This window comes from Sciurus carolinensis, chromosome 6, assembly GCF_902686445.1.
Source record: "Sciurus carolinensis chromosome 6, mSciCar1.2, whole genome shotgun sequence".
Lineage (NCBI taxonomy): Eukaryota > Metazoa > Chordata > Mammalia > Rodentia > Sciuridae > Sciurus > Sciurus carolinensis.
This window is the reverse complement of record NC_062218.1, coordinates 128,265,311-128,336,986: the sequence shown is the minus strand read 5'-3', so window position 1 is coordinate 128,336,986 and position 71,676 is coordinate 128,265,311. Positions and strand designations below refer to the sequence as shown.

Here is a 71,676-nt window from a genome sequence, read left to right as displayed (position 1 = left end):
AATCAATAATGTGAAGAGAGAGCCAAGAGATTGGGAGAAAGTCTTTACCACATACACCTCAGATAAAGCACTACTATCTAGGATATATAAAGAACTCAAAAAATTTAACACCAAAAAAAAAAAAAAAAAAAACCCAATCAATAAATGAACTAAGGAACTGAATAGACACTTCACAGAAGACATACAATCATTCAACAAATATATGGAAAAATGTTCAATACCTCTAGCAATTAGAGAAATGCAAATCAAAACTACTCTAAGATTTCATCTCAGAATGGCAATTATCAAGAATTATGTGGCTTTTTAACTTAAAATGCATAAAGATACAAAGAACAATATGAAATAACAATTTTTACATACTAGTTTTGCTCAATGATCTAGCAAATGTTATATTTAACGTTAAATAAATCAATTTATTTATACTATATCTACAATTTACCTGCTCGTTTCTTTATTTCATTCTAAACTTTCTGAGGACAAGATCTGCTTTAACTAAAATTACAGTGGTCCCAAAGTACCTAATAAAGTATGTTCCATTCTGTAGCCAAGCATCATTGTAAAACTGAAGTCCTAAGAAACCTTCTAATTAAGGAACTGTGAGAATCACAGAATAAAGCTCTGTAAGCAATCTGTGGAGATTGGAGCGTCACTGGGGAGCTACAACACTCACGAAACTAGCAGCATTAGACAGTGTGTTCTCATGCTGCCCGGGAATGAGGTGGGCTGGGGATTAGAAACTTCGACTTTCTTTCCTGACTCCAGTAGGGACTTGTCGTGTGACCTGGGACAAGGCAGGGCTCCCTTCTGGAGGTTTCTTGCTTTGTTTACAAATGAAGAGATTGGTCTAGATAGTTTCCAATATGTCTCCGGCTCCAACATTCATCATCTATTTTGAATGCTGTGATTCAGAGGGAATGCTGCAGAAAAGAGGGATCGGCTGACCTTGGCTGACTGATAGCTCTAGCAGCCAAAGGAACAGAAAGAACACATGTCTCCTAGTGTCCAGCCTCAGTGCCAGGGCTGCTGTCTCTTGTGCCCAATTCCGGCCTCTCTAGTTCATTTCTGCATCTGTTAGAGTTCCTTAGAGAGAGTTGACTTGTAGGTTGCATGAATTTTCAGTTTACAAAAGCCTCATCTGTTCAGATCATCTCACCTGTGTGCATGTGTGCATCTAATATAACAGAAAATGGGTTTCGGGCTTCCTGTGGAAAAATAAGAATACATTCTCCCTGTTATGGCTGATTCATGATTTAGCCATAAGGAGTTGGACATTGTCTCATTCTGGCAATGAGACATGATCCTTCAGCTAGACCAAGTTTAGAAAAGGACTCCAAGGCAGAGTGAGTAACCTCTGATGCATCTGGGTGTGCAGATTCCTTCTGCTGCAAAGACCTGGGGACCTGGCCTTTGTTTCCCTTGTCTTCAGAATTTCATGTTCTCTGCTGTCAGACAGGCAGACTTGAGTCAGCCTCGCTGCTGAAGAACAGGGTGCCACCCTGCTGTCTGATGGGGCTGAGCTAAGGTGTGAACCCCTTGGTGCAATGGGATGAAGACTTGGACCTCAGAGTGCTCCTGAGCAGTGTCCTTCACAGGGACACAACTGACTGGTTGTCCTCCTGCGCATTCGACAGGCAGGAGGCCCCACTACCCTCTATTCTGTCTCATGACATATCCTTGCCCCCAATCAGGATAGGAGGGGCAGTTAGCTAATTTAGAGATTAAAGACAACACCAAAACCAGATATTCTAGTTAAAGCAAAATCCACTTGATGGGCATAAATAATCTAATTAGTTGTTGACACATAAACAGAACAAATCATCCAAACACATCCAAGTATTTGGGGTTCTTGTTTCTCCTTCTTTCAAGACGAGCTGCTCATGCTTGTCACTCTTCACCCACACTTTAGGGAGAGACGAGAGGGGAGACAAGTGTTTTAAAATACACTCTATTGTCATGTATAACTAAAAAGAATAAATTTTTAAAAATTCATAATGGTGAGATGTTGCAAGAGAGGAAAATGAATGTACCCCAAAGATCTCTCCCTGTGATTTCCCCTGACTGCACCACTTGAACCTCTTGTGTCCATCAAAAGGTCATGCTCTCCTGTTTCCTGCAAGAGTACACAGCACCATCATGGCATGTTCCATATTTTCTTGTATTTGCCTCAGTCTGAACTCTTGGAAGAGGTTAAGAAGCATGTCTGGTTATCACTTCTGACAGAAACTCTTCAGAGTAGGTGCTCAGTGATCATCTGGTAAGCCAGAAAAATAAGTCAGCTAAACCTTGCCAAAGAGATGAAAAGATGATATGCCTGAGGAGATAAGCCGTATCTGTCAACAGAAACAGCCTGCATGCATTCAGTTTATGTAACTGATAAGTGTTTGTTGAGCATCTACCTATGTGCCAGGTATTCTTCTAGATACTGGGGATACAGTAGTAAATAAGACATGAGATTCCTACAAATAAGGAGTTTGCTTATAGTGGGGAGAAAGATGATAAATGACCAATAAACCAAACCAAATAGTAGCAGTTGCGGTTAAGGAGATTAAAATAGGTTGACAGAGAGTGCTTGAGGTCAGGGAAGATCTCTTGGTTGTCTTTAAAATGAGATTTGAATGATAAAAAGAAGTTGACATAAGAGAGAGTATTCTAGATGAGATGACTATCCAAAAGCCCTGAGGTAGAATTGATTTGGGCATGGTAAAGAAACAGGAAGAAATCTAGAGTGGGTACAAATATGTAACAACAAATCTCACTAGTACATGTAATTATTGAGAGCACAGAGGAGTGGGGAGTAGATGACATGAGACCAAAGAGCAGTCTCGGTCAGATCACACAGTAAGACACTGAGCTGGGTGAAGAGGTGGAATAAATCTGTTTCAGAGACTTTGAGAAGATTTCTTGGGAAAAACCAGGGTCCCATCCATCATGTAAGGGGATGGCCCTCCACGTCCACTTGCATGTTCTTTTCCAGGGAGAGAGATGATTTTTTAATTGGTGCATTATAATTACTAGTGGGATTTGTCGTTACATATTTGTACATGCACATAACATAATTGGCTTAATTTCATTTCCCACTGCCTTCCCTTTCCTCGCTCTTCCCTCCTCTTGGTCCCCTTCCTCCGCTATGCCGTCTCCTTTCTGTTTTAATGAATCCCATGAGGGAAGTGATTTTTGATGCACCTGCCTTTGCAGCAATCCAGCTTGCCCAGCCCCTCTGGTGCCTGTTTGGACCTGTAGGAGAGAGGACCGTCCTTTGCTGTGGGGCTGGGAAGAGCAGAATAGCTCTCTTAAGGAAGGAAACCACAAATTTGGTCTTGAAGGCATTGAACAATTCAGCATTGGCCGGATCTATTTTAATTGTGTGTGACAGAGAAACAATGCAAACTAACTAGTCAGAAAGTGAATTTTTGGCTGCCAAAACTGATCATTACAGGGGAAAATTGGCCTCAAGTTCTTGTTGTCAGCAAGACTCTCTGTCGCTTGGTCTTCCCCACTCTCCTTTTCTCTTGGTATTATTGATTTATTCTCCCTTATTCTGGGAGAGTTTCCTCCCAAATTTCCCTAGTGGAGTTTTTGACTGAGCCCCATACCTCTGAGGGTTCCACACTTTGGGGTAAATGCCTTGACATTTTCTAAGTCTCCTCCAATAACTGGAAATAGCTAGAGCTCTCAGTGCCATCTGGGCAGGATACCCCAAGACAAGCAAGCATATGGGCCCTGGTTCTCATTTCTTCCCTTTGCAGTATCTCTGACCCTCTTTCCCCTATATGGGGTCAACCAGATGTTCTGAGCAACTTTAGGACTCATTTCAGTGGAATATCTGGAGGCCCTGAGACTAGCCTGGTAATAGATCACTTTTGCAGGGTAGTGTGGTATTTCTTTCACAGGCTTTCATGAGATTAGGTCAGTAGAAAGGCGCTGATGTGCCATTTTGGGATGTTCAACACTTGCACAATATAGGATGAGTCCAAAGTGCTTGGCTACATGACACTAATGCTTGGACCTCAGCTGCACATGCACCTGCATGCGGTTCTCTCCTGTTCATGTCCTGGTTGTGGTGCCCCTGAGAGTTAAGGGGTGGTGTACTCCTGTGTGCTCTCTGCTTCTGCTCCTGGGAAAGCACCCTACATTATTCTCTGTGTTAGGATCTGTGCCCCAGGCTGTGCCCATACTTTCCAAGGGTTTCCAGATCATTGTGGCCTAAGGTCAACAGATTATTCCAGTTGATATCCTCTCTTGCCTACGATTGATGTCCTGATTTCATTCCCTCCTGGGTTGGCTGTAATTCATTCCAGCTGCTTGACAGACATTCTTTGTGTGCAGATGCAGATAAGAATAGGGCACTGGCCTCTGCCCATCTCTTTCACACGGGCAAGGCCCACAGCCATCAGCATCTTCCAACTTGACACTTTCATTTTTCTCTCCCTCATCCATGATCGAACAGATAACTCTCATAACTGTCAGGACCAAGCAGTTCAGTTTCCAGGAGTGCATTTGAAGTAACACAGTCCATCCACCCAAATTAACTTCAAAATAACTCACATATTTTCACTCCTTGAAAATTGTGAACCGGGTCTAAGTACATGCCACCCAGCAACTCTGCACATTGACCTGACAGCTCACGGGCTCTATCACTGCTCTCTTCAAAGTTCTTGCAGTTGCCAAACTCTCCTTAAACTTATAGCCCATGTAGCTTTTCTTCTCCATTTCCACTCCTCCCTTCTAGCAATTTACTATCTATCTTTGTGCTGCTCAATGTGGTAGGTACTAGAAAAGTGTGGCTATCAAGCACTTACCATGTGGCTTGTCTATAGTGAGATGATTTAGAAGACTTAGTGTGAAAAAAAAGGAAATACATAATATCTGACTAATTTTTTTTTGATTACATGTTGGGTGATAAGGTTTCAAAAGTATTGGGTTTAGTTAAATTATGCATTTAGTTAAACATGTATTTAGTTAAATATGTATTAACCCATTTCTTTTATTATTATTATTTATTCTTTTTAGATGCACATGACAATAGAGTATACTTGCACATATTATACATACATGGAGTATAACTTATTCTAATCAGGATTCTATTCTTGTGGTTGTACATTATGTGGAGTTACCCTGGTCGTGTATTCATATACAAGGATAGGAATATTATGTCTGATTCATTCTACTTTCTTTCCTTGTTCTCTTCCTTTCTCCCTTCCCTTCATTCCCCTTTGTCTACCCTCCTACTCCCTTTATTGTGTGTTAGCATCCATATATCAGAGTCAACATTCGGCCTTTGGTTTTTTGGAACTGGCTTAGCATGATATCCTCAAATTCCATCTTCTTTTGGCAGAGTAATATTCCATTGTGTATATGCACCACATTTTCTTTATCCATTCATCTGTTGAAGGGCACCTATGTTGGATACCATAGCTTAGCTATTGTGAGTTGAGCTGCTGTAAACATTGATGTGGCTGTGTCACTGTAGCATGCTGATTTTAAGTCCTTTGGGTATAAACCAAGGAGTGGGACAGCTGGGTCAAGTGATGGTTCCATTCCAAGTTTTCTGAGGAATCTCCATGCTGCTTTTCATAATAATGGTCACCTGGGACTAGGGATATAGCTCATTTGGTAAAGTGCTTGCCTAGCTTGCATAAGGCCCAGGGTTTAATTCCCCAGCACCACAAAAAAAAAAAAAAAAAAAATAGTGGTCACCTGTTTCTTTTTCAAGTTTATTATATGGCTATTAGAAAGTTAAATTTACTGGGCTGGAGGTAGAACTCAATGGTAGAGCATTTGCCTAACACATGTCAGGCCCTTGATTTGAAGCCCAGCACTGAAAAAAAGAAAAAATTAAAATTACATATGTGACGCTCACTACCTGACAGTGCTGGGTCAGATCAGTGAAGACTCCCTAGAAGTTTTCTTCTGTATCCCATTATCTTTTTTTTTTTTTGGTTCCAGGGATTGAACCCAGGGGTGCTTAACTACTGATATACCTCCCCATCCCTTTTTAAATTTTGAGACAGTGTCTCACTAAGTTGCTTAGGTCCTCACTAAGTGGCTAAGAATGATTTCAAACTTACAATCCTCCTGTCTTAGCCTCCTGAGTAGCTGGAATTACAGGTGTGCGCCACTGAGCTCTGATATCTTGATTCAAAAACAGCAGCTCCAATCAGCACACTGATGGAAATGAAACCCCTTACATGGGGATGTCAAGGGTAAGGGCTCTAGGCACAAATACATGGGTCATTATCACACACGTTAAATAGCAGTTGGTTCAAATAGATATTTCAGGAATAACTGACTTCATTGTCTGTTGAAATCACCATCACAAATTTCTCCACACAGAAAAAAACAATGAATGGAGGAAAAAAGAGTAAATCTATTTTTCCTCTGAAACTTTTACAAGTCCGCATTTTACTCTAGAGTTTAATTCATTAATGAGGCAGCTTTGCTCTTTTCTGTTCTTGCCAGACTCTGCCAACAATCCCATACTTCTTAGTTGACACAACTCATGTAAGACAATTCGTTCCTTTTATTTAAAGTTGGCAAGTGAAAGTTTCATATTCTGTTTTTGTTTTTTTTTTTTTTTTGCTTGAATAAATGTCTAGTTCCCAATCCATCATCACCAACAATTTAAGATCCTACCGTTGTTTTCTCCACTCCAGGGAGACTGTTCGGAACCATGAATTCAATGCCGCCATGACTCACACTTCCCAGAAACACGTCTGGGTGTTTGAGAACACAGCCAAAGGTACTTAATATAACTCGTGATAAGAGATACAAGGTAGGTGGAAGTATAACAAGAGGATTTGTTCTAAGCTTTGAACTATTTCTTGTCTGATAATCTTTTGAATCTTTTTTTGGGTGGTGGGTGGGGAGATTGAAAAGAAAGCCATATTGACAGCCAGCAGGAAACTCATGCCAATGTCTAAGTGTTCACATATGTGAAAAAATTGTGGACTGAATGTATGGATTTGAGACAAATCACTGTTAATGAATGAAAGATGATCTTGTACTTGGTAGTTATGCTTCCTGGTTTAATAAGGGAGCAATTTGCTCTGGGTGGTTGTAGTCAAAGATGCAAAAGCTAACTACTTATTGTCAGCGGCCTGGGGTTTTGAAAATCAGAAATGAACTCAAAATATGACTTCCTAGAATCTCTAAGGAAAAGACCACCTCATCTGTATTATCTTCTCTACCTATAATGCCAGTTGCTTTTCTCTGGGATGAAGAGTACACATATGCAATTTTCAGATTTAGGTGTTAGCATTTGTTGTAGGTTTACATAGCTAATATTTCAGACAATTGCTTGTTCATGTTGTTGTGGAAGAGGAAGTCGAGTATTGTGTAATTAAACAGAAGCTCAGGAATTAACGCTGATATTTGACAAGCTATTTCCTCTTCTTACTATAAGTGTCTAATTTGTGCTTTCTCTAATAAATGGCAAAACTGCAGTTCTCATCAGAAATTGCAAACTCAAAGTATCAATCTCCAAGTTCTTAGTTAACTTTGACGTGTTGTTTTCTGAGTTTTTGAAACAAGGGACAGTTCAGAATTTAGATTTGAAAAAACACTACTGTTTTTTCTCCAAAGAGATGAACGTATAGGCATGTGCAAACATGAGTTTCTTGGTGTTTGACTCAGAAGGCTAAATTTTTTCCTTCCCCAGGTTGAAGTTCCTGTGTAAGAGTGATACCTCAGAGCAGAGTAGAAGTCAATGGCATGGAAGTGTTCTCTGAGTTACAGGCACTTAAGTAAAAGTTAGGGAAGGACCGGGAGGTTGCCTGGCTCTAGCCTGAGGCCCGCTATTCATGGCACAAACTTCTAGGGGAGAAGCAGCCTTCAGCAGACTTCCTCCCCACCCTGAAGTGCTTTTCCTTCCTTGACCAAATGTAATAGGGGGCTGCATAGTCTTCAAGATCTCCTCAGGATGTCACCCAGCAGCTTCTGCATCCCATTCCAGCCCTGCAACTCAAGAGGACTTTTTGAACATGTCATAGAAACTTGTCCTGCTCTAACCTGCAGCCGTGGGGTGCTGGGCTAGTACCACACACCTAGGTGAAGCATAGAGACTGACTGGCTTCTGTCTCTGCTAAATATCTGTTCTTAGGTTATGCATATTAGGGAGGCAACACTTTCTAACATTTCTCTTGAGACCTGTGGTTTGAGGCTAAGAAGATAATACTGAAAAAATCATCTGGCTCTTTAATCATTCCTGCCATATACCTGCAACCCTGTCTGTACATCTGATCTTAGAGAAGAACTGAACTTTGAATGTGACCCACATTGATACCTGTCAGAACTCTGTCTACAACATGGACTGGCAGAGCCATGTTAGGAATAGGTGCCAGGCACAGACGGAAGACAGAAGTGAAGAAGTCATCAGTGACTAGCAGGAGCTGCAGCATGGGCTCCAGAACCCTGGAGAGGAGGGCACATTGTGAGTCCTGCTGAAAGGCACATGCATGGCATCGATGGAGAAGTCAAGTCCCCCTCTCTCTCTCTGCTGTGTCTCGACATTAAATATCAGCACCACTGCTTGGATTTTGTACAGGCAAATTACTAAATGATTTCCATAGTGTAAAAGGAAAGCAGAGGCAGAATCTGAGCCCAAAAGCAAGTCTCTGCATAAAAAGAACATTTATCATGGACTTGAGCAGAGGCCAAGCTCAGATTGCCAGAGTGGGCTGGAAGCAATGATTGGAGAATATTTCTTTTGAAGTTTGGTGGTCAGTTTCTGCTGACTGTGGTAATGGACCCATCTTGTCCCACCAAAGGGTAAGGCTGTTATTTAGAAGGGAGGGGTCCCATATTTGAAGTTCTGTTTTAACATGACTACAAATGACAGAAAACTTCATTTCTAGGCAATGTTTATGTTGCAAAGACCAAAGCAACTTGCCTAATGTTGGTTTTGCCCAACTACCTAATTTTAAAAGCGCTCTTAATGAAACAAATTGGCATGTCCAGAACTCCCCTGTGGGGGTGGCACAGTCTGCAGAATTGCAAAGGCTGTCAGGCCCTGCCTGCCTCTCATAGGCTTCCCAGCAGAGTTGGTTCTGCCCTTTCCTGGGGAAGGAGCAGGTTGGAGACTGGTTGTTTATGGGCCACCTGTGTGCCCAGCCCAGTGTGGGTCCTGCAGGATAAAGAAGGAGAAGTGGGGCCTTTCTGCCTCACAGCCCTCAGTCTAATGGGATGGGAGAAAAGTGGGGAAAGAAGGCACCAGATGTGAATCCAAAGTAACAAGTGTGAAGGGCCATGAGAAAAGTCAACTAATATGCTACGGGGAGATGGCAATCAGGCAGGAGGAGGCTTCCTAACAGCCTTAAAAGATGAGCAGAAGCTGGGTGTAGTGGCGCACACCTGTAATTGCAGCAGACTTGGGAGGCTGAGGCAGGAGGATAGGGAGTTTAAAACCAGCCTCAGCAACTTAGGGAGGCCCTAAGAAACTTAAAGACACCCTGCCTCAAAATAAAAAATAAAAAGGGCCAGGGATGTGGCTCAGTGGTTGAGTGCCCCTGGGTTCAATCCCTGGTACCAAAACAAACAAACAAACAAATAAACAAACAAAAAATGATGTGCAAAATCTGGGCAAGAAATGGGGAAGACAGAGAATCAAGGGCGGGCCTGTGGGAAACTTTGAGGCATGTTTGCGGAAGAGTGAGTCATCAAGTTGGGTTGGAAAGTAGGGGAGTATTTGACTTCTCTAAAAGAGAAGTCAGGGCCATGTTGCTTTGGATGGGAAAAGGCTGGAGGCTGCCATGGTGGTTCAGAGGAGAGGAGCCGCATGCACAGCAGTGGATGGGAAGGGTGGGGATGCACAGGGGCTACAGCAGAGGTGTCTGCATCCATGGTCTTCAGTCTTGGCTGCATACTGGAGTCACCTGGGGAACTTAAAAATCATCAATGTCTGCAGGAAGACAAGTACTGCATGTTCTCACTTATTTATATATGGAAGCTAAAAAGTGGATCTCAGAAGTAGAGAGAATAGTGGTTACCACAGGCTGGAAAGAATTGGGCGGGGGGCAGAGGAATGGAGAAAGGATGGTTTGTGGGTACAGGGAACAATTGGATAGGAGAAATAACTTCTAATGTTCTGTAGTTCATCAGTAGGGTGACTACAGTTAATTGTATGTCTCAAAATAGTAGAGAGGATTTTGAGTGTTCCCAATATGAAGAAATGATAAATTTGTTTGAGGTTATGAGTAAACCAGTTAACCTGATCTCATCATTACACATTGTATACTTGTATTGAAATATATTTTACCCCATAAATATGTACAATTGTGTGTGGGGGTGGGGGTGTGTGCATCTGTGTACAACGTACATGTATATTCCCTATGATTCGGGATTCTATGATGTAACTCAGGTGAGAATTAGTGATTTGTAGCAGTTTCTGACTCAGCGGGTGTGGGACCCATTCTGAAAGTTAGAGGAAATGCTTGTGTTGCTGGCCCATAGACCATTCTTCGGGTAGCTGGAGGCCATAGGACTGGAGCAGCTGTCTGCAATTTAACTTCTCTGGGGAGGAAAGAATGAGAAAAACCTTTGACCTCTTTTTGCCTGCTATGTCCTGGCCCCTGCTGAAAGAGGACTCCCTCCTCTGTTCCTGGTGGTTGCTGACTTTCAAGGACAACTGGGGACATTTCCACATGTGCCCTCTCCTAAAGCAGACTTGCCTGGGGTGGCCCTCCCCTCAGTTGATGCTCCTTTCCCACCTCTGTTGTCACCTTGACAAAAGCAAGACTTCCCCGTCACTTACCATGGGCATTGTGCCTGGATACCTGACAAAGGACAATTAGAAAACCTAGTCTCCCAAGATCAAAGCAGGAAGTAGTGAAGGTGTGCATTTGGTTCTGTCCAGGCAAAAGGTCTCTGGCAATTCAAACAGACTTATTTTTTTCTCCTATAGCTACAATATGTAAGAGAGATGGTTGTCAGGAGGGCAGGTAGTAATATGTTTATTTGAATTAAATATGAAATCATGCTACTCCTACCCAAAGTAAGTCTGCTTTGGCAATGTTGACAGTGAGACTGGCTTTGCAATTAGATCATGTAGTAATGGCAAATAATACCTAGCTGTGTGGACCTGTCCTAATTCTAACAACTTTACATGAATTAGCTCATCTAATCCTCCCAGAAGCCGTTTAAGTAGGTATTATTATTATTCCCAATTTACAGAGAACACTGACATCTAAGAGATTAAGTAACATGTTCAAGGCTGGTAAGAGAGACAGTTGAGATATGGCAGGGACTTTCTATAAATTGCATGAACTTATTCTATAATATTTTGACAAAAAAATGTATGTACAGATTCAAAATATAATATTCTAGCATCTACTGCAGTTATTTAAATATCTGATACAAATCATTATAGATAAGCTTTAAAATGTGTAAGAGGGTTAATTTTTTGAGGAGGTTTGTGGGCAAAATATTTGGAGATCACTGATTTTGAGCCAAACAGCCCTAGCTAAGACTCTTGGCTCAATCCTTACTCCATATTGGCCAAATCTCACCCTTTCTGAGGATCAGTCCCTTATCTGTAAAAATGGGGACAAGCATTACTTCTCAGCAGGGATGTTGAAAAGATCAACTGAGACAGTCCAAGAAGTGGGCAGACAGCCCGCTTCTGCTGAATGGTAAGGATTGTTAACATGGTTGTCATCTGGGAAACCATTCTGACGTATAGCAGGAGCCCTGTGAAAGTGTGCACCCCTCCCCATAATTAATGGTTCCCAGATTGATTCTCACAGAGACCCAGACACTGCATGGGGAGTGGGAACCCAATGTAGTCAGGTTCCATGCCTCCCACTGTGCTCTTTTCAATCTTCGTCAAAGAAAATCTCAAAATGCACCTCTTCCAAGAAGTTTCCCCTGACCAGCGTAGCTTCAAATCACCATTCACTCTTATTTCACTAGCTCATGCTACTCCATAACAAAATTAGGGAAACGATGAATGACTTCTGGAAATAGGGTAGTGAGTGAGACAGGATTTTCTCCTGCCTGCATCAAACTTGCAATCTAGTAGAGAAGACAGACATGTCATCATCAGGGCTATGACAATACACATAAAACAGGGGCCGGTAAAAGCCCAGAGAAAGGACACCTAGCAGACTAAGGGCATCAATGAAAACTTCCTGCAAAAAGACTTGTTCAAACTAAAATCTAATGGGCCAGTAGAAGCCAGACAGCAGGAAGAGTATGTCCAAAGGTCTAGAGGTGAGAGAAGGCATGCTGGGTTTGGAGAACTGAAAGGCTTTCTGTAAACTTGGCCATGGGGATGTATGTTTCCCAGTCTTGAATTTGATTTCTTCCCTTATCTTGGCCCTCCTAGACAATGGTGTGTTTCTGGCAAACAATGATCATCTTTGGTGCTTACAGGCAAATTTGCTTGACTATGCAATAGCCGCAGTTCACACTTTGGTAAGTGCGCATTAGTCATTGAACTTACTACAGAGGCCCCTTAGGAGCTTCCTCATATACCCCCCAGGCCTGGAAGGCACTGCATAGAACCCAGTTTAACCAGACAGGGACTACCAGATACCATCTGCTGCCCTCCCAGACCTGAATCACCAGGAAGCGATGCTCTGAAATATCTTTTCATTCATCATTCCAAAATCAGGATTGTATGGGAGCATTTCCCCTGCAAGGGGGTTACACACATCAGAACCCCCTGGGGCTGGAGCTCTGAGCCTGTAGATGGATGGATGGCAGTGGCATGGCTTGTCTCAGCTTGCATCTCCCATCCCAGACCAGGGAAGAGCAGAGTCAGCAGCAGGGATGAGAGAGCAGGATTGTCCATTCAGACTCTGGCTTGATCAGGGACAGGTCAGATCCAGTCTCCAACAGACAGACTCACCTTTCTTGCTGCTCTAAAGTGCCCCTTACCCACCCCATATGCTCTCCTCTCTAGCCCACACCCTTGAGGGTGTGCTGTTCAAATCCACAAAATTAATTCCTACAAGTGACTCGGGGAAATAAGCTCTGTTCATCAATCAGTCAAAAACCAACTAGAATTGGAGATTCCTTCAAAGGCATGAAGCAAAGATTCTCATGATCTTTCAGAGTATTCCTAATTGTAAGCTTTTCCTGGAAATCCACAAGTCAGAGGTCCTTGGGTTCTAGAGAACAGATGGTATTCTTACACCATTCACACTACTTAAATAACATGGTTGGCTCTCAGGTGGTCAGTGATACTCCCTAACTGTCTGTAGGAGAAGTCCATCCACATTTATGTCAAACCAACTGATATGTTTCCAGTTTCAAAAATTCAGAGTTGATTTTCCTTGTGGTTAAGGCAAGTAAGTTGGTCAGCAAATGAAAATCAGCAGAAGAAAGAGACTTTCCCAAAACCAGGATGGATTGAGGCCGAGTGTAAGAAGCCTGAGCTCTGCTGGCCTGGCTTCAACACCTAGGGCCAAAAGCAGCTCGGCTGTACGTTGGCTACAGTCTGAATTCAAGGGTGAGGTACCCCACACCTGGAAGGAGGTCACCCCAACCATTCCAGAACCTGCCATTTTCTAGCAGCACTTCTGTTCTCTACAGAAAGCAGGTCTGACTCCTTAATGAGTCCTTTACTATAACCCCTTTGCCCGGAAACCTTACCTCATAAATCTTATCTGGTCCCGGTCACTCCTCTGGTTTTGTTTCACGGGTGTGTGACCCACCTCAGTTTATAAGCACCCTGAAGTCAGGAACAACTGTCTCTTCATCTCTCCCCTCTGGCACTATGTGAGAAGCAAACATTTCAACAATGTTAAGGGTAGGGCTCTATGACTGCATATGTGCCATTTCCTCAGTGGTGGGATGTTTTCACCCCAAATCCAGCCTACCTTGCCCCATTGTTTAGGACTACTGTTACAAGTACACAATCTTTACAACCTTCCTTTTTGGGGGGATCTTGCACTAAGGTTCTTGTGTCTTGCTGTCATCAACTCCACGCTATGCCAGGTAAACACTTAACAAGGGCAAAGCTTCCAGCCAAGTGAGTTCTCTGAAATGAAAACACAAACAGGCTGTTCTGCTGGGACCAGTAGCCACCTGCTGTTAGCTCGGGGAAAAGGACTTTGATTAGTTATTGTCCCGAGCTGATACTATGCCAAACTCCACATCTGGAAACAGTTATGGAGAAAGAAGAGGCATGAAAGCCTGGGTCTCATGACCCTGAAGTCTTCCTTTTTGCTGCTCTATTTATTAATTTACTGGGTTCGAAGTGATCAACTGGGGTCCCCAGAGTAAGTCCAGGAACCAAAGTAAAAAATAGGCCACAACTGTCACAACACTATGGAAACAGGCCAAGGTCTTATTTTGGGGGACTTGGGTGGACTTTATATCCAAATAAACACATTTTTGAAGTTGCATATCTTGTTGTAATTTATTCATCAAGCCAAGCCTTTGTAAGCTGTGCCTTAAGCTCTGGGTCCCTCCCCAACTTGGCAGACTCTGCCACATCTGTCTCAAGGGCTCGATAGAATTTGCACTTATTGGATTTGGGCGCACAGACTGAGTCTGTTATTTGCACAGCACACAGATGCACACACTTGCTGTCCTTTCCTTCCTCCTTTAAACTGTAAGCAACCAGAACATTAAGGAAGAGCCTGAATCGTGTTTTGTGCAGCACCAGCACAAGGTGATGTTAGTGGTTGGTGTCCTGAAGATATAAGTGCTCCGGACCTGCTTCAGAGCCTGTTGGTTTTAGAATTACAAAAGTGGCCACAGAGCAGACTTGGATGTATTTTTGAGAAAGACCAAATCCTGAGGATATTTAGTCAATTTCTGTACAGTCTTGGAAGGGATAAAGGGATGATCTTAAATTTTAAAAATCAGGAGGACATGTTCCTTGGCCAATCAGAATGAATGCACAGAAAAGCAACTCTTTCAGGCTCTCCTATGTCTTGGGAATTATAAAGTGCTAACAAGAACCAGAAACCCAGACCAGCAATCCTGCCTCGAGTGCTAACTCTGTCTCCGGTTCTGGCTTGATGAGTTGCAGTCTACCTTGCTGACTTGGCGTCACTCTCAACCCGATGATGAATCACCTCTTCTGGGAAGACTCGGGTCCCCTCTGGCTCCCTGCTCTCCCCACTGCCCCTGCTTCCCTGCCCCGCCTCCACGGTGGGGTGTGCGGTTGGTACTCCTCTTTGGATTTCCTATTGCATATAGCCCTGTACTAGGCGCTCATTTCTTTGTGTGTGCGCCTGGCTCCCCTCCCACTGCGAGTGCCTCCCAGCCAGAGCGTGACTCACACATGTCTGGAAGCCACCCGCTGCCGGCTCAGCTCAAGTGTTGGTAGAACCAGTCAAGATCACTTTCAGGCGTTCTGGTTATCTGAACACTGTCAGCAATATTTTTTTTCAATGATGAATAATATGACTAACTCAACCTCTAGTTTGACTATTACTTCAGAAATGTGCAAACTAATGTGGGCCAATTTTTCTATAGACCCAGGGGGTCGTTTTAATTCTTTCCTCTTTTTGGTGTTTTAAATATTAATTGAAATGACCATGCTATCAATGTGAATAATTCTCAGGCAGATTATTGATATTCCATCAGTAATTAAATGAGGTAATAAGAAAAGCTTTCTTCTTGGAATGTGCCTTGCCAAAGTGTCGTCACATGTGGGACTGTGCCAAGCACCACCCACATGCCTTTCACTTATTTTTCAGACTTTTATGGTGCTTTAAGAAACAGTGACTGCTAAGTATATATGAGTCTATCCCCAATGTGAAATGCATTAGGAAAGAAAACGCGCCGTCTTGCCAACCAAGGAGTCAGACAGAGGTCATTGCTTGAAGTGCAGAAGGCTAAAGAGGGGTCTAGACAGTCCAAGATGAATGGTGGAAGCTGCTGGCTCCTGCTTCAGTATGCTTAAGAACCCCATAGGAGCAGAGGCCATAAATCCACACCTAGGACTGGAGGATACCCTATGGTAAATGAGATGGGGCTGGGGAATGTTCCCTCTGGGAGGTCCCAAGCCATAGGGAGCCAGATGTCAGTGTTGTAGACTCCCTCAGGTATCTACCCAGACTCTGGAGGAAAGATAGGGAGGCGCTTGCCACAAATTCAAGGAAGCAATCCAATCCCCTTTTGCCCATGTTAGGTGGGTAGCATTTTTTTTTTAGTTAAAATTCTAGAAATTCCATGAGCGGCAGACCCTAAAATAGGATGATTCAGAGGAAAGAGAAAGTCACCACTACCTGAGCAGAAGTAGATTTTGGTTGATAAATAATCCCCTCTCTCAGGCCTGGGAAACACTACTTCACTTAGATTCACAGAGCTGTATATACAGAGTATTCTTGTAGGTTGAGAGTAGTGACAGTAAGATAGTTGGGGATTGCTAAACAATGTGAGTTGATCCATTCATAGGAGCTCTGATTTTGTGGTGAATCTAAATAGCAGCTTCAGCAGTTCTGTTCCCCCAGCTGTCTGGACAAACAAACAAGTGACAGTGGCTTTCCTCACCAAAGCTGCCTCATTCATCAGAGTGGCTGCTGTGAACCTGAGAAGGTTTGCTTAATAAACATCTATGCACAGGAGGAGGTTTGAAGGTTTCCAAACAAAATGCAAATACCTGATCACAGTGGTGCATGCCTATAATCCCCACGATTTAGGAGACTGAGGCAGGAGGCTCTCAAGTTGGAGGCCAGCCTGGGCAACTTAGAGAGAGCCCATTTCAAAATTAAAAATAAAAAGAACTGTGCATTTGGTAGAGTACCCCCGGGTTCAATACCCAGTACTGGGGGGGGAAATATGCAATTCTACTCCTTGAGAAGAGGACACAGTACACACTGTGGTTTGGGGCTGGGTTGCCTGCCTTCTTCTGGTTATTAGCTTTGACACTACTCTAGCAAGTTCCTTTCCCTCCCCTATCCCTGCTTTTCTCATCTGTTAAATAGAAAAGATAATAAAACCTAACCCATAGGATTATTTCAAGGATGAATGAGTTAATACATGAAAGTATTTAGACTAGCACTTGATGTTGGTAAACTAATTATTTGTTAATGGGCTAGTATTCTGTGTGTGTACATGCATGCACTTATCTCCTCTTCCTCTTCTGATTACTTCCCTGCATCATACTCAAACATATGGTCTTTCCTTAATAGCCTGGTTCAAAGGAACCTTGGAGTCTAATCTCTGCTTGTTAGAAGCAGCAATTCAAGTCCTTTAACTGTCTCCTCTGATCACTCTAAACATTTATGTTCTCCATTATAGGACACTGTGTAGTTTGTGTAGAACTTCAGCAGTCACCCCATTCATATCCCAGTGAAATACCAGGAGCCCCCTGAATGGACTATTGAAGAGGAAAACACTGGGGAAGACCAGGATGTGGGATGTTATAGCTAGCCCATGCTACTAGACCTGCCCTTGGACCCTGTCTTCCTGGCTGGGCCTAGTGCCCAAGAGCTGGGTGAGAGAAAGTGGAGGGTCCAAAACAGTCTGAGGTAGGTATCATGGGGTGCTCTATGGATTTAATTTTATCTTTCATGCCAGAGACAAATGGCTGATCTGGACAGTGAGCATGTTCCAGAATGTTAAAACATGCAGCTCTCATCTCACAGATCTCCAGTCTGCACAAAATGCCTTCTACAGCCTAAACTTGAATGTCTGAGAGTTTTTAAGATGGAGTGGGTTGATGCCAGGATAAGAGCAAATTCTTAGGAATTTTGGACTCAGCTATCCGAATGGCTGCTATAAAGCCAGTAGTCACAGCTGCTTCAGTCTGCCTTCCTGTCTGCTCTCTGATTTTGGTACAACAGTGCAGCTGATGAAGGGGAAACTTTCTTTTATTTTACCTGGCTTGGAGGAATATCCAGAAAGTCAGAATGTGATGTTTGGAGAACCACTCTGAAGAATCTCTCTCCTTACCGGGGCTGAATATCCCATACTAGGGACCCTAGAGAGAAATCCAGGACCAATATTCTTAAGACCCTTCTACCTGACCCAGAAGGCCACACACATCAGTCTAGCCCAAGGAATGTGGCTGGAGTAGCCCCCAAAGCGGTGCCACCAAAGTTTTTAATGCAGACCTCTCCAATGGAAAAGGTGTGAATCACACCAGAAAGAATGTAGGCTAGACCTTTTAAAACACAGACAGTCAGTCCATCTATGGATCCATAAATGTTAACTGAACTCTACGATGACTTATTATGAGACCGTAAAAGAATCACAGGAGCAAACGCATGGGTTGACTGTGAGAACAGGCATTTGACTTCAAAAAGGAGAGGCTCCAATAAGTGGGAAAACCACAGAAGGGAGGCCAGCTGAGAAAACAGCAGCCCAGAAAGGTTAAGGAATCTGCCTGAGAAAAGCTGCCTAATAGCAAAGCTGGTCTTGGAGGGAGAGTATTATATATGCATATGGAGATGCATATGGAGGCAAAGAGGAGCCCAGAGCACTGACTACATGGGGAAGAAGTCAGTGTTTGGGGACAGCTGGAGGAGGTACATGTCCTTCAGAAAACTGGTCAAGACTGGCACACACAGGCAAGCAGGTGAGATGTATCAGAAGGAGGAATTTTGGAAAGACTTAGAAGTCAGGTGCAATGGAAGTAGAGTAATACATCAGAAGTTTTTTAGTATAGGGATTATGGATGGATGATGTTTTCCTGTTATCTAACCTTTTCAGTATTTTCCAAGACTTTTGCTATTCACAATATTCCTTTTTTTCAACAGGGTCAGGAAGACAAGATGTTTATTAAAAAACAAAAACAGGCACAAAAGTCTAGATTTTGTCTCATAGACAATAGAAACCATCAAGAGTTTCCTAGGAGAGCAGTGTTTTGGTAGAAGTGCTTGAAGAAGATAAGCAACCTTTGGGAAGGATGGAGGCCTGGATGTGGGAGCTGATGTTTAGGAGACTGGTTGGGGGCTGGGGTGATGGAGATGGGGCAATGGGGATCTGAATGTTCAAGAGCTGCGGGGGCAGATGGAAATTTCTAGGAGAGATTTGGAAAGAACACTCATAGCATACATGGAGGTCAGAAGCAGAGGGAAGCAAAATTGCTTGCAAGGTTTCCAGCAAGAATGAAGAAATGAAGAAGAGGACTGCTGGAGTCATGGAATTTCTGTACTTTGGAATTCATTGCTGCTGGGAGGGATCTAGTTCTCTAAGGTCTTTGCCTGTCTTGCAGGAAATCTCAAGGGATACAGAGGAAGAGGTGTGAGTAAACTCTGCTCCACAGGCCAACAGTCACCTGTGGGTATCATGCTCATAAGTATTTGAGGTCAAGCAATTAAAGCAATGCCAAAATCTTCTAAGATATTTTAGCTGAGCCAAATCAAGGAAACTCTCTTGTGAAAAATCAATTTCCCTGGAAAATAAATTTGGGTTCTAACCAGCAAGTAGCATTTGGCAAGCCCTCATTTAAAAAGCCAGTGTTTGAAGAAGTTGGGAAAGCAGTAAGTCATTTAACAGAGTAAACACTGGGGACCTAATGCCATTTTAGGTCCTGACAGCTGTTCGGTGTCCATCAACTGGGGAGCCTGAGGCCACAGGTTTGTTTTAAGTTCTTGCTGTTACAAACCCATTGTCCATCCCTGCACCATCTGAGGTCTTTGAAAGGAGAGAATGATAGAAGATTACTCAGACAGAACCCAATTTCCTGTTCCTGTTAAGTGTGTGGAAGACAACTAGATGTAGAGAAAAAGTTACTTGTACTTACTAGTCACATTTTGACAGTCATTCCTACAAGGAGTTGGGCCTCAGCACAAACTGAAGTTTCCTCTCTGGTTGTTTTGTTGGTGCAATTATTGGGATGTATTTCTTTTTGACCAAAAGCTACATACATTGAATCCAATTGTACTCTCATCTGAACCCTGAGTTATTTAGCATGATTTTGTAGGCCTGTGCTTCTCAACCTGTGGATGTGCATACAAGCCACCTAGGGATCTTGTAAAAATGCAGAGTTAGATTCAATGGGTCCTCAGAGGCCCTGAGGTTCTGCATTTCTAGCAAGTTCTGGGTAGTGTTGCTGCTGCTGTTTGCAGACCACATTTTGAATGGTGAGGTTGTGAAAGAGTCTTGCAAAATCTAATTAAAAAATCCCCTAAATAATCATACAATCACCCCCTTAATTTTCATAAACTGGGATGTTTCTAGCTGTATTTGTTACCTGAATGGAATAACTGCTGTGTGTGAAGTACTGTCCTATGTGCTGTGCATTATACAAGGAATAAAAAACAAAATTTGACTCATGCCCTCTTTTAGTTTAGAGATCTCATGCCAAAACTCATCCTTCTTTCTTCTGAGTAAGTCCTGGATTCTAAGAGTTCTCTAAATAGCTGTGTAGTGGCAGGTGGGAAAGGTCAAGTGTCCTCTGGAAGTTATTTTGACTGTGTCATCTATCTTCACTGATGGCCAAACATCACCAGGAACTTTGGGGAGGATGACAACAAGGAGATCGAGGTCTACCCCTTGCAAATGCCAGCTCTTCCACTAATATCCCCAAACCCAGTTTCTTAGTTTCCTTTGCAGGAAACTCATTGGAACTACTAATTCATCTTAATGCCTAAGGCCTGTTGTCATGCACTAAAGGGTTATTTTAAAAAACTAAACTGTTTTTGGTAATCTTGTATGTGCCACAGAATGTGAAAGTAGTTATTTTTTTAAGTACCTGAAAAAGTCTAGTAATTATTGTTCCAAACAAGCCTCATTTTCTCCTGTTTAGATTTTCCAACATGGAAAGAAAAAAAATATATCCTTCCCAAATGAAAGGTCTTTTAGTGTGCTGTGCTGTGTTTGTCCTGGGTGGCTCCAGGTCATCTGGGGATGGAGGACCCTGCTCCTCCCTCCAACAGCATGGCCCCATCTCCAAAGAAGCAGCAGCCTCCAGTGGAAGAACATGTTTACATTTGCAGGGTTCTGCTTTTTATGGTTTTGGAGAGGGGGTGGGTGGTGGAGTGTGGGGTGGAACTTTTTTTTAATATCTAAACAGTAACTGAAGTATTACTGTGATCTCTTTACTGAGCTCATGGAAAAATTCAAGTCATCCAGTGTGCATTTTACAGATGAGGGGAGTGAGGTCCAGTGAGATTACTTGACTTGCCTGGAGCACCCCCATCTTGCTAGAGGGGAGCTGGGATTAGACAGTGTGCTTCCCAGCCTCTTGCCTATGAGAGGTATCTTTCCTAGAAACGGTGATGCTGCCAGTTTTCCTGGTCCCAGGAAATGTTTTCCAGTATGCAGCAAGAGCTTGTGTCTCTTCGAGTGCCTTCCAGAACCCTAGACCAGGCATTCAGTTTCAAACAGAGAAGCTTTTTGCTTTCAATCTAATGAGTATTTTCAGATCATTATTGTGATAGTTGATAGACTATCATATCTTTTCATTGACCTCTGTAATACAGAACAATTACTGGGAAGAGGGAATAACAACAGCAATTCAGAATGATTGGCCATTGTACTTGACCTATCTCATACAACCTATCCTAGAGTATTGTGAAGTAGGTTTTATCATGATCTCTGGGAGGCTGAATAATCAACTTAAGGTTGTTTAACTAGAAAGTAGAAAGACTGGTGTTAGAACTCAGGTTACCTGCCTCCAGAGTTGGCACTCAACAACTTTGCTACACCAATGCCATTCTTCGTCTACCTGGTTGGGAGATCCAAGCTATAAACCTAAACTATAGTTATGGTTTGTATAAGAGGTGTCCCCAGAAGTTCCTGTGTTACTGCAGGAGTGTTTGGAAGTGAAATGATGGGGTTTTGAGATCTTTAACCCAGTCAATCTACTGTGAATGGAATAACTGGGTGATCACTGTAGGTAGGTGGGGTGTGGCTGGAGGAGCTGTGTAATTGAGGCTGAGCCCTGGAAGGGTGCATATTTTCTGCAGTTCCTTCCTGTCCTCTCTCTGCTTCCAAGCTACCAGGAGCAGAACAGCTTTCCTCTGCTGCCCCGTTGCTATGATGTTCTGTCTCACCTTGGGGAGTAATGAAGTTGCCTGACATGGACCAAATCTCTGAAATAATGAGTCAAAATAAAATTTGCCTCCTCTAAGTTGGTCTTGTCATGTATTTTGGTCACAACAATGCAACACTGACTAACACAACCATGGAGAAATGTTGCCAAGGACTGCTTTCTCCCCTCTGAACACACACCCTTTCCAGAAACTTCCATTTCTTGCCCTACCGTTCTGGTCAGGACCACCCTGATTTTACAAAGGTGTTACTTTAACATCAACTGTATTTGAATGCCAACACACAGAGGCTACACTGTGTTTCAGACCCTCACCCTGGACAAGCCCACCTTCCCAGCTTAGAATCTTAGCTGCCATCCAACTTACATGCCTAGTGGGGTCATTGCCAGTGGCACCTCTCTCTTTGTAGGATCCACTGGCTGAGCAGAAAGTCAGTAAATAGGATTTTTTGATGTGGAAATCACCAGTGTCCCTTGAGACTTCAGAAAAACAAAGAAAAATGATGATAAATACCACAATAAGGAAAATGATTCATAGATAAAGTAAGCCTAACTCCCAGGAGCCCAAACCCAGAACTAGTCCAGCAAGAGAAGTATTCTCCTCTCTCAGAAAAGTTGTTTCAGGGAAAATCCACTTATTCTAGACTAAATCTTGTGCTCAACAGTCCTCACCAGCAAGCAGTGATGCCCCACCTGGGCAGAGACAAGACAAAGGGAACATTTATCCCCATGGGACAGAGGAGCCTATCACTGGAACTGGACCCCATGTGTAACAGAGGAGTAAATGTCTCTCTCTGGGGGAAATGGAGTAAGGTAGGAGACCAGGAGGGCATCAGGGAAAGACCTGGCTATTCCCAAAGTTAAAGCCACTCCAGAACATGCTTCAGTCTTTAGTGCAAAAGATATAGGCTAGGGTTAAAATGTTCCAGGGAACTTTTTATAGCTTTGTAATCTTTTGTTTCCTGAGTGACAACCAAGTGCTAGACACCACTTACTGATTTGGTCCAGTCTGAATTCTGTGTACCATCCGGTAATGATGGTGGTTCTCTGAAATTCTCTCCTATGTCCTCTCTGGATTTCCCTGGACCTTTCTGTTCCTTCAGTGTTCCTCTTCTGCCTGCCCCTCAACCCTCTCAATGTCTCCAACTTCTCTACATCAGAAAATCCTCCCCAGGGCTCTGCCAGTCATCCTTTCCTCTTCTCACTCTTTCTCCTCCTCTATTCCAACACATGTTCCCCAGGGAGCTCATCCAGTTTGTGGCTTTTGAGACCACCTCTAGTGGTGGAGACTCAAATAGGCTTCTTCAATTCTCACAGCTCTCCTGAGCTGCACATCTGTAAACACAGCTGTCTCCCATCCAGTTCATCCACCTGGAAATGTGGAGGCTTGTTAAGCACCATGTGGACACAAGTGGCTCACTGCCCTCGTGCACCCAAATGTGCTCCTTCCCCAGGGTTCCCTGTTGATGCATCCAGTCCTCCCAGCTATGAACCCCCTAGTTTTCTCTATCCCTGTTCCCTATTCTCCATGTCCAAAGAGCTTCCACATCTAGACGGTGCTATTCCTAAAATCTTCCCTAAACCTGTTCATGCCTCTCCACTTGCTCTATATTCTAATCAGGCCCTCAATACCTTTCTGTCCTCAGAGGAAAGGGACCCCACTCTTCCTCCAGCACCTAAACTACTCTGCTCCAGGCTCTTCTTGCTCCATGTCACACTCATTACCTCTCTCCCTCCCATAGCTTTGACCTTCTTTTTCCCACCTTGTTTCTATCAGTGTTCTTGACTGTGTCTCCTTCTGGCTTCCATCCTAACTCTCCCCTTCCCTAACACTCACCATCTCCGCTGCTTCCTCTCTGCCTCCAACCACCATATCTGGTTTTGGCCATACTGCTCTCCACAGCCAAGTCCCCAGGGACCTCTTTGTTTCCGACCAGTGGATGCTGTTGGGATCTGCCTTGTGTGCAGCATTCCTCTCTGTTAACAGCTTCCCCTTCTAGGACTCCCTCCTCCCATGACAGCTCCACACTAGCCATTTCCACCTACTCTTCCGTCAGCACTCTTTTATCTCTTTATGGACTGCTCTCTGCCCCTGTCTCCTCTCCATCATCTGTCATCACTCACCTCTGCCTTCACATGCCCTCACTGCAGAATGACTCCCAGGTGTGAATCTCCAACCTGCATCCCTCACTAAAGGCCCAGATCCTTACAACCAGCTGCCCAAGGGATGCTCCATCTGGATGAGTCACAAGCACCTCAAACTCAGTGTGCCTTAAACCATTTATCTTCTCCTGGCAAACCTGCATTCTCCTCCAGGTCCCTCATACTAAAACCAGCACCACTCTCCACCAAGATTCTCGGGCCAAAACACCATAGTCATCCTTGACTCTTCTTTCTCCCCAACTCCATATATGCAGCTCCTAGGTCTCCTGAGCATGTTACCTCCTAGACACCTCTCTTCCTCTCCATCTCTGCTACCACTGTTCAAGCTCTCACATAGTCCCCTCTTAGTCACCCGATTTTCCTGCCTCCCACCTTGCCTTATTTCATCTGGTCTTCTCAAAGCCTGCTCCTGACACCCACCGACCATGGCACTGGCTTGCTTCCCCATTACCTGTAGGACTCAGCTTGGGGTGGGCCCCGCTATACTCCTGCCTTCCACCCCTATCCTGGACTCCAATCCTCATGCTTCAGACAACTGGGTAACTTGTTTCCTAAATATATGCTTCATTTTGCCTGGTTAACTCCATTTCATCCTTCAGGCCTAAAAGTAGACGTCAGCTCCTGTCCAGGCCAGGTGCCTTCTCTGGACTCCCAAAGCCTAAGTTACTCCTCTCTGTGCCACACTGTTGGCTTGACTGTAAGCTTCTACGGAAGAACTGGGTCTCATCCACACAATCATCTTTGTCTCCCAGGGATAGCAATGCCAGGTAACTGATGGGTGATTAATAAGGGCTGGAGTGAGTACTTACTTCATTTGCATAATTGCTCGGACCATTTGCTTAATTGCTCTGGGCTCCTTCAGGGCAAGAATCTTGCCTTTTCCATCTCTTTGAATCTTTATCTGGCACATAATGCTGCAGAGATGTTCGTTGACGGGTAGATGAATGAGGTGAGGACTCCACCCTTCCCCAGGTTTCCAAGAGCAGCTTAGTGCCCAAGGTAACCTGCCTCACATTTTAAGGCTTCTGTCAACCAGAAGATTTACTCCCATCCGTGTTTCTATTATCATGACTGGAGTGTCTGGAACACAGAGGCCAATCTGATGGGCGTAGCGTTGTGGGAATCAGCACAGCCCCCTCCCCTTTCCAGCAGTGTTTGTAACCTGATCATTGAGGCATCTTAGGACTCAGGACATGCAGCACCCAAGGGAGGAACAAAGTTTGAGGCAGGCCTCAGAGACAGTGGCCCCTCACTCCCAATGTCCCCACTTGGAAGAAGCCAAGGAGCCTCCCGCAGGACCTGCACACTTTGTGCCCAAGGGTCAATTGACTAGCGAGGAGACGGAGGGGGGCCTGAGAGGAGGGCTGGGCAGCGCAGGAGAGAGCAGAGAGGAAAGTGATCTGTGTGCGGAGGGGGAGTAGTGGGTGCGGATCGCAGCCCCGGGCGCGCGGGTTGGGAGGCGCCAGCAGCCCGCCCTCCCCACGCCGGCCGACCGGCTTCCCCGCCCCTCGTGGCCGCTCCCTCGGCTCGCAGCTTACTTAACCTGGCGCGGGCAGCGGGGCGCTCTCACTTCCCCGGAGCAGCCCTCTGGCGCGTCGTTTCGTCGGTCAGTCGGTGCGCGTCCTCCCTCTCCATGGAGTTCCTTGTGCGGCTGTTGGCCCTTGCCCTGGCGCTGGCCCTGGGTCCCGCCGTGACCCTGGCGGGTCCAGCCAAGTCACCTTATCAGCTGGTGCTGCAGCACAGCCGGCTCCGGGGCCGCCAGCACGGGTAAGCCAACCGGAGGGACAGGTCGCCAGGCTCGGAACGCACGCCGCTGGGGGTATCAAAGAGGGCAGAGAGCAGGGGACAAAGCCCGAAAGAAAAGCAGGCAACGTGCAGCGCAGAGACCAGTCCTGCATTCGGTGGAGGGAGGGAGGTGCGGGATGATGGAGGGAAGCCCGTGCAGGACGTTTTGTAGTGGAAGAGTGTGGGGGAGCTGACCAGTGACCCTCGACTCAGGGCAAGAGCACGGGACAGCCGGCGCTTTCAGTTTCTCCTCCCAGGCATAGATAGAAGGGGGCGTGGGCACCTTTCTGACCAGAATCATCGTGGGAAGGTGCCCAAGGCAGAGTGGAAGCCCAACAGCCATGCACATAGCCGGCCCAGCTAGGTCATTGTCCAGTGACTCCAGACATGAGACTGGGGCTACGCCAGGTAGCATAGGTGCCTCAGGCTCTGTGCACCTGGTCATGCCCTGTACTCGCCATCTGACACCAGGCAGTACTTTCTGGGCACGGAAGAGACAGCGTGGCATCTCCCCCTGCTCCAAACACAAATGAAGAGCTGTATTCACCTAGCTTTCATGCAGGGGTGGGAAAACTGAGTCCCCAGAGGACACAAGACCTTCCCACAATCCTCTGGTATGTATTGGAGCCAGGATTAGTTTGACTTAAAGCAAATCCTGGGTTTGTAACCATGGGGCATTGTAACTGCAGGTATTCCTTTGAGTCATGGAAGATGTCTTTGCTTTAGGAGGCAGATCCAGGTGAAAGACCTGACCTGGTAAAGACCCAGGCACAGACCCTTGCAAAGCTGGGCAATATTTCTACATCCTTCCAAAGTAGGCCATGTGGGCTTCGCACATTGCCAGGCTTTACTGTGGGTTTCAGGGAGTCCTCAGGGGAGGACCAGATGCTATTGAATCTGGCAATGACATTACAGGCAATGCCAGCCCTCTAAGGGTCTGGCCAGATCTGTACTCCGATGAAAACTCACTGTTGAAGGTGATAAAGTTAACTTTGTAGGCGCCAGTAACACCTCGGCGCCCTATACCTGGGCATACTATAGAGGGTTGATATGGGATGCCCCTTTTAGAGTGTAGTAACCCTTGTTTCCTCCTTGGCTTTGTGTCCTCACTTGGCTTTTTGGGTGCTCAGGGCTTTGGGGGAGAATGGCTCTTGGGAGCAAGTTTATCTTGTCTGCAGAATGAAATCAAGCCACAGCCTCAACAGGCTCCTGGAAGAAGGAGAGCACTGGGGATATCCTGGGGTCTTTAGGGAAGTGGGAGACCACCTTTGACTTAGGCCATGTGCATAAGGGTGAGAGAGCAGGTTAGAAAGATATGGGGGATATGAGGCCTCAGTGTCAAAATGTGATAACTGGCATTTTAATTTTATTTATTTATTTATTCTTGGTACTGAGGATTTAACCCAGGGATGCTATACCACTGAGCTAAATCCCCAACGATTTTAATTTTAATTTTGAGACAGGGTCTCACTACGTTGCTTACTAAGTTGTTGAAGCTGGCTTTGAACTTGTGATCCTCCTGCCTCAGCCTCCCAAGCCACTGAAATTAAAGGCCTGGCATTTTTATTCTCTCTCCCCCAGCTCACCTTTGATCCTTCTGCCTTTCTTGTGTTTTGTTTGGGTGCCACAATCTGTTCTTCCTGCCTTTTAACCACGAAGTCAAGAGAAGATCCCCACAGTGTGCCCCGTAGCATTGTCTCCCAGAATGGCATTTCTGTACACAGTGAAGGGTCCCCAAAGACACTGAGGGTGCGACACCAAGAACCATCTCTATAGCAAACCTGCTTCTCTTCAGAGGCCAGAAAAGACACTGACAGGCTGGAAAATGGGGCTTTTTAAAAATGCAGATTTTTTTTTTTTTTTGAGTTTCAAATATTAGATCAATTTCCATGCCATACCCCTGCAGGCGAATCCTCTTGATTAACTTCTTGCAGTGCAGTTGGGAAAACCCGTAGTAGTCTGTGATGGGCACAATGATTAAGAAGTTACATGAGTATTGCCTTCCCCAGTAAAATCTGGATGCACATGTGCATGAACCATGACAAAGTGGTTGCAGGCACGGTTGCATTTACCCTGATCTAACTGTCCCTTAAAAATACCACGGGACTGCCTGGCCCTGCACACATGGGTGTGGCACCCTGCGCAAATGGATAACCCTGTTCAAGTTCCAACCCTTTATTCAAAGTGAGAACTGGTGAAAAGGGAAGAAAAACTTTTCTGCTAGTTTAAGGAAATGGAGAATGCTCCAGGATGTGAGGGACAAAACGGTCACTGTTTGGCTCACAGGCAGCATTTTCTCCCTACCACCCCTTTTGTGTTCAACTTCCCCACAGCACAGTGAGATCTCTTGTCACATTCCCATTTTACAGATGGTGAAATGACGGCTTAGTGAGAGTGACTTCATCTAAACATAGAAAACTGTTGGGAGGGTAGTCTCTGTAATGTGGTCTCTTGGCTCCCAGTATATCTTTTGCAATGGGAGGGGGGAAATGCTACTAAAAGAGAAGTTAGAAATGCAACCACACTTCCAAACATCAAAAATCAAAAATTGGACTGAACTTCCTAAAGCACTTGCTTTTTCAAATCCAAGTTGAAGAGCAGCACTGTTATGCTTGAGGCAGAAGGCCCAGAAATGGCTTGCTCTTTTTGATTACACTACATCATAAATTTCCTGTGTACACAGCTCACACATGCCTGATATGAGGAGAGGGTCTCTGCAGTCCCCAACTGCTGCGCCTGTCACTAAGGGCAGCGGCAGTGGACTCTCCCTCTGCAGAGGAATGTTGGAGCCATATTCACAAGAAGCACACTGAAGATTGGCCAAATGCCTACAGAAAGTTGCAGGGAATTCATCAACAGTAATTATTTCCTGCTTGGTCAGATAGGAGAACTTGGGGAATTATTCAATGATAAGTAAGACTTATGGCTGGAGTGTGGCTGGCTGGGAGTCTTCAGGGGTTACTTAGGGACTAATTCAAGCAGCAAACAGAGAAGCAAAGTGTTTAGAAATCTGTTGGGGGCTGGGGACATTTGGTGAGACCCTGTTGGGAATAAGGAACCCCCGCCTGCCCTCCTGCTGGCTTGTGATCTTCTGTCTAGCCTTAGCTCCTCTCCCCATCAGGTTGTCACATTAGTTCCCTAATACTCATTTTGCCTCTGTGACACATTCACCTTTTGCCTATTGAACAAAAATGTGGACAAGAGGTGATGGTCATGTGGTAGAAGAGACAGGGCAAAGAAGTGAACATTCACCCAATAACCTAAATATTTAAGAGCTGACCAAGTTCTAGCAGTCCAAATAGTGAGATGGTAGGTATAGCTCTCACTGCAAAAATCAGTGTTTTCCTGCAAATCTCATGCATATCAAAGGATACCTGTGGATTACATTTTTAAAGTCACAAAGAAATTAATATTGAAGAAAATTGTCCACCCTTTGGATCACCTCTGAAGCTCTCTCAGCACTGGGGTCTTGTGAAAGCTCTAAGTTGTAGTTTCTTTGCTTTGTCTGATTTATGATTCAGTCAGATGAACTGCCTGCCTCCCATCATCTCCCCTCCCAATTGTCACCATGAAGCCACCAGCAGCCTCCTTACCCCACGGTTCCTAATGGTTTGAGCACAGTTTGGACTGGGAGATGATACAATATAATAAAAGATTATTCTAACCTTCTTCTATATCTGACTGGGTGCCAGAGTCCATCCAGAATATCAAAGATAGAAAGATGCAGAACTCTTGCCCTTGAGGGGTTTTTTTTTAGGGAGTTATTGGGGATTGAACTTGGTGAACTCAGCCACTGAGCCACATCCCCAGCCCTATTTTGTATTTTATTTAGAGATAGGGTCTCAATGAATTACTTAGCACCTCGCTTTTGCTGAGGCTGGCTTTGAACTTGCTATCCTCCTGTCTCAGCCTCCCCAGCTGCTGGGATTACAAGCAGGCACCACCACATGCAGCTCCCTCAGGGTTCTTTTGAAGGTAGCTGGAGAAAAGCGACATCCATGGCAAATCAGTTATAGGGTTTCTGGTAACTAGCATCCAAATGAGCTGCATCTCAGGTCAGAGGATGTAAAGAGGAGTGTCACACGGGGCAGTGGAGGAAGGCTTTTTGGGAGAACTGGAAATCAAGCTGAGGACTAAGTAACTGACAACTGAAAGTTAAATGGGAGAACACCCCCTGTTTTGGTCCTAACATCAGGTGGCCATGCACCCTCATTTACAGGGTTGTCACTCTGGGTGAGTCCTTTCTTGGGAGACAGGTCTAGACACTGAGTATATCTGTATGTGGAGCTAACTGGGAGGTGCTGGGGCCTTCCCCTCATTACTACAGAGCCTGTGACAGATACTGGGATGTCAAGTGTGGGCTCAGGGTGGAGTATAGATGCAGAAAACAGCTGGAATGTCTTTCAAAGCTGCTTTGCTTAGGAAACATACCACTTTGACTTTGCTCTTTTTCTTAATCTATAGCATATAATCTAAAACATTTACAATGCCTTTATTTACACTGGTCCATTGCCCATGCCAAGGAGAGTTACATGAAATTATATCATTGTGCCAAGGAGAGTTACATAACATTATATCAATGTGTAAGATAGAAAAACAATTTTTTATTTGATGGAAAACTTTCATGGGGACTGATAGGAATCTGGGTAGACAGGTCCAAAGCCTAAGTCATAACCTCCCTGCTGCTAAGACGGAAATGGCTTTCTCTCTTGCATCTCTGGACAGTTCTGATGAGCTGGGAAGACCTACATGATGTGATGGACATCAAGCTAGGTGGACATGCTGACCTTACTAACACTGTGATTTTGTTTCTAGCCCCAACGTGTGTGCTGTGCAGAAGCTAATTGGCACCAACAAGAAGTATTTCACCAACTGCAAGCAGTGGTACCAGAGGAAAATCTGTGGTAAATCAACGTGAGTATCTGTAATTATCCAAGACCACCAGCCACCTAGGAGGCCACATTGCATGTGTGTCAGCTGCAGGTGCCCCCGGGGCTGGGCCAGCCACCCTCTAAAAGGTCAGGCTGCCTAAAGAATCATGAAGATGCATGTACAAACGTGTCAGGGAATGTGTTTGGGGAGTGGCATTTTTAGGAAGCTGGCCAGTTTTGTTTTGCATTTTTAAGACTGCTGACAACACTTGGATACATTGTTCAGGGCTGATTTGAGATTACAAGAAGCATAAAATTGTATGTGTATGTGTGTCTAAATCTTCACCAAAGGATTCAAATATTCCATGGAGAGGCCACCAGCATGTTACTCAGGGAAAGAAAATCTGTTGGTGAACTGATGTGAAAGCCCATTCTTACTCTGTTGTCCTAAGGTAAACACCTCAAAAAGATTTAGATTTATGTACCCCTGATGAAATGGCCCCACATGTTAAGACAAGCTCAGACCCTGTCTCTGCCAGTTAACATTGACAGAATTTATCTTTAGAATGCTCAGCTGTCTTATTTGTAAACTGGAAATAATGAAAGACCTGCTTTATGGTTTTGTTATGAGGATTAAATGAAATAATGTACATAAGAGAACAAATATGGTGGCTGGCACATAGTAACTGCTCAATAAATTCTAGCTCCTATTATCATTACCCCAGAGTTTACAAATTAGACCACACAAACAGAAGGAAAAGTGGCAACAGGTTGTGGTCCAGTGCAGTTACTATGGGGCTTATTGGTATCTCTATCGCACAAAAGGAGGCAGTCTTCCCCCACACTGCCCAGCACCTGGTGGAAACAGGGTAGTGTGCATGTTTTAACAGAATTCTGGGGAAACGTAATCTGTTTGGACACTAACTGTCAGCAGATGTCAAACCTGGCTTTCTCCAATATATAGGAAGATGTACTGTGCAAAACCTCCTGAGCCACTTGTGGGAGTCTGACCTTCCTCTTATCTACATAATAGGAAGATAAAGAGACTCAAAGCCACTATCCTGGACTTTTTCCACTGTTAGGGATTTTAAAATTTATTTCTTTGATGTTGCTTTCAAGTAATCATCACCTTCAGCTTAATAATCAATTAAAAGAAAGGGAAATGCTCTTTCCCTAAATGTACATGGATATAAATATCTCAATGTGTGGCCCTGATTATGTGAGGCAATTATCAATCCTAGTCTGGATCAAGTGAATTAGGAATCACAGCAGCATTGGAGCGAGCTGCCACTCTCTGGAACTTGTCTAAGGCAGGTCTGTGGCAGCTGGCTCCCTGCCTGATGACAGCCCAGCCTCAAATCTAAGAGGTGCGTGACTTAGAAGGACACACCCCACAGGTTCAGTGAACAGAAGTTCAATAATTTTTCCAGTTTTGAACAAAACAAGATTATATAAATTCTATGCCTAGCCTATCCTTCCCTGATACCCAAATTAAAAAAAATAATAATAATGCCAGGTGTGGTGGGACACACCAATAGTCTCAACAACTTGGGAGGCTGAGATAGAAAGATTGTAAGTTTGAAACCAGCCTGAGCAATTTAGTGAGACCCTGTCTCAAAATAAAAAATAAGAAGGACTGGAGGTGTATCTCAATGGTAGAGGAACCCCGAGTTCAAAAATAATAATACCCCTAGTACCAACTGATTTTTTTATATGTGTGCATTATCTACTCAAACAATTAATTACTCAATTAAACACAAAGCCTGGCCCCACATAATTACTTCTTGGAAGGTAACTAAAGCACCTGTGCCAAGAGAACAGCTCTTCTCCATTTCAAAGCTCTGGATTTCATAGAGGTCATATTTTTGTTAGTTGAAGTTTCTCTAAAAATATTCACCCACTTGTGATGGCAAGCTTGCCACAGGGTGGCATCTGCCATGCCATTTTGGGTGCCACCCGGTTGCCCAACTGGTTAACAGTAGCTTGATGACTTTCCTCGGCCGCTCAAGGCTGACACTGATGGAGGATGAATCACGTTGGCTTATTGGCTCTTACCACCCGCCTCTTTCTGTGTGTGTGTGCCAGGACAAGGCACAAGCAATAGAGCTATGTGTTGACAAACATTTGTGGCAATAACCTTGCCCTCTGGGGCAGGTTTGACTTTGAGAACGTGGTGAGCAAGTGGAGCAGTACCCTCACTCTAGTCAGCATGGAGGAGAGCCCAGGAATGGAGAAAAGGAAAATGTGTGGGGGATGGTCTCACGAAATCAAAGGGAAAGGATGTTCACATTCAGCTCTTGAATGTGACTGTTGCTCTGAGTAGCTTCAAAAAAGAGGAAATGAGGAGAGAAAAACAAGAGTCGTTGTAAAATTTCATGATCCAGGACAAGAGAGGCCCTTCCTGGAACATCACGTGCAGCATCAGAAAGGTGGAGCTGACTTGGAAAAGAACCAGCAAAGTCAGAGAGGAAAAGAGGAAGAGGTTGAACTCACTTATGTTGTCCCCCAAAGCTAAGGGCAGTTTTGCAGGGAACTTGTTTATCTAGGAGCAAGACCCCTGAGGAAGCTGCCATCTGACCACTGTGAATTAAGTGCTACGGGTACTGGGAGTGGGGGTGCATGCTGGCTGGAATTGATGTCATCCTGGAGAAAGTAGGTCCCTAGTGCATTTAGTTGGGTAAGGAACCAAGTGGGACATGGGAGCATGGTGGTTTCAGTAAAGAAAACCATCTTAGAGTGGTCTTCCAAGTCTGGCCCTTTTCCCAGCAAGACCCCAGAGAGGAGGCCAAAGTAGACAGGTATGTTGGGATGAAAGAGAGCAAATTGGATTGGGGCCAACACAGGTCATCGAGGGGCCTAAGACCAGAAGGAAAATTTGAACTTGAAAGCAAATAAACAGCACTAAGCTCCAAGCTTGGGGAGAAGAGTATGGTGTGAGTTCACACAGAGACACAGGGACAGGCCTGGTGAAGCAGGACCCTGCAGCCACTTGTCTACAGCTGGGAGGGTTTCACCTCCCGGAGGGGAGAGGACAGCACACTCAGCACTGTCCTCCTCAGGGGAAGCTGCCATGACTTCAGACAAGAGTTTTTCTGCATTTCTGAAGAGAGAAGAATCTGAGACTTGGGTACTATGTGTCAAGCCAACATACACATTTTATTACAAGTAGTTACCACTGGGCTCCTACCTAGGGACTTGAGTACATTCCATACCTTAGAAACTCACTTTAGCTTTTATTTCAGATCCTAAGGAGCACCAGAGTGATATAATCATCAATCAAAAAGGGTTATGGGAAGTAAACAGCATCCCCCTCTCTGATTTCAGGCCCTGGTTTGATTGGTAGCCATAAAATTCTTACATGTGGCAGCTTGAACAAAGGTGCAGGAAATTGTGGTCAGGAGCCTGACTGTCTCTCTACTGGCCTTTTTGTGTGTGAGCCCTGGAGAGAGGGAGATCTGTTTAACAGCTAAGTCAGAACAGACGTCATGGGAATGTCATAGACATAGCAAAAGCTCAGACATCATGAACGTGACACAGGGAGGCAGCTGGCAGGTAGGGGTGGCAGCTCTCCATTCCAAAATCTTGAAATTGTTCCATCAGCAACACATTTCACAAGTGCAGAAGCAGTTCTCTGGAACCAAGATGGGCTGGCAGGATACTGCTGTTTTTCTAGTAGCAAGTGTTGCTTTGCCCAGGGGCTAAATTGTAATACTTGTTCAGCACTGTGTTAAAGCTTAGAGATGACACCTTTACTGAAGCCAGCCAGGACAAGGTTGAGCTTTTCCATCAGATGGTGGTTCTGTTTTCAGTAAATTTTATTCTATATAGGGCACTCCGAGACATCTGACATGAAACTGGAAAAGAGCCATTCTTTTTCTCTTTTCTGTACCCCATAACCTTCATCCCAATGGAAAAAGAAGAGGATGGTGAGAAGCCATCTAGGCTGTCCCCAAGCCCACCCCAGTACTTTTTCATATTCCCCTGACAACCAACTAGGACTTCATGGATGATCTGCTCCAAATAAGGGAAATTGGACATACACCAAAAACACATCTGTTGAGCAGTACTTCTTGAAGATTCTAGACCATTCTGTAAATTAGGAGGCTGCTTAGCTGATTTGAAATTTTGTGCCACTGAGAACTTACATGAATCACCTATTTTCTTCTGGGGATAAAAGCCCTGGGAAAGGTAGAAAAATTACCCCTAAAGATGTTCACATCCTAATCTGCAAACCTATAAAGACGTTCTCTTACATGGACAAAGGGACTTTGCAGCTGTGGTTAAGTTAAGGATCTTGAGAGCGGGAGAGCTTAATCCTGGATTATTTGGTGAATCCAATGTAATCATCAGAGTTCTTATAAGAGGGAGATGGCAGGTTCAAATCAGAGATGTTGTGGAAAGTTGGGGTGATATGACAACAAGCATGCAGCAGCCTCTGGAAGCTGGGAATGGAAAGGATGGAGTTTCTAAATGCCTCTGGAAGGAATGCAACCTTTGCTTTAGCCCCATGAGGCTGATTAGTGGCTCTAACCTCCAGAATTGTAACATAATAAATTTGTATTGTTTTAAACCACTACATTTGTGGTTATTTGTTACAGTAAGCTCTGGGAAACTAATAGAGGATTTATTTCTACCCATGTATTATGGGGAATTTATTTATTACAATGTGATTTGATCAGTGGACTCACTGTAGGATATTGCTTTGCATCAAGTTATTATTCTAGCTTCCACTTTAAAGTCTACACCTGAAATGTTTTGTTTTAGAAGACGCTCAACAACTGAGCACTTAGTAGACATCAGGCATCTGTTCAGTGCTTCTCGTATGCAAGCTCATTCACTTATCACACTGTATGAGCTAATAGAATGTGATCTTAGCCCATTTGTAGATAGGGAGACTGAGGCCCAACAAGCCTAAGCATCCTGCTCGGAGTCATCTGCTGGTAAATGGGCAGTTCTGTCCACTATATTGTGCCATTTCCAGGGAGAATCAAGCCTAGCAGCTAGTGTCAGGGAAGGTATACAAGTGAGCATTCCTGTAGGACCTGGGTGAACTGCCCAGGTCTCTCTCTCCAGCCCTGAAAGCTGTGTTTGGGGTCCCAGAGACAAAACCTCCTCGGGATCAGAGAAGCTCTTTGGCCCAAAGACACCCCCAATCTGGTGGTCTTGCTGATCCTTTGCTGCAAGAGGCCTCCTCAAAAGCCCTCATCAGATGATGGGCATGGGACCTGAGAAGACAATCAGCACCGAGGAGTCCCCAAAATGTCCTCCTACACCACACACAAATTACCACAATTGCATACACTCATTTTCTGAAGTCTTCATCCTAATCACTAACCAGGCTGGTGAATTCCTGTGGTGGTGGAAGCCTTTGCTGGTGGAAGGTGGGTTAGAACAATCCATGAATTTTTATTGTGGACCTTAAGAATCAGCTGAGCTGCCTTTGCAAGGCCAGAAGTGCAGAAAAAAGTGAACCACTTCAGGCAGGCAGTCTGTGGGACATCACGATGTCTAGACATTATGACTCTGTGTTTGCTCTGCAATTCCTGTTGGAAAATACAGCCCAGTGAATAGTTTACCTTCCGTCACAGGAGTCTGGCTCTCAGGCTCTGCTCCTTGCTCCATCTATTCCATGAGTCTAGTTAATTCCTGGGCATTTATGGCCGGTGAAGCACACTGGGGAGAGAGTGATTGTTTTAACTTTATATTAACTGTGGAAAATTGCTTTGGGGAGAGAAATACTGGTCCTTTCCTCTGTCCAGTTCTGTGTAAAAATGTTGGAGGGAGATGGAAGAGAGCTTCCCAAGAATCCTTAAACCTAGACCCTGTGTAGACACTATCTTTTTGTCCCACTCCTTCAAATAACCTTCTAACCCTGACACCTTGACTCACTTTCTTCTGCAGCTTGTTCTTCTGTCCTGAGAAACTGGAACCAGATAACTTGTTGCCTTGAAGAGTTTGCTTTTTCTGACCTGAGGTTTTTAGTTATTAGAGACTATTTCTGGTTAAAGAGAAGTCAGGAGCAGAACAATTTTGGCTGATGAAATTCAGAGACCAAGAATTTAGTCCTTGATGTTCAGGGACACCTAAGAATGGCGGGGGATGCAGAGGAGAGGCTCCCGTTGGTTTCTGTCCTTCTCTGTGTTCATCCTAGAGGGATGGCATCAGACCCAGGCTCCTGCTTGCCTGTGTTCTCCCCAGATCCCACATGGAGTAGCACACTGGGCACAGGGAGGGTGGGAGAAGATGCTGTGGAGATCAGCAGCCCAGAAATCTCTAGTAAGGATTATCCCAGTGAGTCATTTTCTAGGTCTACAGCCTGTAGCTGCCCTCTGCTTCTCTGGGGTCATGCAGGAAGGAAAGGGTCATTATTATTGGGATGGCTGGAGCAAGGAGACCTGTGGCTATAGAATCATCTAAAGTCATAAGCCTGCCATGTCAGACTGAGAGGCCCGGCCTCCACTTGCATGTGCAGAGAGGGCAGAGGAGAGGGAGGCAAGCAAGGCAAGAGGATGAGGAGGAAGCTGCTGAGAGCTGTGCTCAGTTCACCAGAAAAAGATTTTGACTCGGGGGAGGCTTTGCAGGCTCGGAAACTGAGTCTCTGCTGTGGGGAACTTGCTGCAAAAGCCATGTGTGTGTGACAGCAGGGTGCGGTCCAGCAGCCATGAGACATGGGTGCAGAGAGCCCACCTGAAGAGGCACGGGAGTGCTGACGGGAGTGAACCTTGACCACTTTGCAGACACAACTGTGCCCTCCAGATGTCCGTGTCTGATCAGCATACTTTCCCCAAATGTGCGCATTGTCAAAAGCAATGGAAAAGGAGTCAGACTTGGTGCAATGTGAGGAGAGCCCTAGGCCTTCCTCGACCCACCTGCCCTGTTAAGAGGCCCCTTTGTCCCTCAGAGCTTTCTTCTTATTTCATCCTGTTAACCCACCCCTTGCTGAGACTGTTCTTCTCAGCTCTGTCCTACTCCCCAGCCCCCCAGCCCCGCTTTCTCCTGTGATATTCCCTAACATGTCCTACTTACACACATGAGCATATGTGCCCACGGGCACGTGCACACACACATGCACACACACACACACATACACCTTGTCGCAGGAACCATAGGTTCACATTTGGTGAGACCACCTGAACTATTTGTCTTTTCTGTACTTTGTTTTTTTCTGGGGGTGGGGCACAGATGGAACTCAGAAGCCAATATTTTTTGAGAGTCTTTGGCCAGATTGATGGGGGGCTCCAAGTCATAGAGTATGCAGCACCCATGCTCACCAGGGGCCCCAGAGATGAGGACTTGGTAGATTTTCCAACTGTCCTTCTGTACTCCATGGAATTTTATACAAATACTTTGGGAAAGAAACTAAGTTTGGGGGATATGACCTATTCTTGCTTCCCCAACTCCAGCCACAGAGCCCCAGTATTTATCAGAGAAAGGTTGGGATCCCATGTATGGGTTTTTCAGGGACTTTGGGTTCAAAGCTTGGAGCTCTTCCTAGATTGAGAGAGTGACTCTCTGTCCCCTAGAAATCAACCCACCAACTAGAAGACCTATGAATATGAGGTTGGAAGAAGTTTTAGAGATCATCTTGTTTAACTTCACCCCATTTTATATATGGGATAACTGAGACCAGAGAGAGAAATAGACTTTCAAGGTCACCCTGCTAGTTACCAATGAATCACAATGCAAATCCCATTATTCTAGTACTGTTTCTCTTAAACTACATGCCTTTACAAGTTGTGTGTCAATGAAATATTATTTTAGTTGCAGAATTAATTTTAGTTGCTGAAGATAAAATTGTGGGTGGGTCAAGGTCAGTCTTGGGACCCCAGCAGGGATGCAAGGTTAGAAAGGAACAGAAGGGCTGGACAAAAGGAGAGAGAGGAAGCAGGAGAATGGAGAAAGTGAGACAGAGAAGAATGTGTCTCACTTTTCACTCCTCAGTCATTTCCTAGGGGCCCACCTGTAGCCGAGTGGCTCCTGTAACTCCCTGGTATCCTGAGAATCTGAAACATCCCCTGTATAATTGGTGAACCAGGATTCATCTTCACTTGACTAAGTCTTACCTGAGTTGACTCTGGTTAATTCAAAAGGGCAGGATGTCCCGTGCACACTGACAGCACACACCAGTGCCCCAAAGCCACATTTCTTCCCAATCCATCTACCTCTCTTCTGGTGATGTCATTAAGCATCCTGCATGCACAAGTCTAGTAAAACACATAGAAATTCAAGTTTCTCTTGTCCCAAAGGGCATATCCATGTATAAGAAAGAAAGGTAAGGCAGGGGAGACCATGCTGTTTACATCTGGCTCTAGGTCTGCTAAGGAGAGATGGCTGGTGCTGTGGTGTGACTTCCAACAGATCTTTCTTAGGAGCAGGCTTTCGATGTTTTCCTTGAAATGTTATTTAAAGTTCTAGTCTTTGGGGACTTCCTCATAGTATTGCATTGTCTGAAGCTGTGTCTTTCAGACCTCCACACAGGGGTCAATGTCTCATTATAGGCTGGTCTGAAGAAGGAGAGGAGAGGAAGGTCTTTAGTTTTCCTGAACAAATTGTTTCAAAGGTTAAAACTGCACTACCAGTCTCATGTTCATCCAAATACAGAGGATTTTACAAATGGAAAGTATGGGTTATCTCTGGAAGGATGAGGGCATGGTTGAAGGACAAGGATGGATGGGGAACACTTTACTATGTACTCCTTCAGTGTGAAACCATAAAAACATCTTTATCGATGAACATGTTTTTAGTTTTAAAATTTAAGAAAGACAACTTCATAAGAGGACCTGGGCTCTTATTTTAATTTTAAAATTTAATGTTTGATTGCAAAAACTGAGAAAAAGTTGATGATTGCTTATGCCCTGTGCTTTTTGATTATTAAATCAGAGAGTTAGAAGAACATGAGAGATTTAACCAGTGACACTGCACATACACACATGCATTTTACAGATGAGGAAACTGAGACCCAGAGAGGGAAGGGGACTGGCCAGGATGTGAGGGATTGAGCTAGAACTAGTGCATTTCTGTCTGCACCTTCCTGCTCCCTTTCCAGCACACTGGTTTCCGGTGCATATTGAAAAGAAATTCTTGGTGTTTTCTAATCACATTATTGACTATACTGAATTAGTTGGGTTCCTCAGTTGGTTTGTGATAGATGTTGGCAACCTTCAGGAACATTCTACAAGGCCAAGGAGGTATGAGGAGCTCCTTGCCAGTGAAAGGCAGTTTTGATCTAGCAAGTGGCCTCCTAAGAGGAGGATGTCACACCCATGCTTTGTCTTCCTCTACTCTGAGGTGATTTTTGCTGGGGCAGAGAGACTGATGGCGCTGGAGAAGGAATGAAGCCCTGCCTGACATACATGTGTGCCTCTTGTTTTCAGAGTCATCAGCTACGAGTGCTGTCCTGGATATGAGAAGGTCCCAGGAGAGAAGGGCTGTCCAGCAGGTAATAAGCCAGGCCCTGCCTGTGGGTGTGGGTGGAGGAGTGAGGTAGGAGAGGAACATGCATGTAAAAGGGTGCAAGATCTGAATGGGGGTCCTCGGGATGAGGGTATGTTGGCGTTCTCCCAAGTATTCACTGGCCTTTATGTTCCATGCAAGAGGCAGAGGATAGGAGCGAGAAATGGTGTGTTTCCTGAGCTACTCCTCAACAAACAGGTGCAGTAGAACCCAGCTCCGGCCTACCCAGCCTCTTCAGTAGGTGCAGGCTCCTGGCCCTCCTGTCTCTGGCTGAGAGTGATTCTAAATGCATTCAGCAGGGTTGGCCTGGTAGTCTTTTGCTTTCCGATCAGTCTTGCTATAGGTCAGATGGAATAACTTGGTCTCTGATTGGGCTGGGAACCCAGAACACCCGGACTCTGTGTCCAAACTCGGCCCGCTGGAGTTCAGCAGGGAGGAGAGCCACAGACTGGGGAGGCTCTCCGAATGTCAACAAAGGGTATCACGAATGGCCACTCCCTACCAAAAACAGCATGCCACCTGTCAAATTGATCAAAGTCTCTTCTTTAGTGCCACACATCACCAGAAACTGTGCAAAGGAGTTGCTATTTATTTTTAAATTAAGAATGTGAGCCTGAAAAATGGCTAATAAAAGAAAGTGTGGTAGTAAAAACAGTGTGATACTGAGCATAGGAGTCAATAACTAGATCAAAGTAATAAAATATAGATTCCCATAACAGATAACAAAATAGACCTTATTGACAAAAAGAAAGAAAAGAAAAGGAAAAGAAAAAAGAGAAAAAAAAAAAAAAAAAAAAAAGAATGTGAGCCTGAAGTTAAAAGGTTGGGGGAAAAACAACGTGTTAGTGCCAAGGTCTTGAGGGGCCTGGCATTATGACCCAAGTGGAAGGACTAGCCGGGCTGGAGAGAATGGATGGGAAACAGAGACTGGCCATAAAGGGGAGCTTGACCTCTGGACCCTAGTTTTAGATCTTTTAAAATGAACATTAGGCTCACTGTCTAAGATGGCTCACTGTCAACTTCAGGTTACTTTGTAGAAAACACATTTTATTTATTACCTGCAAATACACAAAATACCTCCCGGTTTACAGTTGTTTCATTCTAGTAGAGGCCATTAGGACACTAGTTCCAATAACAAGATAAATCTGTAAAACTAGTCTGTAACTAGGATTTCTATTTCTGGTGTACATTCCTTACCTGTGTTATCTAAATGTCTAGGGGAAAAAACTGTGCTCTGCTGCGTTTAAAATGATTAGGAAAAAAAATGATTAGAAATTTCCAATTAGCTGAGTTCACATAGAGAGGCATTTGACTTACTGAGTTATTTTAAGCTTTGAGCTCCACAGCAATAGACTGTCTTCAGGCTTTTCCACCCACTTCCTTGCCCCTCTTTACCAGCGGATATATCTCCAGGCCTCTCTGGCAGAGAAGGTCTGGCTTGGGTGGTCCCCCAGAGACCTAATGCTCCTCTGTCTTCTGCCCCTGTAGCCCTTCCTCTCTCAAATCTGTACGAGACCCTGGGAGTTGTCGGATCCACCACCACTCAGCTGTACACAGACCGCACAGAGAAGCTGAGGCCTGAGATGGAGGGGCCCGGCAGCTTCACCATCTTCGCCCCTAGCAACGAGGCCTGGGCTTCCTTGCCAGCGGTGAGCCATTCCTTCTGCCTCAGGGGCTCTTCCTGGGAACTGCCTTACTCTCCGAGGACTGGGCACGGAGAATAGGATCTGTAGCAATATCCTACTGTTTCTGGAAGCTTTTCCATTCACCCCTCAGATAAAACTTAAATATGACTCAACAAGTCTCTTCCAGTGTCCTGTCTGTCCCAGTGGGGACAGACTCACTGAGTAGGGCTCTTTGGCAGAAGAGAGGTCTAAGTCCACTTGGGTCTTAGGAAATAGGTTTCCCAGGGGAGCGAGGGTCCGCCCTTTGAACATGAGGTCTGCAGCCCCCTAACTGTCACACTGTTTCTCCTTCTAGGAAGTTCTGGACTCCCTGGTGAGCAATGTCAACATTGAGCTGCTCAACGCTCTCCGCTACCACATGGTGGACAGGAGGGTCCTGACTGATGAGCTGAAGCACGGCATGTCCCTCACCTCCATGTACCAGAATTCCAACATCCAAATCCACCACTATCCCAATGGGGTAGGGGAATCCCCAGCCACACAGCACTATCTTCTGTCTACCCTGAACCCACTGCTGGGCCATATGTGGGGCTGCTTTCTGGGGTTTTGTCCTGCAACCCCTCGCCTCCTGGGTCTTCTCCTCACATCCTCTTGTTCCACAATGGGTGGGTGTGAAAACACTATTTTTCCCTCCTGAGGATTCCAGACTCTGCTTCTGTTTTGCTAACCACTTGTCCTTGCTTCTTCTCTGGGCAGATTGTAACTGTCAACTGTGCTCGGCTGCTGAAAGCTGACCACCATGCCACCAACGGTGTGGTGCACCTCATTGACAAGGTCATCTCCACCATTACCAACAACATCCAGCAGATCATTGAGATTGAGGACACCTTCGAGACCCTTCGGGTGAGGGACTTCCCTGGATGGAGGCCCAGGCTAGGGACACCTGGCTTCCCAAGAGGGGCCTGGTAGAGCAGAGGATGTCTCATGTGGGAAGCATGGAGAATCCACTAAGTATATGCTCTGCTTGACCTAGCTGTGAAATGCCTGCTGTCTGTCCTCTCCTTTGCAAAGCTTTCCTTTCCTTGACTCCCCCGGAAGGTTCAGTGGTTTGTGACTGTAGCAGGACAGGGTCCTCTGAGCCCTGGGCTGCCTGGACCTCCACTGTGGATCCCACAAGTCGGAGGACCCTTCCTCCCAAATGTTGGCTCCCTCATGGAGGCACTAGAATAGTGGCCTGACAGGCTGCATAGACCACTCATTCCCACCCTAGGATACCTACCCCAGTCCTACCCATGTTTCCTTGAAGCCCAGACCAAGCAGAAAGGCTACCAGTGTGAACACAGGGGTTTAAGGGCTGACTCCTGGACTGGCTTCTGACTGTTCTGGATGAAGAATACGGTCCCTTCCCCTGTGCCCAGCAAGCATCTGTCTTACAACTGGAGGGATGAGTAGCATTACTCTTGAAAGCAGCCCCTGAGGGAAGTAAATGCAGGCTGCCCTGTCAGGGTTTTTGCTATGATTCAAGGAGGACTTCCTCACCACAAAGGGTACAAGTGGGAGTGGGCCACCCCTCCCTGGAGATCTCCAACACAGAGAGAAAAACACGCTGGGTCCAGCTGTAGTAGATGGGCCTCAGCAAGTGGGGATGACTTGGAACTGACTCTGGAGGGCTCTGTGACTCTATACTCTTCTCCCCTGCCTTTCTTCTGGGTCACCCAAAGGACGGGAGTCTGCAAGGGAAAGATGTCACTCAAAGTTGGTGGCATATGTTTTCATTAACAACAGATGATCCTGTTGAAACTCCTCTTACTATTTAGGTTTGGCAAATATTCCTCCCTTCCTTCGCCCTCTTTGACCTCCCTGATGGCCATCTTTCCTGTTTCTAACAGACTTACTAAGCACCTCCTACTTTCCGGGTATTGTTCTATGTGCTGGGGTACAGAGTGAACAATTCAAATTTCTGTCCTTGGTGGTGCTAATATTCTCTGTTGTGTTAACCACTCAACACAAGCAAACAAGGTAGCCACAGACTGTGAATAGAGTGTGAGGTCGGCAAGTCAGTGGTGGGCAGAGTAGCTGGAGGACAAGGGCAGGCCTCTTTGGAAGAGATAACTGGAGTGGAGGCCTGATGGATGATAATGGGCCTGTTCTACAAAACACTGGCAAGAGGATGGCCAGTGGAGGGAGGGCAAGAGCAGAACCCAAGAAGACACAGCAAAATGGAAGTAAAAGAGCCAGAGGGACAGCCCTAGATGGGAAGAAGATGATGAGGCAAGGCCACACCAGACCATGCAGGGCCTTGCAGAGGGGGACAGGAGGCTGGTTCTACCCCGAGACTGACAGAAAGCTTTTAGAGCTCATTGTGGCTGCTGTGTAGAGAATGGGTCATGTGATCCTTACACTCCTGGAGCTGACATAAGTAATTACCAATAACTATGGACTTACAGTTGGGAGAAGGACAGCAGGCCATGAAAGTATCTGTGCCAGGCAGATAGACTTTAATCTGGGGGCTCATGGGCCCTGAGGAATGCCAAGTTGACCTCCCAAAGAAAGGGCGTTCCTGAAGAAGGAATAAAAGTCAAAGAAGCAAAGAAAGAGTGAAGGGCTGAGGGAACAACCTGAAGGTTGGAAGGAAGAAGTACAGTAGTATCTGAAAGATGGCCATTATGGTTGGGGTCAAGCCAGGCCCCATGGAGGCCATAGGAGAAGGGAGGTTTGGTCCAGCATCTCTATTTTCTCTCTTTTTTTTTTGGACTAGGGGTTGAACTCAGGGATTCTTTACCACAGAACTACGTTCCCTAGTCCTTTTTAGTTTATTTCAAGACAGGGTCTCCCTAAGTTGCTGAGGGTCTTGCTAAGTTGTTGAGAATGGCCTTGAACCTATAATCCTCCTGCCTCAGCCTCCTGAGTTTCTGAGATTACAGGAATGTGCCACCATACCCAGATCAGCTTCTCTCTTCATCTTGGGCTTCTATAAGAGCCTCCAGCCCCAACAGAGAACTAACAAGTCTGTGTGTTCATCCTTCTGGGGAGAGACCAGAGCCTCCATGAAGTTCTTCATCCTCTCTCTTCCTCCCAGGCTGCTGTGGCTGCATCAGGGCTCAACACCGTGCTTGAGAGTGATGGCCAGTTCACTCTCCTGGCTCCAACCAATGAGGCCTTTGAGAAGATCCCTGCTGAGACCCTGAACCGAATCCTGGGTGACCCTGAGGCTCTAAGAGGTGAATACCCTTAGCTTCTGCAGCTGTCTAATCAGCCAGACTGAGTCCAGGACCTACTCTAGTCTGAGACAGGCTTGCTACCTATCATGAGGCCTTTCAGAATGTCCACCACAGCCATGGCTTGTGTTGTCCTGTCTGGCCATGTCTCTGCAGAAGCCAGAAAGCCCCTCCCTGGCTTTAAGGGGTGAGCCCAGAACCCCACAGCATTTGGTGAGAGCTAGAGAGGTAGACAGAGCTGGAAGTCACAGATGACCCTGGCCAGACACAGAAAAAGACTTGAGTGGCCAAGACCAGAGCAAGGCTGCCAGGTGGTTAGGCAGTTTGGAGATGTGGGATGGGGGTGGCAGGTAATGGCACCCTAGAAAAGGAATTACTGTGCTGACCCTTGAAATCTGCCTGTGTCTGACCAGAGGCCTCATGGATAAGGTACAGTTAATACCTAGTTCTTAACTCTCCATTGCTGGTTCCATCCTTTCCTCAGTGAGCTGCTAAGTTAGTTGGTCATTAACTATTGCCAGAGAGGAGGGAAGGGGAAAGCATAGAAGGGAGGTTAGAGGGGGCTCTGCTCTTCCTCCACCTGGCTCCTTTCAACTCTGTACTTCTTTGTTTTTTTTAATTTTTTAAAATTGTAAGTGAACACAATGACTTTATTTATTTTTATGGGGTGCTGAGGATCGAACCCAGTTCCTCACATGTGCTAGGCGATCACTCTACCACTGAGCCACAACCCCAGCCCTCAACTCTGTACTTCTTAAGGATCATAAGCATTAAACTTCCTGATCAGTCCCAATGCTCTGGAAAGGAAAATAGGCCCCAACCACACAATTCCTCCCAAACAAAATCCAGGGATGACTTCATTTCTTTTGAATCTATTTAAACCTACCTTTGCATTACAATGCCTCATGCATTTCAGACACCCTTTAAATTTAGAATGTTCTCCTTCTGGTAAGGGAGGGATAGAAAAGGACACATTTCTGAAAGCACAGATGGGATCTGTTGTGTGTCCAGAGGATTATGATGCCTCTAGATGCCTGTGCTGTACTGGGTCCTGGGGTCACAAAAGTGAATACTGTCCAGTCATTGCCTTCAAGGACATTAAAGTCTAGTGGAGTAGCAGTCTTCAAAACAGGTTGTTGGGATCTGATCTGATGAGTTCAATGACAGAGGTACTCAACACAGTGTGGGAATGAGGCAGGGATGGGGCCCATGCAGGCTCAGGGGTCTTGAAACCTTTCTGGAAGAGAAGAGTCTTGCAGCCATCTCAGCATATTTTGCTTTCCATTTAGAACTATGTCCCCCATTGTGTTAGCCAGCTTTCTATCACTTTAACAAATACCTGAGAAAATCAACTCATAAAGAGAAAAAGTTAATTTGGGCTCAGTTTGGGAAATTTCAGTCTGTGGGCTATTGCTTTTGGGCCTGTGACTTTGGGACCATTCACCTGAAAAGACAGAGAGAAAGGGTACAGGTTTCCACAATCCTCTGAGGGCCCAACCCCAATGATCTAAAGACCTCCCACTAGGCCCCACCTCTTAAAATTTCTGCCACTAGGCCACACCTCTTAAAATTTCTGCCACTTCCTAATAATACTATCCTGGGACCAAGCCTTTAACACCTGGGCCTTTGGGGAACATTCCAGATCAGAACTATAGTACCTAATAAAACATCTTTTGTGAAGAGCATTATTATATCTTCATAAGTGTCAGAACTCCTTATTGTAAAGTAGAAGAAAAAATGACTGCTAATTTGTGCCTTTTGCATATCTGGTTTTTCCTGCTTGGTAACTGGTTTTCTCAAAGAAAGGACCCTCTGTCGCTGTAGCTGCAGAGTTGAAGGAAGAAGGCCATGGGTCTACCATCAGGGGTCTCCTGCTGTTACTAGCAGGTTGACTAATAGGCAAGAAGCAACCTTAGGCTGGAATGTCCCATTTGAAGCTTGACTTCCATTCCGGGCTTTGCTCACCCTTTGAGTGGCCCTAAAAAGTCACCTCTACCCCACCCTGGAGTTTTAGTTTCCTTGTCTGAGATGCAAGATCCCCAACATTCCTGTAGGGTGTTGCTGTCCTTTCTCTTCTCTGGCTGAATAAGGTCAGTACTGGCTTTCAAAACCTGTTTCCAGCAGCCCAGAGCCTCTGCAGTGCCTCAGAGCTTCCTCTTCTCCATGACAGCACAGTTTTAGTTCCCACACTCGGGGACAGATTGAAACTCAACTCTGGTGAGACTGCAAGACAAAGGGACTTGGTGGTCTTGAGAGCAGCAGCCCAGAAACCTATTTGGTCTGGGAGTAGAGGGAGGCATTGCCTCCTTGACCATCCTTATAGCCACCTCTGTGTGGAGGTCATAGGCCAGCAAGAGCCATGATGGGCTTAGGAGCCCTTTGTGGGGTCCCTGCCCCCTGCCCTGTCCCTCATGTAGCACCTGGACAAGTGAATTAGCAATTATATTTATTATTTCAGGTGTTCGAAATGGAATGGCCAAGGCTGTGTCTTACTGTTCACCATACACACCTCTAAGACAGAGCCTAGAAGCTGGTAGAAGGCCCTTGGGTAAAAAGAACCAAAACCCAGAAAAATATAAAATGTACAAATAACTCAGAACTGTCCTTTGCTGCAGTTTTCATCTTTTCCTGTTGTATTTTACATTTTTATAAAGGTTAGTAGATTTAAAAATCCCATGATAGTCTCACTTGAGTTTTTCTTTTCCCCCTGAAGTTCAGGTCCTAATAGAGAATTCCCCCTGCAGTTGAGTGCTCTCAAGTTAATGGGAACATTTGCTGAGCATTTGCTCTGTTGTCAGGCAGTGTGCTGAGTGCTTTTCATTTCAGATTTTGTGGCAGCCTTACAGTAGCCTAGGAGACACATGCTTTCCTCATCTCCACTTGACTGATGAGGAAGATGAGCCCCAAGAAGGCTGAATCCCCCAACCCACCAGTGGTGATGGGATTCAAACTCACGCAGTCTAACCAGAGAGCCCCAGCTAGTTTTAGAGGGTGGCCAACAGGAGGAGAAAGCACCTGGGCCCTGTGGCATCCCAGTCTCATCTGAAGGTCATTATCCAAAAGAGTAGAAACTTCACAGCTGTGGGCAGGCTGCCAACTGGCCCTGAGGTTGGAGTGGAGCAGGCTCTGGCTTGACCTGTGTCCTGTTCTGTAACCAGACCTGCTGAACAACCACATCCTGAAGTCGGCCATGTGTGCCGAGGCCATTGTTGCGGGGATGTCCATGGAGACTCTGGAGGGCACCACACTGGAGGTGGGCTGCAGCGGGGACATGCTCACTGTCAATGGGAAGGCCATCATCTCCAACAAAGACATCCTGGCCACCAATGGTGTGATCCATTTCATAGATGAGCTGCTCATCCCAGATTCAGGTAAGCCATTCTAAACTCCAGGGCTCTTGGTTCTGCTAGGTTTACCACCCCTGCTGTCCCTGGAGGTGGGGTTGGGGGATTCAGGAATCCTTTGGGCCTCCTCTTTGTTTGCACTTAACTGATGGGTTGGGACCAGATTGTAAGGAGTCCTAACTTCAGGCATGGGGGGCTTGACGTTACCTGGGAGGTAGTGGGGAGCTATTAAGAAAGTACGTAGAGAGGGAAGACACAATCCCAGAATCCTTTCAGAAGATCTGCCTGCTGTGTTTGGGCATAGAGGACCATTTGCTGACCTCAGAGCATTTGCTTCATCAATGGTGCTCAAGCCATCCCAGGGACACTGACCTAGGGAGGATGACTGGATGGACTCTGGCTTGTGTCCTAGTCAGCCTGTGGGTGAAGGAATCTCACAGTTATAAACAAAGCTCCTTCTATGGGAGAGGTCATGACCCTTATGTACTCTTCAGAAGCCACCACACAGGCAACGTGGCCTGCCCAGCATCAGACAGGCCCTAATGAAGCCGCCTGGGACAGCCACTCTCTGCCCAACTGAAGCTCACCTATTTTCCTCTGGGTTAGGTTTTCTGATGACACAAACCCACTGGGCCCTGCAGTGTTTAGAGGATTGTTGACTCACGAGATGACATTCCTGCTGATACGTGTCACGCGCTGGGGTGGACGGATGCTAAGTGCAAACAGCACTGTTAACTTTTGAACCCACTCTCTCCTTCCCGTAGCCAAGACGCTGTTTGAGTTGGCTGCCGAGTCTGACGTTTCCACAGCCATTGACCTTTTCAGACAAGCGGGCCTCGGCACACATCTCTCCGGAAATGAACGGTTGACCCTTCTGGCCCCCCTGAATTCTGTATTCAAAGGTAACAAGGGGAAAATGTCCCAGCTAGGCCATCTTTGGGGACAGCCACACCACCCCCGTCACCTCCAGGACACTCTCCTTATTTTCAGAACCCATTAGACCTTCCACCCAGCTCTGTCCAAAGCAGATGTGACTGACTCCATCAAGAAATTCAGGCTCACTGTTTCATTTGGCCATGCTGACAGTTCATTTAGGGATCTGTTTCTCAGAACTCCATATTTCACCTCTACCAGGAGATCAGTGTGACCCCTTGCCTTTTTGTTTGTAGGATCAATGCCAATGCTTAGGCAGGTGGTCAGTGTGAAGGTAGCACTGAGCTGCAGCCCTGGGGAAGGCAGAGAAGGGGGCCGAGTCATGTGCACACCTTCTCTTTCCACTTAGTGCAAGACTCCAAACACCTTCCATTATCTCCACTTTTTTTCCTTTGAGGAAGATGCCAGATGTTAAGGAATATTGGTAGCCTTGCTTGATTTCTCAATCTCCATTTCCAAACTCAAATAGTGATGGGCTTTTCACTGTATTTGTCTCTCATCCTTCTTGTCCTCTAAGGAGCCTATCTCTATGGATGTAACCACACCTTCTCTTATAGATGGAACTCCTCGAATTGATGCCCAAACAAAGAATTTGCTTCTGAACCACATAGTTAAAGACCAGGTGGCTTCCAAGTATCTGTATCATGGACAGACCCTGGAAACGCTGGGTGGCAAGAAACTGAGAGTTTTTGTCTATCGTAATGTAAGTTCTGGGTTCTAAATCATGTCCTTTCTGTGCAACTCTAAGAAATGGAAGTTGTAGTCATATTTTTTAAAATGCCCTCGATAAGCAGGAGTTTGCATGTGAACTGGTTTCTAATAAGGAAAGAAGTGATTTCTGCAAAGCGTATAAGATAATAAGTGAGCTCCTGGAGAAAGATTAGAACCTCTTTTTCTGGAGGTCTCAGAGAATAAACCACACATCTGTCTGATCTGGATCATTAAAGAGTAAGGCCACCTGGAACTCAGAGGGACACATGGGAAGAGGGATGAAGGTTTTGAGTCTTTCTGAGCTTATGTGAAGAGAAGTCCTCTGCATGGCCATCCTTGGTCCAGAAGGCTCTCTTTTGTCTTCTATCTTGTCTTCAAACCCCACAACTACCCTGGGATATCAAAAGGCAAAGCGTTGCTCCTGCTTGGGACCACCCAGCATAATTTGACTAAAGATGGTTGTCATCTGTTAAATAAACAGGCCAATGGCTTCCTTCTTCTTATTTGATCATTGTCCAAGTCCCTCAAGTGTAACTAATGTTCTCTTTATGGGGCCCCTGTGTAACTTTACTGGGACCTCTATGTCCTTTCTTTCCTTGAGGAAGACCATTTTGTATTGTTTTCTTTCCTGGAGAAAATATATCACTTTATCCCAGTCTTTTTGACACACCCCAATATATCTTCACTGAGTTTTATGGATGATGCCATCAGTACAGGCTCTGAACAGATGGGCGGCCCCACCTGGGAGGATGACAGGCCCTGCCTTTCTCTGCCCTCTTCTCTGCAGAGCCTGTGCATCGAGAATAGCTGCATTGCTGCCCATGACAAAAGGGGGCGGTACGGGACTCTGTTCACCATGGACCGGATGCTGACCCCTCCCATGGGGACTGTCATGGACATCCTGAAGGGTGACAGTCGCTTTAGGTAACCAGTCTCATCCCGGGGGGACTTTTGCCAAGTGGTCATGCCTAGGCAGGATGTTGTGCCTCAGCTTCCTGGGAGCTTCGGTTAACACTAGTAGTACACTGGTGTGACCATCCAGGCTTGGGGTAGGAGAAGGACAAGAGTCACCTTGGAATCTTAAATTTAGCATAAAGTTTACTCCAGGGAGTGTCATCCCTATAGTCAAGGGAAGTGGACAGAGGGACTATGTTTTTATTACTAAAGCACAAGAAAAAGTTTGCTCTCTCATTGTAAGGTCCCCAAGAGCTGAGAGCACATGACTCTGAGGAGGAGACATGTCTTTCCCTCTCTTTCTGCAGTATCTACTTATTAAAACTGAAGTCCCCAGGCCACTTGGTTTTTCTTGCCCTGCCATCTTCATTTCTGGGTATTATCATGTTGAGTTTCTCAGCTGTCTGCACCAGAACCTGGAAGACACACCTTTCTTTACTCCCCACAATCATATACCCAGTCCCCAGTGGCTCAGCCAGTCCCTGGGTCAGCCATGCCTCCCACCTGTCTTCTCCCTCCTTCCCCCTCTGGTCCCTGACCTCTGCCCATTTAAACATGCATGGCATTAATATTGGGTGGAGAGAAGATGCAGACTAGAATAGTTTTCTTTTCTTGCATAGAGAGCATGTCAAAAGCAGTAAGGTGTGTGCCTTTTGGTTGTCTGGACTCTACTACCCCCAGTGGCGAGGTATTTGGAGAAAAACTCCCCCATTCATCCCTTCACAGGTGGGTGACATTTTCTTTGCATGTATCCACAGCATGCTGGTAGCTGCCATCCAGTCTGCAGGGCTGACAGAGACCCTCAACCGGGAAGGGGTCTACACAGTCTTTGCTCCAACAAATGAAGCCTTCCAAGCCATGCCACCAGGAGAACTGAACAAACTCTTGGGTAAAAAACAATTTAAGTCCAGGTTTCCACTTTTCTAAAGTAAAGATCCATCAGGGCACCAGCAAGAAGCAGCAGATGTGTCCAAAAGCATTGACTCAAAGGAATTTAGTGTTGAGCCCATTTGTAGAATGGGCAGTGTTGAGGGAACTAGCAAAGGGTGAGGCCATCCAGTGCTGGTGACAGAAGGAAGCCTTTACCATCCCTGGGTCTGGGGTGGGGAGTGAGGACAGAAACCGGGGAGACCTTGCACCTTGGACAGAGAGCAGCAGAGCCACTCATAGCCACTGTCAGGACTATGGCATAGGAGGCCGCTAAGTGCCCTAGCTCCCTCTCCTCCTAGTTGTCTGCTGGGCCTTCCATTAGGCAATCACAGGAGGAGGAGGGAGCCAGGATGTTGCCATTTGTCAGCTTCCTGGGGCACCAAATGAGACAAAGACAGATAGGCAGAAATTGAGTGTGGATAACAACCAACCCAGTCATAGGCTGGGGACCTGTGAGAAGAGCAATAATGAAGCCATTTACTTGTGTTACTTGTGTTCACTGTCCCTCGGGTTAAAAACTTTCCCAAGAAGTTAGTCACAGCCTTGAGAAATTTCCCTGAGGATCTGTGGGAGGCAATCTAGCAGTAATGAGCCTGGGCTCCTGAAAGTAGGTTCAAATCCTGGCCCAGCCATTTACCAAGCGAGTGACCTCCAGCAAGTTGCTTAACCCTTCTGAGCCTCAGTTTCCCCATTAGAAAAATGAGGGTGTCCAGAGTCCCTCACTGGATGTGTTATGGGGATTCTGTAGGGTGCTGCGTGCAGTGCTCGGTACACATCCTGAATCAACAAGAGCTGTGAGGACAGGAGGGCCCTGGGGCCACAAGTGTTTAGCTCAGCTGCAGCCCCTTGAGAGGCACAGCCACCATCACAGAAAGGTGAGTCTGAGGAGGAGGAGGAGGACAAGGAAGGACCTCAGCCAAACCTCTAGGCACACATTGTTTATGCCTCCCTTCCTGCAGGAGAATGGACAGCTCAGGTTGCAGTCGGCTCTGAGCTAAATTTGTGTCCTGTTTAATTTTCTTTATTGCTAAATGAATGTGTGTGTCCCTGAGGCTGACGTATGTTCCTGAGAAGAGGGGAGAAGTTCACTCTGAACATAAATTTTCCATCCTCTCTCTGCTAGGCAAGAATGGAATATTCCCCAGGTGGCCCAGGCCTGTTGGGCTTCCCTCTCATTTTCAATTGTGTGGGAGTGGAGGAGGAGCAAAGGAAAAGCTTCCCAAACACCTCCACCCCAAGCAGGCTGTATGGGCAGCCCTGAGGACAGAGTGTAGTCCAGCTCCTTCTGGAAAGAAGGAGGCCCCTGGCATCCAGAGCCTCTGCTGGCTCTGCACCTCCTGACAGTATTTTTGTGGAAAGGGAACTCTTGTAGTGGCAGCTGTAGAGGTTTAAAACCACTTGGTACCCATGACTTCATCCCCTGGCACTAATGTAGATTTGTCAAGGTAAGCCTACAAGATGCTTTAAAGTGGGTCAGGGGAGATGGAACTCACCCGTAATCCCAATGCCCTGGGAGGCCAAGGCAAGAGGATCTCAGGTTAGAGGCTAGCCTGGGCAACTTAGCAACACCCTGTCTCAAAATAAAAAGGTCTAGGAAGGTAGCATAGAGGTAGAATGCCTCTGGATTTGATTCCCAGTACCACCAGAAAAAAAGCTTTCAAACTTCCTCTGTTCTCAGATTCAAGATGATGGGAATAGCTGCCCTTGAACCCTGGGAGAATCAGCCATTGACCTGCAACAGGAGTTTCAGAGTTGAGAGGGCAGCTGGCAGCTTTAGAATCTGCCTCCCACACTTAATTTGGGAAAGGCCTCTTCACCTTTATGAGCAATCAGATGCCTCCCCAGTTGGTGGAGAAATGGATGTGGGCTGAAAGGAATGGAGACGTGCCGAGGAGAGATGCTGCAGAGGGAATACCCCCTCCACCCTGACCTCATGGGCTCTGTGTCGCCTCCAGAGTGCAGCTGTTGACTCTTTAAAGTCTCCCTTCAGGAAACAGCCATCTCAAACAGAATGTGCATTTGAGGGCAGAATGTGTAAATATTTCACTACTGTGTTGTAAGCATCGGGAGCCACACTGATGAATCGTCCCAGATGCCAGTGCTGGAAAGATCCCTGGCTTTCCAAGCAAATGTTTAGTTCATGGAAACATGAGTCATTCTCACAGGGGAGTATGGATTAACTCCTCCTCAGCAGCTAGGGAGAAAGCATCATAGAAAGTCTGAGCTTAACTCAGTAGCCCTGGTCCTACGGGTGCAGATTCATGGCCACAGATGTGTGCTTGGGTCCACTGACTATTAGGCAGATAGCAGGTCACAGGGATTTGCACACACTGAGTGCTCATTATGAGGGCAGAAAGTTCTCCATCTGAGGGAGATGCAAGAAGATGCACTTGCATTTTCTCATCTGGGCCTTCCTTGATCTCTCCAGCCAGTTTCCAATCTTGGGATTAACTCTGCCTCCTTTTCCCACCAACCTGTAGGAAATGCCAAAGAACTTGCCAACATCCTGAAATACCATGTAGGTGATGAAATCCTGGTTAGTGGAGGCATTGGGGCCCTGGTGCGATTGAAGTCTCTCCAAGGAGACAAGCTGGAAGTCAGTTCGGTGAGTGCACCAGCAAGAAGAAGTCTGGCTCTGGCCTCCAGGGTTCCAAGGCACCCAGGATGGCCCACAACACACACATCCTTTAAGATGCATTCTGAATCTCTGAGAGCAGTTTATCCAAAGAAAGAGAGAAAAGAGAACTGTGTCCTCAGGGAAATGAAGTGAGATTGTAGTTAAACACGAGTAAGAATTTCCAGATTTACAGAGGATAAAGTATCTGGGGAGATCCTTTTGGGAGATGGCAAGGAATGACATATGTGTCTTGAGAGAGTAACTCCTTATCCCCTCCCCACTGGCCCCCAAATCCAGCGGTTCACTGAGCTTCCTCATGAACCAGACCATTCCAAGGATCTTTTCAGTTCTAATGCCTGCCCTGTGAGTCTTCCCTTGCTCTGCATGTTGATGATACCATTCTGCCTTGGAGCTTTGCTCAGAGCATCCCTACCTTGGAGAGAGCAGATAGCCAGCCCAGCCTAGCCCAGTGGCTTCATTGGCAGAGGCCACTGACTTCTCCATGGAAGAAGTCATGTGTGGCTGGCTGTAGCCCCCTGCTCCTTTCTCGTGACCTTCAGCATCTATTGATCACCAGTCCAGGAGCATGGGAAGACACGTAGGGAGGTAGACTGGGAGTAACTTGTTTGACTCCTGCAGATCAGGCCAGAACCTCTGAGCACCTAGTTTCAGGTGTTAGGTCCTATCTGTCACAGGAACAGGTTCAAGAAGGCCTGAGGTAGATATACCCTTGGTGGGCCTCCTTTGAGAAAGTCTGAAGCTGGGCATCCAGGAAAAGTGGGACAAGTCTTTTGCATAGAACTGAAGTCCTGGCTTCTGGGCCCAGCTATCACAGCTATATAGCTTAAAGGATGTACTTTGTCTCTCCTGAGCCTCAGTTTCCAATAAGTGAGACAATAAGATCTACCCTCCTTCTGGGTATGGTGGTATACACTTGTAATTCCAGCAGCTTGGGAGTCTGAGGCGAGATGATTGCAAGCTCAAGTCCAGCCTGAGAAAAATTTTGAAAAGAGAGGAAACTGGGAATGTAGCTCAGTGGTGCAGTGCCCCTGGGTTAAATTCCCCTAGTAACACAAAGAAAACAAATCAAAACAAAACAAACTACCTTCCTTACCATACTCTACTCTGAGGACTAAGAGGATAACACAAAGGAGAATTTTGTAAATCGCAATGTGCCTAATCCATCCCAGGGGTTGATGGTCTGCAGAGGGTTGAAGGTCTTGTGTCACTCAGCAGAGTATCCCCAGTACTTAGAGAGAACCTGGCACAGGTATGTGTTCAGTAAATGCCTGGTGAATGAATAAAATAATTATGTTCTGGGCCAGGTGTGGTGGCGTACACCTGTAATCCTAGCAGCTTGGGAGGCTGAGAGAGGAGAATTGTGAGTTCAAAGCCAGTCTCAGCAACTCAGTGAGGCCCTAAGCAGCTCAGTGAGACCTTGCCTCTAAATAAAATACAGAACAGGGCTGAGGATGTGACTCATTGGTTAAGCACCCCTGGTTTCAATCCCCCATATTCCCCCCCAAAATTGTGTTCTCTTTTATAATTTATTTGGTTTTTTTTTTTTTTTTTTTTTGGTGCTGGGATCGAACCCAGGGCCTTGTGCTTGCAAGGCAAGCACTCTACTGACTGAGCTATCTCCCCAGCCCCTCTGTTTTATAATTGTTGTCTCTCTTTCCTTTAGAAAAACAATGTAGTGAATGTCAATAAGGAACCTGTTGCTGAAGCTGACATCATGGCTACAAATGGCGTGGTCCATGCCATCACCAGCATTCTTCAGCCTCCAGGTGAGTCCCTAACATATCACATCCCTGCTGACTCTGCAACTGGTCCTTCTTTCCATGTGACAGAAGAAAAATGGTTCTACACAAAGATACCATGAAACTGTGGCATTCCCACAGTGGCTACATGAATGACCTCCTCGTGGCGTCCTAAAAAGTGAATTGGGGACTGTGGTTTTGAAGTGCTACACTAAGGAGCTTGAGGATACATTTCTCCTTGCCAAATTACTCTCTGGCTTAGCCCCACTCGGTCCAGTTGTGTGGTGCATGCAGGTGCTGGTTGCAGGGTTACCAGCACTCTTCTTCCAGTATCTCTTTACTCCCAGGGCAACTGGACTTCAGTCCTGTCCCTCTTCACTTGGGCACTTTACCTTGCTCTGCTCTCCCTCCCCATGGACCAATTCCACCATGAGCTAAGAAAAGTTATAGGGGAAAAATTTGTGTGGAAACATGAGTCAGAAAGCCCAATAGTGCCTGTCATTCATGACTGTTAGGAACGCCATGCTAAGCGTACCAAAACTGCTTTTTCTTTCTCCAGCCAACAGACCTCAGGAACGAGGGGATGAGCTTGCAGACTCTGCCCTGGAAATCTTCAAACAGGCATCTGCATTTTCCAGGGTAAGATGCTTGCTAGGTTCACGCCTGGCTGGAACAGTTGTGGGGCCCCCACTTGGGCCCATGAAGGATCTTTCCAGACCCTGTCTTCCTTGGCCACTTTCTCAGAGCCTTTTTGAAACATCTCCCCACTTCTACTGGTACATCCACTGCCCTAGCTGATGTGGAATCCATGAAAAGTACCCAGGTAACCCCTGCTTCCTTTGTGAACTTTAGCCCACAGAAGAGTAGGGCTGAGCTCCTGGGAGCCACCAGTCCCTCAACTCCAGGCTCTAATCTTGATGGAAAAGCCCGCTTGGGGGTCTTCCATAAATGTCCACTTGAGCCCCCACTTGAAAGGGGCTTACACAGACTAGGACTGCTGAGACCTACTGAGGGACTCCCAATGGCCCATCAGTTCTACTTTGCCTTTCCCCTTTCTCGCCCCGGCATGTTTTCTGTGTAGGCATGGCAATGGGCCAAGCCACTCCATAAGTAGGTGCAGGTATAATTTTCTCTAGAAAATTTGACGCCTTGTGTTCTCTTTCAGGCTTCCCAGAGGTCTGTGAGACTAGGTAAGTCTGGTCTGGATTTGTAGTCCTTGCATTTCTAATCTGGGCCATACCCGCAGCAGGCCCAAGCCTGCCATCTACTGTATAGACATCAGAACATCATGGAACAGTAGAATAAGCTGACCTTTGAACGCAGATCAGTGAGGTGAATTGAGGTCAGACTCAGAAAATCTTTTCCTTTTCTGTAAGATGAAGATTATAAGAATAACATCCTCTTAAGGTTGCTGTGAGTTTTGGTTTTGGGAGCCTGGGAATATTGCACAGGGACTTGGCAGGAGTGTATGGTAAGGATGTGGTTCCAAGCAGATAGATATAGAAAACCCCAGCACATCAGACATGGAATAAGATAGGAAGTTTCACAAACCAAAAAGCACCTGCTGTGTATGGGAAAGCATGGCAGAAGGCCACTTGGCCCCTTCCTCAAGATCCTGAAAGTGTCCCAAAAACATGGGAAGTCTGCATCTTTTTCACTTTTCAAACCTCTTTTACAGCCCCTGTCTACCAGAGGTTGTTGGAGAGGATGAAGCATTAGCACGAAGGGCCACAGGAGGAATGCACCTCCCAGCTTCCCGCCGATTTCTCTCAGTTTGCCAAAGAGACTATTTGAATATTTTTGAAACCAAATATCACACTTCAATACACCTGGGCCGCACCATAATGAGATCTGAGCCTTGGGCTACTGGGGGTGGGGTGGGAGAATATGTGCTTTTTACTTTTTGTTCCCCCTAAACATGGTTGTTGATCTACTGCGTGTCTACTGGATGTCGTTACGTGACATTCATTTCCAGAAAGGACTCACCCCAAATGTGGAAATTTCCTGCCTATGCCAAGTGCCTGGAAAAGAGCTGCAGCATTGTGGAGCTCACAAACCGTGAATCAAGCAATGCAGCACTCTGGGAAGTTCCGGCACGGTTTGGTAACGCTCTTCCTGCACAGCTGGAGAAATGGCGTCATTATAAGCTATGAGTTGAACTGTTTCTGTCAAATGTGTCTTGCATCCACATGTGGCTTGGACGCTTCTATGTGGCCCTGTCCAGGTAGAAAAGGATGTAAAGCCCTTATTTCCTGAGTATGACAGCCAAGGTGTGTTTGTAATAATAAAACCAGTGAACTAGATGCCCTGCGTGGATGGGACTATGTTGGTCTGGGTTCTGTTCCTTGGGGCTGCCACATTCCTTCATACCTCAAGTTCTTCTGTGACCAGCTCAGCAAGGAGCTCTGAGGGATGGTCCTTGGGAGATTCCAGCAGCTGACCCTCAGATACCCACATAGCTCATGGGATTTAAACCTCGATCTTTGAACTTGTTTCATTTCTACCTCCACCAGCCCTGGGCGTTTGAGTCCTCATTACACTTTATTTTTTTCCTATGTTTTTATTGGTGCATTATAATTGGACCTAATGGTGGGATTTGTTGTAACATATTTGTGCATACACACAATGTAACAATATAACATGGTCAATATTATTCCCCAGCCCCATCACTTTATTCCTCTCATTACTCTGAAGCATCTTCCCTTCTGCGTTGTGATCCCTATCTTTGTACTGTGAAGTTGTTGCTTAGGTGGTCCCATTAAACAGATGAGGAGACTGAGGCTCAGGAAAGGGAAACCCACTGATAATGTAGAAAATAGCTGGGCTGGGGTTATAACTGACTCCCAGAGACCACCATCTGATGAGAGCGAGTCCAAGTTTCCCACGCCTTACCCTCTGTCCCAATCCATAATCAAATCCCTTCCCTGCTCCTTATTTGCTGTCTAGACTGCCTTGGCACTCATGAGCCACTCCGTTGCTGTGGAGTCACTGCACCCTACCTGTGTACCCTTGAGGATTCATTTAACTCTTAGAGGCTGCTCCTCTGTAACAAGGAGATGACTGTCACATCCACTTCCTGGATCCATCATGAAATGAGAGTCCATGTAGAATGGTTGGTGCAGCATGGTGTGTCCTTACTGTTACCAGTAATGGATGCTCAGGATCCGTGAAGCTGTGAGCTTTTATTTGTGTCTTTCCCAAAGATAACCACTTTCCAGGAGAGTGGGACAGTCCAGTCTGTTCTCACCTGACTCTGCCAAGGCTGATTCACTCCACTTCATGAACCCAGTGACTCAATATGTCCATAACAAAATACAGCTCGGCCCACCATTACTGAGACTAGAGTGAAGAACAAGGTACCCAGAGGTCCTACCTTCAAGAGCTTCCAGCCTAGAGAAAGACACATTAAATCAATCCAGTAAAGTCACTCATCCAGTTTGGTATGTGGCTTAATGGCACAGCCTTTGCCTGGCATGTGCAAGGCCCCAGGTTCAATCTCTAGCACTGCAAATAAAGTCGGTCATCCATTTTTTCCACAGATATTTGTGAAGGGCCATCTACATACATTCCCATGCTAGGCCCTGGGGATAGACTTGTCCTTGTTGTCATGAAGCTTCCCTACAGATGGGGAAGAGAATCATCAATCAGCAAATGGCACTATGGAGAATGTATACAGGGACTCTGAAGGATAGCACTGTGGTTCTGTGATAGGTAATGAAGGCATCTGAAAAAGTGGGGGCCAGAGGAAGGGATTCCGGGAGCAACCAGAAGTGGGAGGAGATGAGGCGAGGTGAAGGAGCTAACTGGAGGGAAGGGTCAGGCTGGAGAAGGCTCAGGGAGAAGGTGCCCTGAGAGATGAAGCTTAGCCTTATATGAGTACCCAATCATGGTTCCTTTCCGATAGCTCATCCTGCCTCCCAGGCTGTCACCAGCTTGGGCTGACATAGTGGCTTTGCTCATGCTGGCTTTCCTACAGCTGTGCATTGCCTGAAGCCCCCCAAATACACGTACCTGAACTTTACCAAGACAAAATCAGAACCCAAAGAGATGGCTAGCATATCTTTTAAAAATCCTTGCATTTAAAATAAAAATCACCACAGTGATACTGGTCTTAGAGACCAGGAACAGGTCCTTGTTCCCCCCGTGATAAAGATTAAACACCCGAGAAACACTGCAAAGCAAGTGTAGAAAGCAAGTTTTATTTAAGAAAGAGACAGAGAGAAGAGAGGCCCAGAGCTGGGTGCTTGTGGAAGTAGGTGTGTCTTGCCCTTTTATAGACCCCAGAAGCCCCACCTTCTCCTTTCTTCTTCAAGTAACTGCCTAAGAACAGGAAGGAGCAGTAAAGGGGGTAATCCCTTGAGTTGGGAAGTGCAATCCCCATCTCCAGAGATGTTAGCTGTTAGCAACCCCTTGTCTTGTCTTTGATAACCAGCCCTCATCTTCTCAACCCCCACCATCCATTATCTACACCAGGACTCCCGCCCCCTACCTCAGTGCATTAAGGAATGTGACATATCCTGTGCTCTTGGGCCAGGCGGGGCTGCAGGCAGGTTGCTTTTGGATAAGTAAGTCTGAAAAGTAAGCTCATTTTATAGAATTATTCTCTTAACTTCATGTTCCCACCATCCTCATTTTTTTGTCCCCTTCCAACAGGAGTCCTTTAAAATGCCAAATGCTAAACTGTAGGTTTAAGGTCCTCCCCATTTCTCCCCTCCACTTGCCCTCACATCCCCAGCCTGCCCTGGCCAGCCCTTCCAATAAGAGGCTCTCCAGCATATTCCCTAAACTGTTCCTGGGGAGGCCTGTGACTGATAACCTTCCCTCCTAGCCAGAGAGGGCCCAGTTCCCTTTTTGGGGGTCCTGAACAGCCCCTCACTACCCTCACACCATCCTGTTTCTCACAGAGACTCAGGTCAAGCATTAATCAGAGGCTACCATCCAGAGAATAAACTTCCAGCACTCAGGGGTCAGTCACTGGGCACCTCCAGATGTGAGCGAGTTGGGGAGAGAGGTGCCTGTCCTGTGCCCCCAACCATCCAAAGACCAGAAGGCAGCACATGAGGGAAGGAGGTAGCTCAGGCCTCTCCTGAGCCCTTATCAAGGAAGAGGATGCAGAGGACAGGGGGAAAGGGGTTCCACTTGTTCATGTCCCCCTTTGCTGTCCCTCTAGGACAGAGGGTTTTCTGGGGTGTAGAGAGGATTGCAAAGACCCTCAGCATTGGGACCCAGAGACCTTTCCAGAATGGGGTATGCCTTCCTCACCCAGTGGACAGGAACTGCCTCCACCTGGCCTCACTGGCAAACTGAGAGGTGAGCTCAGTTATGGACCGGAAGGGTGTACACCCACATGCATTATGCTATTTCTTCCATCCAAGCTACCCTATGAACTAGGGAAAAATGAGGAGAATTTCATTTCCCTGTTATAGGAATGGAAGCTCAGAAGAGTAGTCTGCCAGATCACCAAACAGGAAGAATTTGAAACACAGACCTGTCCAACAAGAGTCCACACTCTTAACCACTCTGTTCCCCTCTACCCACTCGCACCAGGGTCCATGGAAGGGTGGCCAAGGCAGCCCTAGACAAGCAGGACATGGGGGCCAGAGTGGCCAGAAAAGCACCTTCATAAAGGCCCCAGGAAGCCTGGTCTCTGCTGACACAGCCTAGACCATCACTTGTTCATATGCTGCTGGGGGACAGAGACAGGAGTAGCCACAGCAATGGGTGTCCTGGTACTACATGGATATCAGGAAAAAGAGAGAGGAAAATACCTCTTTGCTTGGAACCATGATTCAACATTATGCTTTTGAGGAGCTGCCTGGAATATTGTGCTCAGACCTCTTTCAAAGCCAGGAGAGGAGGTCATGGAATGAGGGATGGGCCCAATGCCTCATCCAGAGAAGTCAAATGGGGCCACGTCTGGCCATCCCTGCCTGGCGAGGAAAGAAACTCGTCCTCACCAGAGAGCCAGTCCAGGAACTAAATCGGGAAGGGAGGGAGCCTGGTACCCCCGATGTACACATGTGTACACATGCACTCACACATTCTCTCACACGCTGGCACACTCCTCCTCACACACATCCTTGTATACATTCACATGTATACACACTTATCCACATGCACACACCCACACACTCTCCTCCATGGGTCTCAGAGACCCAAGACAGCCTCAGGCATAGACAGCTTGTACTCCACAAACTCTCTGGGGCCTGTGGAGAAAGGTAGCCACTGAGGTGTGATTGCCCCATAGGAACCTTCCAGCTCTGACCTCAGGCCTGTTGGGGGAAGGTTCCCAGAGCCATCCACACGCCAGTCAGCCATGTAGTCCCTACCATTAGAGGGAAGAGAGTAGAGGAGATCCCTCTGGTGAGAGGTCTGCGCCATGCTGGGCATTGTAGGCTGTATTAGGGATTTTAGACATTATCCTTAGAACTGTGAGAAGGCACTGGAGGGGGGTTAGTTGGGAACAGGGATATGCCTGGCACACAGTAAGTATTCAAAACCCAGAACATGGTTCCCAGAGAACAATGGTCACTTCACTCAGCAAGGTGAGCTCAGGTCCCTGTTGCTCTCTGGAAAAGGAAGAGGAGCTTTCCCTACATGCTTACAGTATCCTTCTGGAGGAGGAGAATAGCTGTGTTCAGGGAACAGACTTTATTGCACAGTAGAATGGGTCACTTCCTCTTGAGCAGGTGACAACCCTCTAATCCTTAGGGGGAGGCAATTTCATGGTTAGAGTTTTTTTTTTCCCTATTCCCAAGACCTTCCCCCAGTTTTATAAGAAGGAAGAAGCTCAGATATTTGGGAGTAGCAGAGACAGAGAGGAAAGACTTCTGATTAAATATTTTCATTTGGACAGAAATGAGTTTTTGAGTGAACAGATGGAGAACTACTCTCCTCCCCTGTCAATGGAGGAGGAGTGGGTCCCCATGGCTCCTTGGCAACAGTTCATAAATAATTCAAGTTCAGGGACTCCATCTTCATGTAGGGACTTCCCTGATGACAGCTCTCAGTCAAGCTTCTCAAATAGAAGGGTGAGGACAAAGACCTGCCAGAGGAGCTGTTTGCAGTTTTGGAGCAGAGGAGGATTAGTCACTCCCAGGGAAGGAAGGAAGGGGAGAGAAAGAGGATGAGGGATAAGTACCTCAATCCTGCAGGGGCAGCTCCTCAGAACAGGCCTGAGAACTAAAGAAGAACAGGGTCTCCAAACAGCCCAGATGCAACCTCAAATCCCAGGCCTACATTTAGATCCCACCATGTCCAGCCTAGAACAGAACAGGAGTTCCTGATCCTCGAGGCCAGGGGCTCCTGACAGAAGCAAAGTACTCTCTCCTCAGGAAAACGCCCATGTATCCATAGCCCATGTATCTGTAGCTCTGGCAACTTTGAAGACCCCTCCCCCTTGAACTCTTATACCAAACATATTTTATACAGACCTGAAATCTGCAGCTCCACATGCTTCCTGAGTGCAGCTATCAAGTCTCCACCCCCAGGGCATCCTGAACAGACACTGTGCACAAGAGGTGGTGGACAAACAGAATGAGTATGCCATCAAGCTGCTACAGGGCATAGAGACTGTCCCTCAATGGCATAAGTGGCAGTGTGACAGCAAAAGAGGAAAGAGTTCATAGTGCCAACCACCTGGGCACCGGTCCATGGAGAATGCTTGCCATGTCAGCAGTGTGGAAGACCTTGACTCCCAATGCAGAACTGTTTCAACAACAGAGTGCGCATGGGTGGCACGTCCTGTGTCACAAAGCAAAAAACCCTCAGCCTTAAAAAACCTTAAGTAATGTGGAACCATCTTATTTGTGGTTCATTGTTTACCTACTAGAAATAATTCAACCAGGAAGTAAATCCTAAAGTCATATATCAATAGCCTACCCCCTTTATGGAAATCATGGAGTTGATGCCAGCAAACGATTAAAAATAAAAGTCTCGTCATCATCTTTCTAACCAAATTTTTTACTTTAGAAAAATCATATTTGTGAATTTTTTTATTTTTTTGTACTGGGGACTGAACCCAGAGGTGCCATACCACCTAGCCTTGCTAAGGTTTTGAGGCTGGCCTCAAACTGCCTCAACCACCAGAGGACCTGGGACTACATGTATACAACCCCAAAAACAGCTCATTTTTTAAAAAAAATTTTAATCTAATTGTAATTTGATTTACTCTAAGATGGGAATTCATAGTCTAAATGAATTTCACCTCCAAATTGTTATCCCACCACCAGAAACTCAATTACTTCCTTATCTACGGCTATTTTTTATTTCTATTCATACCAGCTATGTCTCTGGGCCATATTTTCTGTCCTTTTGATGTACATAGCTGTGCTTACATCTGTAGCACACCACATAAATTGGTGTTAATTCAGTATTTCTTAATATCTTAAAGAGTTAGATCTCTTTGCTTTTGAAGATAACTTTCTTCTTTTTATAAAATTAACACTTTCTCCTTGCAAAAGTTTTGGGAAATGAAGAAGAGCAGAAAGAAAAAGTAAAAAATACCTACAAAGTCTACCAGTGACCATCATTGTCAAATTAGTTTTAACAGCTCCTTCCGGATTTTGTTTTTGAGGACAATGTGAACATCTATAATATATTATACTCTTCCTTTATTATACCTAAATAAATTATTAATAGGTTTCAAAATAAAACTAAAACAGGCATTGTGGTAGGCAGAATTTTAAGGCAACTTCCATAACTTAAATTTGCATGACCCCAGTGTTATTCCCTTGCTGGCACTAGGGAGATTATCCAGGTGGGGTGGATTCAGTCACACAGCTCTTTAAAAGCAACATTTTATCTCCAGCAGGTGGCAGAAGTGGAGGTCAGAAAGAAGACGGGGAAGGACTCCATGCCAAGATGGGCTAGGGAGGGACCATGAGAGGTACCCTGGAGTAGAAGAACCCTCAGTTGACAGCCATGGAGGAAATGGACACCTCTAGACCTACAACCACAAGGGACTCAATTCTGCCACCAACCTAAATAAGCTAGGAAAGGGATTCTTCTATGGAGCCTTCAGTTAAGGGTCCTAGTGACCTCATGGTTTCTGCCTGTAAGACCGGAGTAGAAAGCTCAGCCGAGCCTACCCAGAATCTTAACTTTACAAAATTGTGAGACAGTGAATAGTGTTGTTTGAAGTCACTAAATTCATGGTAATTTGTTAAACATTTAAACCAGTGAATGATAAAAAGAAAAGCACTCTAAACATATTCTAACATTAGAAAAATCATATTTGGGAATAGTCCTATAAGTATAATTTTATTTTCTTCATTGAGCATCCACAGAGAACTCTGAGTTGGCTTTGCTCCATGGAGAGCTTGGACCTAGGAGTTGGTTCCAGGCCCTGTCAGTGCCTACTGCACAGGAACAGGCCCTTCTTTCAGGAATCAGGGTAATTCCCTAGTCCTAAACGTCCCCATTCCCATGAGAACCTGCTGGGAGTGGGGGTGAGCCATGACCACAGCTGTGTTCTTGGGATTTCTCCCTGATGGGCTAACTGACAGCCCAAGAATATTGACACATTGGGATGACATTTCACTGAAAACGTGATCCCCATCAGCTGAACCTGCGAGAGCTCACAAGGTCTTCTGGGAACAAGTGTTCACCTTTGCATTTTAACATATGCACTCTTCAAGTATTTTGCCCTGTAGCAGCTAAAGTGGCCCTAGGGCTGGCCAGAAATGGGTATTAGGTCACTAAGAGCCCTAGAACTCTGCCAGTCACACTCTCTGGTGCCAATAATAATAATAATCAAAGCTACCTCTTGCCGGGTGTGGTAGCACATGCCTGTAATCCCAGTGACTCAGGAGGCTGAAGCAAGAGGATCATAAGTTCAAAGCCAGTCTGGACAACTTAGCCAGACCCTGTCTCAAAATAAAAAATTAAAAGGGCTGGAGATGTAGCTCAGTGGTAGAGCACTTGCCTAGTGTAGTCATTTTTTTGTTACTGTGACCTCGAAAGAAAACCTTAGAGGATGTAAAGTTTATTTGGGGTTCATGGTTTCAGAGGTTCAGTCCATGGTTAGACTGACTCCATTGCTCTGGGATCAAAGTAAGGAAGAAATATTATGATAGAAAGGCATGGTGGAGGACAGCTTCTCTGCTCATTGTGACCAAGAAGCAGAAAGAGAGAAAGAAAAAGAGGGGAAGGGGTCACAGGGAAGATGAACCTTTCCAGGGCATGCCCCCAGTGACTTCTTCCAGTCACACACCACCTGCCTACAGTTATCACCCAGATGGTCTATTCAGACTTGGATGAAATGATTAGGTTACATTTCACCTCTGAATATTTCTGCATTAACACAGGATCCATCCCCAGTACCTCAGGCAGAGCAGGTGGGAGGGGGTGATGGAAATGGATTTATTTTGGTTGTGTGTAAGGTTTCTTTGTTTTGTTTTGGGAGGTGCTGGGGATGGAACCCAGGGCCTTGGGCATGCTAGGCAAGTACTCTACTACTGAATTACATTTCCAGCCCTCTTTTGCTTTACTTTGAGAAAGGTCTTGCTAAGTTGCAAAGGCTGGCCTCAAAACTTGCAATCCTCCTGCCTCATCCTCCCAAGTAGCTGGGATTACAAGTTTGTGCCACCTTGCCTGGCTTTAGTCTCTTTCAACCACCACTTTGGGTGGCCAATGGTAAGATGTGCGTTCATCACAACACACAGAGAAGCGGTTCTCAATCCTGGCTGAATGTTAGAATTCTCTGGGGAACTTTTAAAAATCCTAATTCCTGGACCTCTACTCCAACAATTCTGATTTTAGTTGGTCTTACCAAAACTGTTTGAAAACCTCCCCAGGTGATTTGAATGTGCAGGACAATGGTTCTCCATTATGGCCATGTGTGTGTCAAACTGTGGTCCATGTGATCATTATCAGCAATAAGAAAGCTGATGCTACCTATGGGTAGTTTCAACTCTTGCAGGATTTATGAATCAAACCTGTTGTTCCTTAAATCCAGGTGACTGCAAGAGAGATGACTCCGAGCAAAGGACAAGCCAGAAAGGGAAGATGGAGTTAGTTCCCTCAGGTTTGGGCAATGACTGGAGACTTCTAGGCACTGCTCCAAGGATCTGGAATACATTGTAAAAGCCAGCAGTTGATAATCTGTTGATTATGATATTCCTACAAATCTCAAAAGTATCTTATTCTTATCTTGGTGCCTTCTACCTTGAAGGGGAAAGATTATCATATTTGGTTGAATACTCTTCAAATGATTAACATGTCTATGTGCGGAGTTGAGCTGGAATCTGACCCAGAATTGAAGGTAGAAAGAAGACAGACGCAAAATGAAGAAAGGCCGAGCTTTTATCCTATTTTAGTTATAACCATGGGGCATCTGCAGGCCCAAGTGAAGAGTCAGTGTTTTTTAGCAACCTCTGAGTTACAGCATCTCCTAGGAACTTGTTGAAAAATAAAATCTGTGGGCCTCACCTCAGCCCAACTCTATCAACAATTCCCTGTAGTTTTAGGAACTCCCCTAGGTGACGTGGGGCACAGTTTGAGAATCACCATCAGAGGTAGGGACCACATCTACTAGACCAGCAGCCCAGAGGCGGCAGAGAGGGAGTGTCTGGTTCTCTCCAATCCTTTTTCCCCATGGGGCCCAGTACTGTCCGAGCAGGAAACAGACTAGAATCCTGCCAGCCACATCTGGAACCTAGCATGGATTCTGTTTCCTGACAAGGTCAGGGCAGCCACATTGGTATCATTATGTAAATATGCAAAAAGCAACATTCTTGAAGGAAAGCCCTTGACTTTGTGATTTAATGAGCTCTGGCTCAGACCTCCCTCCAGATGTCTATTTACCGGTTCACCAACAGCTGCCAGGGAGATAAAAAACAGGGTTGATTTGTTTGTTTTCTCTCAATTTAATGCATCAGTTTCTGAAGCCTAAACACCATTTCTGGAAAGCTGTGGGATTTCCCTGGTCTAAGAAAATAGGAAAGTTAGCACCTCTCTGAAAGGAGGGGTAGGACTATTTTTCTGAACATTTTCTTTCGTTCTTTCTATAAATGTATGTAGAATGCCTGTTGGTATGCAAGCACCAAAGTGGGAACTAGAGGGAGAAATGACAATACGATGTATTGTGTTAGTTAATGGTATCTTCACAGTCATCATGATGTACATAATATTATTAACCCCCCACCAGTTTTGCAGATGAATAAACTGAGGCTCAAAGAAATCACCACATGCCCCAGTTCACACAGACAGTGATTGGGAGCCATAGGGTGGGGAGGAAGGTGAAGAACAGAGTTGCTTTGTCTATTATTTGTGATCTGCACAACTGTGAACTGAGGCAGTTGGTTAAAGACCCTGAAGGGAATGGCCACCTGTAATGTAAAGGATTAGCCAGTTGGAGTCTGTTAGACTGATCTACACTAAATGCATGTGCCTCTGTTCCACACAAGAAAAAAAAAAGGGAAGAGCCTTTGGGCTTTGAATGTCCACCTCCTGAGACCATTGCCATTTAATAAACCATCTCTACCTGGTTTAGTTAGCACTTTCCTTCTTTACATTGACCCTATTGCAGGCATGGTTCTTGCCACCAGGCGAACAATGGGAATTAGAAAAACAAGAGAAGGATAGAGAAGCTGATTTGTACTCACTGGTCCAGTTCGCAGAACTGGTGGGATCCCAATAACCTTCTTCCTTCTCTACCCTAAAGAGACTCCATCCCACCAACCCCACACCCACCCCAGACGTCAGAAGTCAAGGATCAACATCCTTCTCCCCTACTAGGTTACCAGGTTTTCAGGGACACACTCCTCCATCCTAGAGACTACTGGTTTCTAGACAGGGTTCTTGGGGGAGGGATAATGTTCCAAATGACCTCCTTGGTTTTTGGTTCTTGGTTTTTTTGTTTTGTTTTGTTTTGTTTTCAGTGCTGGGAATCAAACTCAGGGCCTTGTGCATGCTAGGCAAGTGCTCTACCATTGACCTATATCCCCAACCCCCCAAGTGATCTCCTTATAAACACAGTCCAGAATGGCCATGCCACCCTGAGCTGGAGAACCTTGCCCTTGAAGAGAGAGTGCTCAGTTAGAGTTGAATGTGGAAGGAAGCAGAGGAGGAAAGTCAGGGTCATGGACCATGGGGGTAAAGGGCAAAAGAGGCGACCTCTCTGTTTTCCAGGAGCACAGGCCCTGCTCTTCAGCTCCCCACTCTGGGTTCTGAGATGTTGTCCCGAGGTTTGCATTGAAAACCCAGCTGCTGTGCCTGGCCTTGCCATGGAAGTTTTTTAAAACCAGAACATCAGGAAGAAGAGCCAAATATGCAGCAGGGCACAGCTCCACCCAGAGGTCCCTGGATAGCTGAAGGACCACTTCTTCACAGAGAAGAAAAGTCATGATGTCATGGTGCAATTCCAAGTCTGAAATGAGGGGAGCACCCACAGCCACAGGAGGCAGCCAGTAGAACTGAGAGGGAGCAGAAGAGAGCATTCTCTGCTTCATCTTCTGCCAGATGCATGCATTTCTCATTATCCAGTGGCTTCCCGCCTGAAGCTCTTGCATTGAAATGGAGCGTGTCTTCAGTCATCCTCCCAGGGTTCACACTCACAGATTCAAATGAGCTCAGCTCATCTCCCAATACCCCTCTAGGCCAACTAGCTTCTCCATCCTAAAATGACCCCAAAAGCTTTGAACATTTTCTTTTCTTTTTCACAACAGAAAATTGGAAGGGAGGCTCACTCTGCTGTGTGAAGAATGGGCTGGCAGGCATGAAAGGAAAACAGGGAGCCCAGACGGTTGTCTGTCAGTGGTCCAGGTGAAAGGGGATGGAATAAGGACTCACTGTAGACCAGGTTACAGTGCAATGATGACAAATGATTGAATTCAGGATATATTTCAGAAGTAGAGTCAATAGGATCTGTTGATGGATTCAACTGTAGGTGATAAAAAGAGGAGAATCAAAGATAGCTGTCTAATTTCCAATGTAGGCAACTAAGTGAATGGACCTGCAATTTTCCAACAGGAAGGACAGAGTGGGTAGTAGGAGATCAAGAGTTTTGACTTATCAAGTTTGAAATATCTCTGAAACATTCTGTGTAGAGAATTGGATATTAGAATCTGAAGGTCGGAAGAGACCTAGACTAGAGATATATATTTGGAAATCATGAGGATACAGTTTAAGACCTACATACTGAATAAATTCATGGAAGAGAGAATAGGCATAGAGAAGACACCAGAGCTCTGGGTGCTTCTACCTGACAGAGTAGGAGCCAGTAAGAGATTAAGAAAGACTGTCCCATGGAGTAGGAAGGAGAAGAGGAGAGATTGGGGTTTGGGAGTTTTAGAAGAGAAAGTGTGGTTAAATTTGCTGAGGTACAATAAGATTAGGAAGGAGAACTGAATTGAACTGAGGTCTCCTTGATCAGTTAGTGACTCCTTGATCAGTTAGAGAGAGAAGTCCTTTACCAGTGGATAAAGAAGAAAGCAGAAAAAGCTGCTTTGCCAGGAAGGGGGCAAGGAAATGGGAGGTTGCCAGGAGGGGACGTGGGTCAAGGGGAGACAGTGTGTGTGTTGCTTTCTTTTACTTTGTTCTTAGGGGGAGGGGGACCATGTCCATTTCCTCCATGTGGTCCATATTAGGGCTCATAGGCTACTGGGACTAATTCAGTGGAATGAAAAAGCTGGTGGTATAGGAGGTTAGCGTCTGGGATCCCCAGTTGAAATTGGGGTCACTTGTGATGGACACTCCCACACCTTGTCTAGAAATGAAGAGAAGACAGGCAGAGAGCCTAGGATTGGTATTGGAAAGTAGCTTTGGTGAGGGAAGGTGAAGAAATTCTGGATTTCCACAAACTCACTGTAAGAACCATAAGGTGGGATCATCAGTTGGGAAGGAAGTTTGAGAAGAGGAAGTGTGAAATAGTCACCCTAGAGTTCTTTAGAGATGCAGGTTTCCTGGCACCTACCAGCGATTGCCATTCAACTGCGACTGGAGTGGAATTCTGAGCCCAAGGTTTTTGAGTGTCCCTGGCTCCTCGCTACCTCAGATGATGCTTAGTGTAGGAGTCCTCCTGCACCCAGCATGAAGGATCATTGTCTCCTTTGTTTCACACCGTTTTCTGTATGAATAATTGGAAAACGATTGATCAAAATGTCAAGTTGAATTGCTCTGCCCCCTCATTCCATTATACCACTGCTAATATCTGAGCTTGCAAGCTGGGCCCAGTTCAGGTTCCTTTTTAGCTCAGTTTTTCTCTCTTCCAAAGTTTGAGGTCCACTCATAGTGGAGAGGGGCTCCAAAGGAGGCGCTTGCTACCCACAGTTCATCATCTTTCCCAGGCCCCTTGGAGGAGGCGGTCGAGGGGGTTGGAGACTGAGTGGGTACTTGCTTCTTCGAAGGAGGGAGGGCTCTCATCCCACAGACAGATCAAGGGCTTCCCGCGACACCTCCCCACGCAGTTGCATCAGG

At 45.9% G+C, this 71,676-nt stretch overlaps 1 protein-coding gene across 1 annotated transcript; it reads left to right on the top strand.

The window, feature by feature from the left end:
• Positions 1-25,611: 25,611 nt before the first annotated feature.
• On the top strand, positions 25,612-58,562 carry Tgfbi (transforming growth factor beta induced). The gene is made up of 17 exons (XM_047556892.1): positions 25,612-25,825; positions 30,659-30,757; positions 40,089-40,153; positions 41,656-41,816; positions 42,148-42,312; positions 42,549-42,695; positions 44,872-45,013; positions 48,169-48,381; positions 49,119-49,256; positions 49,845-49,990; positions 50,786-50,922; positions 51,711-51,841; positions 54,363-54,487; positions 56,184-56,286; positions 56,819-56,898; positions 57,425-57,449; positions 57,938-58,562. The coding sequence occupies exons 1-17, from the start codon at positions 25,692-25,694 to the stop codon at positions 57,976-57,978; spliced, it is 2,052 nt and encodes a 683-aa protein (XP_047412848.1). The 5' UTR covers positions 25,612-25,691; the 3' UTR covers positions 57,979-58,562.
• Positions 58,563-71,676: the final 13,114 nt, after the last annotated feature.

Coding starts and splice junctions, on each gene's coding strand:
- Tgfbi (XM_047556892.1), top strand. CDS start 25,692: ATGGAGTTCCTTGTGCGGCTGTTGGCCCTTGCCCTGGCGCTGGCCCTG. Junction 30,758..40,088: donor AAAATCTGTGGTAAATCAAC/GTGAGTATCTGT, acceptor TCTTGTTTTCAG/AGTCATCAGCTACGAGTGCT. Junction 48,382..49,118: donor GCTGCTCATCCCAGATTCAG/GTAAGCCATTCT, acceptor TCCTTCCCGTAG/CCAAGACGCTGTTTGAGTTG.